This window comes from Cyprinus carpio, chromosome B11 (genome assembly GCF_018340385.1).
Source record: "Cyprinus carpio isolate SPL01 chromosome B11, ASM1834038v1, whole genome shotgun sequence".
Taxonomy (NCBI): Eukaryota; Metazoa; Chordata; class Actinopteri; order Cypriniformes; family Cyprinidae; genus Cyprinus; species Cyprinus carpio.
The window spans coordinates 6,990,291-7,062,379 of record NC_056607.1 but is presented as its reverse complement, the minus strand read 5'-3'; the positions used below and the strand labels follow the sequence as shown (position 1 = coordinate 7,062,379).

Below are 72,089 nucleotides of genomic sequence, written 5' to 3'. Positions count from 1 at the left end.
GCAACTTTTCACTTCACAAGATTTTAATTGATAGACTGGAGCCATGTGAATTACTTGTGATGCACATTTTCAACAAATTTTCATTTTTGGGTGAACTAAGGTTTAAAAGTCCATCTGGCATAAATGGAGTGATTTGAATGTGGAATTTGTGGTATTTTCCCACCAAAACTGATCTTTGAAATTTAAATACACTTCTGAGGGATTTTTCTTTTGGGACTTTGGGTAACATCTGAACACTTGACTGACTGGTCAGTTTAGAATTTTTTAAAAATGGATTGAGTTTTAAAACCTTTGATATGGATGAGAACAAGTCTGTTTCCTCTTGTTTCAGAGTCTCAAAATTATTGAGTTTTATTGAGGGTTTTGGGATGCTAATGACACTGAGCTGTGATTCTAGGTTCCAGAGCTTTCCCACACTGAACAATAGACATGTGCCTATTCAGATGCTAATGACTGCTTGATCCTATAATACAAATTCCCTCGGGAGGCTGTTGAATGCTTGTCATCTAATACCAGATAAACCCCCATTGACCACAGGTTGATGTATGTGATGTGTATGTATGTGCATATACAGAGACATTTAAACTTGATGTGACACTAATGGAACTGAAGTTAAAAGTTGTTGTGTTTGCATGATTTTACACTGATATAATTTAAAAATACTGTGCTTTGTCACATTCTGTGACCAATTTAACTCTGTTTAGTGTGTAATGCTAAATAACTTGTACAAATATAAATTAACTCTTCATTAGAAATATCAGTTTATAAACATTCAACATTTTTACATTTTAGACATTTAAACACTGTTGTTGATCTCCAGGTGACATTATTGGAACTGAAGTTAAAAGCTCTTTTTAAATTTGTGTTTGCATGATTTACACACACATACATAAATCAAAAAAAATAATTAACAAACAACCAACCATCTCACTAAATAAAAATATTTCTAAAGGTGCTGTTGACATTAAATTTTCACCAGATGTCAGTAACAATCCAAGTAATCCATACATACAAATAAATTCAGAAATTAAGTTCTGTGTAATAAACTGGAATGACCCAGGGAAAAAGTATACTTATTTTACCCGCTGTAATTAACAAAATACTGAGCTTTGTCACATTTTGTGAACAGTTCAACACTGTCTAATGTGTGATGCTAAATAACTTTTAATAACCTTTTTGAGCAATTATAGACCAATGTCAAATCTTCCTTTTATAGGAAAAATTATAGAGAAGGTAGTTTTTAATCAGCTGAACAAATACTTAAACTCAAATGGATACCTGGACAATTTTTAGTCTGGTTTCCGACAGCATCACAGCACAGAGACAGTGCTCATTAAGATAATAAATGATATTCGCTTAAATTCTGATTCTGGCAAAATATTACTAGATCTCAGTGCTGCATTTGACACTGTCAATCATAACATACTTCTAGAGAGACTGGAAAACTGGGTCGGGATTTCTGGAATGGTACTCAAATGGTTCAGGTCATACTTAGAAGGGAGAGGTTACTATGTGAGTATAGGAGAGCATAAGTCTAAGTGGACGTCTATGACATGCGGAGTCCCACAAGGCTCAATTCTTGCACCACTCTTGTTTAGCCTGTATATGCACCCTCTAAGTCAAGTAATGAGAAAGAACCAAATTACCTATCACAGCTACCCAGATTTACCTAGCCTTATCGCCAAATATCTACAGCCCCATTGACTTCCTCTGCCAATGCATCGATGAAATTAACAGTTGGACGTGCAAGAACTTTCTTCAGTTAAACAAGGAAAAAACCGAAGTCATTGCATTTGGAAACAAAGTTGAAGTTCTCAAGGTGAACGCATACATTGACTCAAGGGGACAAACAACTAAAAATCAAGTCAGGAATCTTGGTGTGATTCTGGAGACAGACCTTAGTTTCAGTAGACATTCAGTAGTACCTAAATCAGAATACTATCATCTCAAAAACATTGTAAGAATTAGATGTTTTGTTTCCAGTCAAGACTTGTAGAAACTTGTTCATGTCTTTATCACCAGCAGGGTGGACTATTGTAATGGTCTCCTCTCTGGCCTTCTCAAGAAGACCATTGGACAGCTGCAGCCCCTCCAGAATGACTAGAACCAGAAAATCTGAGCATATCACACCAGCCCTCAGGTCCTTACACTGGCTTCCAGTTACATTTAGGATTGATTTTAAAGTACTTTTACTCGTTTATAAATCGATGACCTAGGACCCAAATACATAGCAGATATGCTCACTGAATATAAACCTAACAGACCACTCAGATCATTAGGATCGAATCAGTTAGAAATACCAAGGCTTCACACAAAACAAGGGGAGTCTGCTTTTAATTATTATGCCACCCGCAGTTGGAACCAGCTTCCAGAAGAGATCAGATGTGCTAAAACATTAAAAACACTTTTAAATCTAGACTCAAAACTCATCTGTTTAGCTGTGCATTTATTGAATGAGCACTGTCAATGTCCGAACTGATTGCACAGTATTTTATGTCTTGCACTGTATTTTATGCAACCCGAAATGATTGCAGTCTTAAATTCATTTTGAATTAATTTTTAAATCATTTTCTAAGTTTTTAAATTCCTTGTTTTATTTTTGTGATTATTTTATTATTTTATGATTATTTTACTTTCTTTTATATAAAGCACTTTGAATAACCATTGTGTATGAAATGTGCTATATAAATAAACTTGCCTTGCCTTGCCTATATGTCAAGCATTCAGTAGCTACTAACAGTTTTTGAATTGAATTAAATATCAGATACTAACACTTCCTGGAATATTTTGCTGTCTAATGTAATGTCATTCAGACATTAAGTGTGACTTCAGTGATTAAACACATTGAGGCATCATAGAAAATAAAAGAAACCACATATTTGAGTTGAGCTCGATTTATTTTTCATTCTGTATAGAAAATATTTCTCATACACATTACTTTCACTGTTGAAAGCATTTGTTTTTAATACAAGCTGCTTCATTAAACTGAAGCTCTGAGCAGAGAGAGAAACGCCCTCTAGAGGACACTGACTGATCACTTCACAAATGTCAATAAATGTGCATAAGACATTATTTCAGAAGATTTACAATAATGTAAATACAGTTAACATATACAGCAGTATATAGAGTGTGCATATATAGATTAAGACCTCTATAATGAAACAATGCTTTAGAGAGTTTTACATTAACCTCCACAGAGGGATTTCACATTCTTTTCATCATTAGAAAAATACTATTTCAATTGTAAAAAAAAATTCTCAAAACAACAAATGTGATCAATAAATTATTTTTGTCATTTGGAAAACAAAGAAAAGTGTTTCAACATGAAACAAACAATAGAGCTGCATTGACTTTACAGTCACATAATGCATCACCTCAAAGGTGAAAATTATACCCAAAAGATATGAAAAATGCATTTTAATGCACTTTTAGACTAATAAGTCTAAGGACCTGCAGAAAAAATGCCACCATGGCATTTGCAATGCAAGTTATATTTCAAACTAAATATAGTTAAAAGACGTTTTCACAAAAATTAGAAAAGATAAGTCTTCATAGAAGACTGAATCAGAGTATTTCCTGTACAGCCCATGCAGGTGTATCTTAAAGTCAATGTTGTCTAATATAGACATCAGTAAATGTTCTCATCTGGAGCTCTCCATAGAAGATTAAATCATCAAAGCACTTAGCAGTACAAATATCTCTTCCGCACTGGAACTCATGAAACACGTAAAAAAAAAAAAAAAAAAATCTCAAAAAGAGAAACTCAAAGCGTTATAGTCTAATGTAGACATTCAACATGTGCTGCTGGTTGCTGTAAGGCTCCACCAAGGCCTTGATGATGCTCTTGTTGATATTCATCTCTTTGTTGAAGGTGTTCTGGTCTGGCAGGACCCTTTTCCTTCTGTTATATGAAGTCTGTAGCTTCTGGAAGTACTTCATCAGTCTTCTCTGGCTCTCTGTCTTCATCTCATCTTTGGACACATCTGGAGAAGCCTTGACTGACAGTATGTGAACTGCAGGAAGTTGAGCATCATCTCCAGGATATCTGCTTTCTCCAGCTTGGAATCAGGCTGCTGTTTGAGGAACTCTGGAGCCAGAAGACACTTGAGACACGATCTCTGTGCATCTTCTCCTCCCTTGGCCTTGCTTTCTCAGCTGCAAATGAAGACAGAAAAGCATTAGGAAAATGTCCTTCAAATAAGCCAATGATGTAGAAGAGCAGTGAAAGCTGCTGCAGTAATGCTGCTGTAAGTAGGATGTGAATGTACCTTGTTGTTGAGAGGGAGCTGCTCCTTTGAGATGATTGTAGGTGTCATGTCTGGATCTCTGTGCTGTAGATCTCTCTGTTCAGAGTGAGTCTGATTTGCACTGGCTGCAGCTCCTCTATTTATTCTCCCAAATCTCCATATGAATGTGTGAGGCTTGAGCTTGTTGGAGTTTCTCACAGTTTGGAGCCAATAGAAGAGCTCAAACAGACAATGAGGGATGTGGACCGCCACATGCTCAATGAAACACACAGCTGCTTTCTAAGAGATCTTTAAACTGCAGTCACACACTCCTGGAGCTGCTGGAGTCACGGAGACACGCGGCTTCCCACACTTCTGTATACATCACATTAAATCATTCACACAATAGACGTGTGTCTGTTCTCACAGGATTAATAGTTCCCAAAGATTGAAACTTTTGTGCTGTATTTTGCAAATGATACACGTTTAGATGGACTGTCAAAAAAAAACAAAAAAACAAAAATGAAATTAAAAACATAATAATAATAAATGAAGAGAGTTCAAAATATAAGTCCAAGATTTAAGATATATCCAAGTACAATATCAAACATAACAGAATTTAACAATCACAGATTTTTTTAAAGAATGAAAAATATTTCTGAGGCAAAATAAAAATAGTAACAATTTCTTTTATAGAAGCAAATTCAGAATAAAAATGTTAAAACAAATCAAGATTAATAAATTAATAAGATTATAAATCACAGGTTCATTCAAAGAAAGTCTATACCAAAGATGAAAATTAGTATTTAGGAATACATTAAAGAAAGAAATACAAAGTTATTGTATTAAGATCCAGAATAAAAAACTTGCAACATAAAACGTTCAGCTATTAGATAAGTGTTTATGTATTATTGATTATTGACAAGGATTACAAACACTGGTAAAGTTTATTTATATATTTATTTTTATTTTGCACAGAAGCATGCCATGGGAAACACATGTACATTAAAAAAACTACTTTAAATCCCTGAGGTTTTCTTTTGTCCATCTAATTATCACGTGAATAGACACACTTCTATTGTTGTGTGTGTGGGAAACTCTGGAGAACAGAGTCACAGTTCTAGTGTCATTAGCATCCTAAACCCCAACACAAGCTCAAGATTTGACAAACACACACTTATGGATATTTACATGCACGACCTTGACAAGCTGGTTTGATGATGTCACTGATGATGTCATCAGCAGCGTGAACAGACTTACAGCACTATCATGGTTAATTTTCCTCAATGCATCGTGAAATTCTAAAATGACTAAGCTTTTGCAACAGGTGCTTAAGATATTTTTGTCATCTAAACAAACATGTCTCACAAATTTAACTAAAATTTATTTGATGCTAAAAAAGCAAATACACATTTCACATTTTCAATAATACATTTAATATGCATATACTGTATTTGCATGTCATTGCATAATCATAATTCTGATCAGAAGGTGATAACTTACTGACTCCTGCATCAAGTCAGGACATGTCTCTGTGCATCAGGACATTTCCCTCCAGATGGTTGATGACGTCAGGTTGAAGTCTTCAGTGTCACTAATGCTCCATTCAGGACTCTGGAAGCTTTTGTGCTCCATTGATATGAACACAGAGAGTCAGTGTGGGAACCTCACACGAGATCTACTCACACTGACCAGCACAAACACACACACATCTGCTTCATCTGGACTCCATCGTGTGTGTGTGTGTGTGTGTGTGTGTGAGAGAGAGAGAGAGAGAGAGAGAGAGATGTCATGGCAGCAAAGATGCTGAATATGACACTTAATATTTGCACTTGTGTGAAAAGACTTGAAATGTTAATCTTCATGCAAATCCACATAAATAAATGCATGTGTATTCAAATAACACTTGTTTTAATAAAAAAGAACTTGTTCCCAAAAAAATATAACAACACAACAATTATTGATTAACCTTAATTTTTATTATTAATTTTGTTATGATTTGACATGACCTAAATGGATATTGTATACAGTTTTACATAAATATTTTAGTTTGATATTAAACAATGGAATGCAAACTAAAACACTGCTTTGTTTAAAGCACAGAGTGATTCAGAGGGTAGTGTGTAAGAATGCCATGACTTTGATGTCATGAGATGCTTCAGTTCATAATGATGTACACGTGTTCACTGACTCCATGTGTTTCTAGTAATGATGAGCGTGTGCTGCTTCAGTGACATTGATGAGAACATGAGCTCTCTACAGGTCAGCACTTTCCCAGATTCACCCTCCACCTGCTCCTTTGAGCCCCTGATGGAGGATCATTGAGCATGTGGCGGCCCACATTCCTCATTGTCTGTTTGAGCTCTTCTATTGGCTCCAAACTGTGAGAAACTCCAACAAGCTCAAGCCTCACACATTCATATGGAGATTTGGGAGTATAAATAGAGGAGCTGCAGCCAGTGCAAATCAGACTCACTCTGAACAGAGAGATCTACAGCACAGAGATCCAGATATGACACCTACAATCATCTCAAAGGAGCAGCTCCCTCTCAACAACAAGGTACATTCACATCCTACTTACAGCAGCATTACTGCAGCAGCTTTCACTGCTCTTCTAAATCATTGGCTTATTAGAAGAACACTTTCCTAATGCTTTTCTGTCTTCATTTGCAGCTGAGAAAGCAAGGCCAAGGGTGGAGAAGATGCACAGAGATCGTATCAACAGCAGCATCGAGCAGCTCAAGTGTCTTCTGGCTCCAGAGTTCCTCAAACAGCAGCCTGATTCCAAGCTGGAGAAAGAAGATATCCTGGAGATGATGCTCAACTTCCTGCAGCACATGCTGTCCAAAGATGAGATGAAGACAGAGAGCCAGAGAAGACTGATGAAGCACTTCCAGAAGCTGCAGACTTCATGTGAGCAGAACTGGAGGGAAAGTGTCCTGCCAGACCAGAACTCCTTCAGCAAAGAGATGAATATCAACAAGAGCATCATCTGGAGACCTTGGTAGAGCCTTAAAGAATCAGACTGGACGTTTGCACTAGACTCAGTGGACTTTTATGCTTTTAGTTTCTCTTTTTGAGGAAAAGTGTTTCATGAGTTCCAGTTTGGAAGATATTTGTACTGTTAAGTGCTCTGATGATTTAATCTTATATGAAGAGTTCATGTCAAGAGTTCCAGATTGGAACATTTACTTATGTCTATATTAGACACTGAGTGCAAGATACATCTGCATGTGATGTGAAAGAAAGACTGTCTTTATTATTTTAAAGGCCATTTATTATCTGATAACTACTCAGATACTAATGCTTTATTGTAAAAGCTGAAAAAGAGTGAAATTCTTGATACTAATATGATGGCAAGAATCTTGCTCCATTATTAGTTCTGGGCTTATATTTGATTTCATCTGAGATGATAATCATTCATAAAGTATTATTCATATTTCATGTTTTTCTCTATGGTCTAAAATAGATCATATTCACATTTACCCAGTTTTTAGGGTTTGTAAACATTTGTTGGTTCTCAACGTTCTCCGAATCTTTTCCTGTACTGTATACAGCTGTCATTGTTCCTTCTGTGAAGGTTTATATTCTCATGATAAACTTTGTCATCTTACATTTGTCTTTTTAATAGATCATGTGATCATTTGTGTCCTTCTGTGAAGGTGACTGAAGTTTTAAAAGACTAAAGCAGTTCAGTGAATGTATTTCTGCTGCAAAATAAAACAATCAACTGAACGTCTGACTGTGATTTATTGTCTTCTTATTTTAAATCTCCATCCTACTGTACTTTGTTTTCTTTTGGACCCATTGGTCTGAATGATTTTAGATTATGGTGTTGAACCACAAATAATCACAACTGACCTACCATTTACTCCCATTAAAGGAGTTTTGTTTTACAATTCTTCAACCATTTGTAACAAAAAGAAGAAAATAAAGGACGTTTCACACTACAAACACATTTATTAAAAATATATTGCAGTGTAACTGCCAAGAATAATGATATAATGCATAGAAACTTGAGCATTTGTGATAACCAAAATATACAAATATTATTTCGAGCAAGAAGGATAAATCCAAAAAACATACAATTTACAAAACATATAAAAAGTTAAAGGCATTATAGGAGGAATTTTTATAAAAGATAAGGTTTCTTAAAAGATCTGATAGAGCATATTGACGACACCATTGTTTACAATACAACCGGGGATCACATGCACTGAGGTGAGGGGGGTGATGTTTCTGGGGACTGCACTGGACGGTTAAGAGAATTCACAACACACGGTGGCCAGCTAAACCAATCTGAGCCAGTGCCTTATTTCTGAAACTATGAAATACCATTCAGATGCGTTCCATAAGAGAGACGGGACAGCCAGTAGTGGTGTTGATAGTTAATAAAGGTCAGAGTTCTGTGAAAAATAATGTTTTTTTTTTTGGTTTTTTTAAATGAGCATTCATTATCACGGTTAGACTGCACTTCCCTAACCACAACCAAGTGCCTAGGAAAACAAAAAAACAGAAAAAAAAAAAACAGTTTACCATCCCTTTGATTTATATACACTGATATTCTAACTCCAAATATGAAAAGCACAGAATTAAATGTTTTATTAGTATTTTAAAACTCTTCATTTTCAGATACCAAAGTCAAAACCAAATCTTCAGCATGGGAGAGGTGGTTGAGAGAAAGCTTGTAGGGAATCTGTCCTGCATTAAGTCTCATTATCACGTGAATAGACACACTTCTATGTTGTTTGCTGATGTGTGGGAAACTCTGCAGAAGCAGAGTCACAGTTCTAGTGTCATGTAGCATCCTAAACCCCAACACAAGCTTCAAGATTTGACAAACACACACTTATAGGATATTTACATGCACTGAGCTTTTTTTCTGACGAGCTGGTTTGATGATGTCACTGATGATATCATGTCATCAGCAGGTCAGCACTGATCGTGACAGAATTATAGTCACTATCATGGTTTACATTATGTTCCTTAAGGCATCATGAACTAAACGACTAAGCTTTTGCCTGTCAGGCGCTTAAGATATTTTGTCATCTAACAAACACGTCTCAACAAATTATAAATGTAACGAAAATTGTAAACTAAAATCTATTTGCTTTTGCTGAAAATGGAGCAATTAAAAAGTGATGTTTACATATTCAGTAGTACATTTAAAATGCATATTTTTGCCTATGTCCATTGCATAATAATAATTCTGATCAGAAGGTGATAAAACTTATGACTCCTGCATCAAGTCAGGACATGTCTCTGTGCATCAGGAGAACGTTTCCCTCCAGATGGTTGATGACGATCAGGTTGAAGTCTAGAGTCAGAGACACTGATGTGAAACACAATAGAGTCAAGTGTGGGCTCCATTGATATGAACACCAGAGAGTCAGTGTGGGAACATCACACGAGAATCTACTCACCACTGACAGCACAAACACACCAAACACACACACATCTGCTTCATCTCGACTCCATCGTGTGTGTGTATGGTTGTGTGTGTGGTGGGTGTGAGAGAGAGAGAGAGAGAGAGAGACGAGATGAGAGAGAGATGAAGATTTTTTACAGCAGCAGTTATAAGGCTTATTATCAGAAATTATAACACTAAAATATCTGAAACTTCTATAAGAAGACTTCTGTTATTCAGACATTTATAGTTATGAGTTCCATAATTCTTTTGGTAACACTTTGTTTTGATAGTTCCCTTTCTGAACATTCTGTTGACAATAATGTAATGTTGCACCTACATTTAAACTAACTCTCATTAGAATATTAGAAGACTGTCTGTTTAACATCTGCTAACCTTTATTGTTATAGTCTCCAAAAACAGACAAACTACTGACTACAAGTAACTTTGCAAGTACACGTCAACTTATTCTTACCCTAATCCTACCAGTCTACTAATGCTCTACTAATACTTATAGACAACAAAAATGTGTTAAAGGGACCGTCAGAATAAAGTGAAACCCATTCCTTTTCCTCCTGTTTTTAAGTTTAAACTTTGTTCTTAAATTGTACCCTAATTTGGTTTACCTTCTGTTGTTTTTAAATGCACTCTAATGAATAAAGTATGATTTGATGTGACCTAAATGGTTATTTTAAACAGTTTTTACATAAAATAAAATATTGTTGGTTTTTTATATTTTGGTTTAATATTAAACTTTGGAATGCAAACTAAAACACTGCTTTGTTTAAAGCACAGAGTGATTCAGAGGGTAGTGTGTAAGAATGCCATGACTTTGATGTCATGAGATGCTCAGTTCATAATGATGTACACGTGTTCACTGACTCCATGTGTTTTCTAGTAATGATGAGCGCGTGCTGCTTCAGTGACATTGATGTGAGCATGAGCTCTCTACAGGTCAGCACTTTCCCAGATTCACCCTCCACCTGCTCCTTTGAGCCCCTGATGGAGGATCATTGAGATGTGGTGGTCCACATCTTCTCATTGTCTGTTTGAGCTCTTCTATTGGCTCCAAACTGTGAGAAACTCCAACAAGCTCAAGCCTCACACATTCATATGGAGATTTGGGAGTATAAATAGAGGAGCTGCAGCCAGTGCAAATCAGACTCACTCTGAACAGAGATATCTACAGCACAGAGATCCAGACATGACACCTACAATCATCTCAAAGGAGCAGCTCCCTCTCAACAACAAGGTACATTCACATCCTACTTACAGCAGCATTACTGCAGCAGCTTTCACTGCTCTTCTAAATCATTGGCTTATTTGAAGAAACACTTTCCTAATGCTTTTCTGTCTTCATTTGCAGCTGAGAAAGCAAGGCCAAGGGAGGAGAAGATGCACAGAGATCGTATCAAACAGCAGCATCGAGCAGCTCAAGTGTCTTCTGGCTTCCAGAGTTCCTCAAACAGCAGCCTGATTCCCAGCTGGAGAAAGCAGATATCCTGGAGATGACGCTCAACTTCCTGGAAGTTCACATGCTGTCAGTCAAGGCTTCTCCAGGTGTGTCCAAAGATGAGAGTGAAGACAGAGAGCCAGAGAAGAAGACTGATGAAGCACTTCCAGAAAGCTGCATACTTCATGTGAGCAGAACTGGAGGGAAAGTGTCCTGCCAGACCAGAACACCTTCAACAAAGAGATGAATATCAACAAGAGCGTCATCTGGAGACCTTGGTAGAGCCTTAAACGACTCTACACTAGACTTCATGGGACTATTATGCTTTTAGTTTCTCTTTTTGAGAACAAGTGTTTCATGAGTTCCAGTTGGAAGATATTTGTACTGTTAAGTGCTCTGATGATTCAATCTTCTATGAAGACTTCATGTCAAGTTCCAGATGGGAACATTTACTGATGTCTATATTAGACACTTACTGCAAGATACATCTGCATGTGATGTGAAATAAACACTTTATTGTCTTATTATATTGTCTTTATTATTTTAAAGGCAATTTATTATCTGATAGATACTCAGATACTAAAGCTTTGTTCTAAAAGCTGAAAAAAGAGTGAGCTTCTTGAATTTAATGGCAAGAATCTTGCTCCATTATTAATTCTGTACTGTTTTATACAAAATGGCTCAAAATGGGGCTCAAATTTGATTTCATCTGAGATGATAATCATTCATACTCTATTATTCATATTTGATGTTTTCTCTTTGGTCTAAAATAGATCATATTCACATTTATCCTATTTTTAGGGTTTGTAAACATTTGTTTTAAATCTTTCCTGTGCTTTATACAGCTGCCATTGTTCCTTCTGTGAAGGTTTATATTCTCATGAAAAACTTCGTCATCTTGTGATTTGTCTTTTTAATTGATCATGTGATCATTGTGTCCTTCTGTGAAGGTGAATGAAATTTTAAAACACTAAAACAGTGAATGTATTTATGCTGTAAAATAAAACATGGACATCTGACATCTTCTGTCATTATTGTCATTTTATCTTAAATCCCCTTCCGACTTAGCTTTTCTGTGTTTTTCCCAAAAAACACACTGGACACACAGTAGTTACAATAATGTCTTCAACACTCCCACACAACATTTCCCTTTCAGACTCCATATGTCATTCATGAGAAAAAGGTAATGTTTTTAAAGACTCTGCGTTAACCTGTATCACAGATCTTGATTAATTAATTAGTCCATTAGTGGAATGTACATTGCAAACAGCACCAGAAGAGGGAGACAGAGACAGGTAAACAGTTTGTCCTCAGTGCATTATTATTATTATTATTAGTCAAGCCAGTCAATATCTGATTATAGCTACAGAGAAAACAAAGAAAAAAATAAAACGACCAATAATGTAACTTTGTAACTAAATGTCTAATATCCTCACAACCTCATTAGCAAGGTGCAAGATTTCCTTTGGATGTTGTTAAGCATTGTAATATTTTTATACACACAAATACACTCAAGCTAAATGTGGTAATCTGACCGGTTATGGAGTAGGAAACCTTCATAATGCACATCAAATAAGACACTGAATGGAAATTGCAGTAAAAAAGTACATTTATTTTCTATCTTTTGAAGCCATTATCCAGTATCCGGCTTAAGATCATTGTTGCATCACAATAGAACAATATTTACTCCAGTTAAAGCAGTTTTGGTTGAAATCTCTTCATGCATTTTTAAAACAAAAAAACAGCATAAAGTATCACTCACTTGCAAACACTATTATTAAAAATTAGATTGCAGTGTAACTGCCAATAATAATGCATATAATGCATAAAACAGAGCATTTGTGAAAACACAAATATAAAAACATTCTTTCGAGCAAGAAATAAATGTATATGTTAAAATCATTAAGGCACACAGTTATAAATACAAAGTTAAAGACATTATAGTGAGAGATTTTCAACTCTTCTTTATGTTCAGTCTTTCTCATGAACATTCATTTATGTGATGTTCAATCTTCAGAGCATAACGCTGCTACATCCTCTGTGTGATCAGGAAAAATACGCAGGATGTCACGGGAATATTTGGAGTAGCCATCATAGGAAAGTAAAACTCTTTTGAGGGTGATGAAAGACATGACCCTCTCCAGAAGATCTGAGGTGTGCATGCCGTTCTGAAGATACTCTCTAAGAGCACACTTGAGCTTCTCCAAACTGTTGCCACACTTTCTCTCCAAACACATAAGAACACATCTGAAAACAACAACACAGTCACGTCAGTTGATGTGCATTTAAAATATTAAAAACCGAATAAAATACTGATGCTTTTGTTTAAAGCTCTTTATGCATCTATCTGTTTCTGAAGTTCTTCTTACCTTGCATGCTGCACATGTTGAGTCTTGATGCTGCTCTGGATAGACACGTCCATGTAGGTCGCCATGACTGATACTGATTCCTGTTGGTCAGAGTGTTGAAGTTTAAGCTCAGTTTGACTGAAGGGTTTTCAGTGTGAAATGTTCCTCACAGGAGTTGGTGTCTCATGGATCTTTCATCTTCAGCTTCCATTTATACTCACGTCTCTCTCCTCTCAGCCAATCAGAGGCCTCTGAATTTTGAACAATAGTGTGTTGATGAGTGTATTGGTGGGATGTCCTCGTCACTGCCATCTGCCAGTAAGGAAACTTATATTTATCTTTATGAATGTGGGGATGCAAGACATTTTCAAGTTCCCACAAGATGCTCAACTCCAGAATTCTGCAATTACAGCTATTGGAAATATATGCACGGGACACAATACATGTGCTCTGAAAATCTTTCCTAGAGCAATGAGAAATGTAAAGAATTATACATTTCAGCACAGGTTCGATTTCTATCTTTATAGTCTGTATTCTGAGTTTTAAACAAATAATTTGCAAAGTAAAAATGAAAAAATCACTTTTAGGTTTATAGCTAATTCACCTGAACATTTGCTGACAATGTATTCACCCTCAAGCCATTCAAGATGTAGATTAGTTCGCTTCTTCATCAGATTTGGAGAAATGTAGCATTACATCACTTGCTCACCAGTGGATCTTTTGAAGTGAATGGGAGCCAACAGAATGAAAGTCCAAATGACAAAAACATCACAATAATCCACACGTCTCCAGTCCATCAGTTAACGTCTGGCGAAGTCAAAAGTTGTGCGTTTAAAACAAATCCATTTAACTATAAACTGTCACTTGTGGACAAAATATGAGTCTGTAATCCATAATATCGCTTCCTCCAGTACAAAAATTCCATCCCGTTGTCCCCTCACAGCAGACTCCACCAACAAATTCATTTAGATTTGTTTTGTAAATGGTGCTTGATCTGTACATATTCGCCTCCTGATTCAGATGAGACAGTTCACATGATAATTAAATGGACAAATAGGCCTACTATTAAAACATCAAAATGTTGCTTTACAAATCTTTTCCTTGAAGCATTTCATTGAAGTCATGTGAAACATGTCTGTGCAGTTATGATTTTTTTTTAAATATAGATATTTTTTTTAAACAGAAGTGTATTTTTAACTTAAGAAAAACCAATTATTATAGCTTATCATCAGAAAAGCTTCTTTCTGACAAACAGCAAAGATGTCAGTGTTTAAGACCTATGTTCATTCTGTGAGAACCGACACACTTCTATTGTGTGAGTGATTTAATGTGATGAATACAGAAGTGTGGGAAGCCGTGTGTCTCTGTGGCTCCACCAGCTCCAGGAGCACTGGGGTGTGTGATCGGGGTCCAAATTATGACATGAACCAGCTGTGTGTGTGTGTGTGTGTGTGTGTGTGTGTGTCTGTGTGTGTGTGTGTCCGTAACAAGCCTGAGAACAGGTATAATCACAGATCTCATAGATAAGTTGCTTCAGAATATCATGTTACATTGACCTAAAATACTGTTTCATTACAGCATTTCAACTGATTTTAATCTGCAGCTGCATGTGCTGGTTTTATTCATGAGCAGTTAAACTGTAAAAGAATCATGTAAAATACACACCTAAAAAGCATATATGCATTTAAATAATTTTACAAAATGTCATTGCTTTGCACATTTTTTAAAGATCACTGATGTGTTGTTTATTTCCATTGGGATGAAATGTAGTTTGGTTATGACATTGATAAAGTGACACTGATGTGAGCATGAGCTCTCTACAGGTCAGCACTTTCCCAGATTCACTCTCCACCTGCTCCTTTGAGCCCCTGATGGAGGATCATTGAGCATGTGGCGGTCCACATCCATTCCTCATTGTCTGTTTGAGCTCTTCTATTGGCTCCAAACTGTGAGAAACTCCAACAAGCTCAAGCTCACACACATTCATATGGAGATTTGGGAGTATAAATAGAGGAGCTGCAGCCAGTGCAAATCAGACTCACTCTGAACAGAGAGATCTACAGCACAGAGATCCAGACATGACACCTACAATCATCTCAAAGGAGCAGCTCCCTCTCAACAACAAGGTACATTCACATCCTACTTACAGCAGCATTACTGCAGCAGCTTTCACTGCTCTTCTAAATCATTGGCTTATTAGAAGAACACTTTCCTAATGCTTTTCTGTCTTCATTTGCAGCTGAGAAAGCCAAGGGTGGAGAAGATGCACAGAGATCATATCAACAGCAGCATCGAGCAGCTCAAGTGTCTTCTGGCTCCAGAGTTCCTCAAACAGCAGCCTGATTCCAAGCTGGAGAAAGCAGATATCCTGGAGATGACGCTCAACTTCCTGCAGTTCACATGCTGTCAGTCAAGGCTTCTCCAGATGTGTCCAAAGATGAGATGAAGACAGAGAGCTAGAGAAGACTGATGAAGCACTTCCAGAAGCTGCAGACTTCATGTGAGCAGAACTGGAGGAAAAGTGTCCTGCCAGACCAGAACACCTTCAACAAAGAGATGAATATCAACAAGAGCATCATCTGGAGACCTTGGTAGAGCCTTAAAGACTCAGACTGGATGTTTGCACTAGACTCAGTGGACTATTATGCATTCAGTTTCTCTTTTTGAGAAAAGGTGTTTCATGAGTTCCAGTTTGGAAGATATTTGTACTGTTAAGTGCTCTGATGATTTAATCTTATATGAAGAGTTCATGTCAAGAGTTCCAGATTGGAACATTTACTGATGTCTATATTAGACACTGACTGCAAGATACATCTGCATGTGATGTGAAAGAAACACTGTCTTTATTATTTTAAAGGCCATTTATTATCTGATAACTACTCAGATACTAATGCTTTATTGTAAAAGCTGAAAAAAAGTGAAATTCTTGATTTTAATATGATGGCAAGAATCTTGCTCCATTATTAGTTCTGGGCTTATATTTGATTTCATCTGAGATGATAATCATTCATACAGTATTATTCATATTTCATGTTTTTCTCTATGGTCTAAAATAGATCATATTCACATTTACCCAGTTTTTAGGGTTTGTAAACATTTGTTGGTTCTCAACGTTCTCCGAATCTTTTCCTGTACTGTATACAGCTGTCATTGTTCCTTCTGTGAAGGTTTATATTCTCATGATAAACTTTGCCATCTTGTCATTTATATTTTTAATAGATCATGTGATCATTTGTGTACTTCTGTGAAGGTGACTGAAGTTTTAAAAGACTAAAGCAGTTCAGTGAATGTATTTCTGCTGCAAAATAAAACAATCAACTGAACGTCTGACTGTGATTATTATCTTCTTATGTTAAATCTCCATCCTACTGTACTTTGTTTTCCCATGTTTTTCCCACAAAGGCCCATCCAGAAATATGCTGGACAGACTCATTCAGTAGCTACAAAGATATCTGATTATTAGCTACAAAGAGAACGAAGGGAAAACAAACGACTGATAATGTATGTTGTGACTAGACCTACAATATTTTGTCTAATATCAAACTGAGGATAGTGTTAATGCAACAGCAAAATGATCAAAAAACATTTCTATTCTCTCTGAGAACATAAAGACAAAATATACACATAGACTCTATAAAAATATTTTATTGTGAGAACATTTCTATTACTGAATTCTTTCTCCTCCTTTAAAGATGCTAATCAGAACAAACGCGTACATATTTTATATAGAAATTTGACCAGTTATGGTGCGGGAAACCTTCATAATACACAACAAATAAGACACGGGATGGAAACTGCAGTAAAAAAAAATAAAAATAAAAATTCTTTAGTTTTTAATCTTTTGGACCCATTGTCTGAATGATTTTAGATTATTGTTGAACCACAATAATCACAACTGAACAACATTTACTCCCATTAAAGGAGTTTTGGTTTAAAATTCTTCAACCATTTTTACCAAAAAGAAGAATAAAGTTTCATTCACTTACAAACACAATTATTAAAAAATATATTGCAGTGTAACTGCAAATAATAATGCATATAATGCATAGAACTGAGCATTTGTGATAACCAAAATATAAAAATATTATTTCGAGCAAGAAGGATAAATCCAAAAAACATACAATTTACAAAACATATAAAAAGTTAAAGGCATTAGTGAGAATTTTTATAAAAGATAAGGTTTCTTAAAAAGACTGATAAGCAATATTGACGACACCATTGTTTACAATACAACCGGATCACATGCACTGAGGTGAGGGGGGTGATGTTTCTGGACTGCACTGGACGGTTTAGAGAATCACAACACACGGGGCCAGCTAACCAATCTGAGCCCATTGCTATTTCTGAACTATGAAACCATCAGAGCATTCATAAGAGAAGGGACAGAGTGGTGAAGAATAAAGGTAAATTCTGTGAAAAATTATGTTTTTATTTTTTTATATGAAGCATTAACATGTTAGACTGCACTCCATAAACACAACCAAGCCTAGGAAAAAAAAAAAAAAGTTTACCATCCCTTTAATTTCAAACACTGATATTCTAACTCCAAAATGAAAAGCACAGAATTAAATGTTTTATTTAAAAAACAATCTTAATTTTCATGTACAAAATCAACAAATCTTCAGCATCAGAGGTGTGAGAAAGCTTGTAGGGAATCTGTCCTGCATTAAGTCCTCATTATCACGTGAATAGACACACTTCTATTGTTGTGTGTGTGGGAAACTCTGGAGAACAGAGTCACAGTTCTAGTGTCATTAGCATCCTAAACCCCAACACAAGCTCAAGATTTGACAAACACACACTTATGGATATTTACATGCATGAGCTTGACGAGCTGGATTGATGATGTCACTGATGATGTCATCAGCAGCAGCGTGAACAGAATTACAGCACTATCACGGTTTACAGTATGTTCCTTAATGCATCATGAACTAAACGACTAAGCTTTTGCATCAGGCGCTTAAGATATTTTTGTAATCTAACAAACACGTCTCACAAATTTAACTAAAATGTGACTAAAATCTATTTGCTGCTGAAAAGCAATTAAAAAGTGATGTTTTACATATTCAGTAGTACATTTAAAATGCATATTTTTGCATGTCATTGCATAATAATAATTCTGATCAGAAGGTGATAACTTACTGACTCCTGCATCAAGTCAGGACATGTCTCTGTGCATCAGGACGTTTCCCTCCAGATGGTTGATGACGTCAGGTTGAAGTCTTCAGCGTCACTAATGCTCCATTCAGGACTCTGGAAGCTTGTTGTGCTCCATTGATATTAACCCAGAGAGTCAGTGTGGGAACCTCACACGAGATCTACTCACACTGACCAGCACAAACACACACACATCTGCTTCATCTCGACTCCATCGTGTGTGTGTGTGTGTGTGTGTGTGTGTGTGTGTGTGTGTGTGTGTGTGTGTGTGTGTGTGTGTGTGTGTGTGTGTGAGAGAGAGAGAGAGAGAGAGAGAGAGATGTCATGGCAGCAAAGATACTGAATATAACACTAAATATTTGCACTTGTGTGAAAAGACTTGAAATGTTAATCTTCATGCAAATCCACATAAATAAATGCATATGTATTCAAATAACACTTGTTTTAATAAAAAATAACTTGTTTGCCCAAAATATTTGAACAGTTAAATTTTTATTGATTAACCTTAATTTTATTAATTTTGTTATGATTTGACATGACCTAAATGGATATTGTATACAGTTTTACATAAATATTTTAGTTTAATATTAAACTTTGGAATGCAAACTAAAACACTGCTTTGTTTAAAGCACAGAGTGATTCAGAGGGTAGTGTGTAAGAATGCCATGACTTTGATGTCATGAGATGCTTCAGTTCATAATGATGTACACGTGTTCACTGACTCCATGTGTTTCTAGTAATGATGAGCGCGTGCTGCTTCAGTGACATTGATGTGAGCATGAGCTCTCTTCAGGTCAGCACTTTCCCAGATTCACCCTCCACCTGCTCCTTTGAGCCCCTGATGGAGGATCATTGAGCATGTGGCGGTCCACATCCCTCATTGTCTGTTTGAGCTCTTCTATTGGCTCCAAACTGTGAGAAACTCCAACAAGCTCGAGCCTCACACATTCATATGGAGATTTGGGAGTATAAATAGAGGAGCAGCAGCCAGTGCAAATCAGACTCACTCTGAACAGAGAGATCTACAGCACAGAGATCCAGACATGACACCTACAATCATCTCAAAGGAGCAGCTCCCTCTCAACAACAAGGTACATTCACATCCTACTTACAGCAGCATTACTGCAGCAGCTTTCACTGCTCTTCTAAATCATTGGCTTATTTGAAGAACACTTTCCTAAAGCTTTTTTGTCTTCATTTGCAGCTGAGAAAGCAATGCCAAGGGTGGAGAAGATGCACAGAGATTGTATCAACAGCAGCATCGAGCAGCTCAAGTGTCTTCTGGCTCCAGAGTTCCTCAAACAGCAGCCTGATTCCAAGCTGGAGAAAGCAGATATCCTGGAGATGACGCTCAACTTCCTGAAGTTCACATGCTGTCAGTCAAGGCTTCTCCAGATGTGTACAAAGATGAGATGAAGACAGAGAGCCAGAGAAGACTGATGAAGCACTTCCAGAAGCTGCATACTTCATGTGAGCAGAACTGGAGGGAAAGTGTCCTGCCAGACCAGAACACCTTCAACATAGAGATGAATATCAACAAGAGCGTCATCTGGAGACCTTGGTAGAGCCTTAAAGACTCAGAATGAACGTCTGCACTAAAAAGTGTTTCATGAGTTCCAGTTTGGAAGATATTTGTACTGTTAAGTGCTTTGATGACTGGATCTTCTATGAAGAGTTCATGTCAAGAGTCCCAGATGGGAACATTTACTGACATCTATATTAGACAACACTGACTAAGTTACAGTACATCTGCATGTGATGTGAAAGAAACTTTAAGTCTTTATTTTAAAGGCCATTTATTATCTGATAACTACTTGGATACTAAAACTTTGCTCTAAATGCTGAAAAAGAGTTGTCTTTTAAATGAATGTGATGGGAAGAAACTTCCATTATTAATTCTGTACTGTTAATATAAAATGGCTCATAATGGGCTCAAATTTGATTTCATCTGAGATGATAATCATTCATACAGTATTATTCATATTTGATGTTTTTCTCTTTGGTCTATAATAGATCATATTCACATTTACCCTATTTTTAGGGTTTGTGAACATTTGTTGGTTCTCAACGCTCTCCGAATCTTTTCCTGTACTGTATACAGCTGTCATTGTTCCTTCTGTGAAGGTTTATATTCTCATGATAAACTTTGCCATCTTGCATTTGTCTTTTTAATAGATCATGTGATCATTTGTGTCCTTCTGTGAGGGTAACAAGTTTTAAAACATTAAAGCAGTTCAGTGAACTTATTTCTGCTGCGAAATAAAACAATCAACTGAACGTCTGACATCTTCTGTGATTATTGTCATTTTATCCTAAATCCCCATCCTACTTAGTTTTTCTGTTTTTCCCACAAAAGTTCAGCCAGAGATACACTGGACACACAGTATTACAATCATTTCTTCAACACTCTTACACAACATTTCACTCTCAGACTCAATTTCACTATGAATAGAAAGCTATAAACTGAAGGTTTTAAACAATGTATGAAAAAACCAATTCACAACACTTCTCTCAATAGGAAGGCTGTAACTGAGTAAAACAGAATTGTGTTCATATTGAATTTTACATCCTTGTTCAATAATAGCCTTAAATGACCTTATTTGAGAGGTTATTAAAAATGTTCAACATGAAACAAAATCTTTACATGTAAAAAAAAAAATGTTTCATGCAAATCCTTTAAAATGATTCACCTAAACATTTAAATTCATTATGGTCATAAAATCATACAGGATTGTACAAAATGTAAATTTTGGAGTAAATCCAGAGACAAAAAGGGAACCAAGCTTCAACCAAGCCTTTAAGCCTCATTTGTAAACTGAAGTTTCAGAACAACATTAATGGAAGTCAAGCGTTGACAGAAATGTTTCATTTTGAAATCCACATGACTTGCATCTGATCCCTAAAATAATCACATGGTACGATCTCAGTTAAAAACTTGGTATTTTAATTATCTCACCACAGACAAAAACTAAATACAATTAAGAACTCTATGGTATGTATTCATATCCTGTCACCATGGTATAAATAGCATTTAACTCAAATATTTTAACACAAGTATAAATATTCCAAGCACCACTCTACCCTTTCAAAATGGTTCAACACACTTGGTTTTCAGGTGATTTTATAATGCAATGTAATGCAAATGTTTAAAGTCCACATTCATGATAGTTAATGCCTGAGAATCAGCACACACACAAGCTTTGGTTACAAACACCAATGCAATAACTGCTCAAGTGACTCAGGACTCTTGATGGTATAAAACATTAAAAGATTTTTCCACTATGTAAACCATAATAACCTTGATGTAAAGGCTCAATATATAAATACAAAAATGCAAAACTGACAAATATGGCGTATACAGGTAAGGCATAGTTGCAAGTGCATGTTGGCAGATCCTTAATGGGGAAAAAAAGACTTGTGTGACACCTAATTATGAAAGATTAACAAACAAGACAAGTACTGTTCTGCTCAAATTCAAGTGACAGAATGCTGAATATAAAGGTCTACTATCACTCTTCAGTTGTCAGGCAGGATCGGCTGAAGTAAATTAGCAGTCTGCACAAATCAACTGCATGTAAAAAGTTGTGCAGTAAGAACAAACAGGTCGCACAGGTATAAATGAACTGCATAACCATCATATTATTTGCGACACATGTGCTGATTTATATGATGTCATCCTTTTGTAGGAGCCTGAGTTGTGTTTTTGGAAATGACTATACGTGGCTTGTATAACATCAGAGATGGACATGAATTTCTAGACTCACTTCAATTCATTTTCAACTTAAGATGAACATCAAAAACAATTATCAAATCATTTTCTACCTCTTCTTGAGGTCACACAATTATGTTTCTATTTGTATACAAGGATGCAATGACAGTAAATGTAAACATTCTGTCTGCAGCATGGAAAAAAGAATCATGTATAAAGACTTATAAGCTGTAGTAACAACATCTGCTAATACATGCTCCAAAATGCATTTAAAAACTGAATGAAAGAGATAGTGACACTGAGTACAATAACCTAGTGAGCACAGTCTATCCTAAAGGCCAAGGCCTGCAGGCCAGGTCCAGTGACATAATGCCATGTGTACAGTTCATACTGGCCAGGTCAAGGTCAAGGCCAAGCTTTATTTTGAAGGCTGGATGAGCATCAATGGTACTGCTTGTAGCCAGGATTCATAGCAGTTCAGCTCAACTGCTCCAGGTAGGCAGAGAGCAGAGGCTGTGGAGGGAGGAACTCTTCCTGTTTGTTGACCACCTCAGTCTGTCGAGCACCATCACAGTCAGAGCCTGCAGAAGACCACACACTTAGGCTTACACTAAACTTTTTATTACATGTGTTTTTCTACCATTGTAGAAATCAGTTTTTTTTTTTTGTTTGTTTTTTTTGTATTGTATTGTATTGTAGTTTTTTTATACTACAGAGTCGTTGAATGCGTTGAATGCTTGAATCTGATTGGCTGATGAACATTCTGAGGCCCTGTTTACACTAGTGCATTTTTGTTTTAAAACGGCGTTTTAGAATGAAAACGATCCTCGTCTACACTGGCGTTTCCGCTGCGTTTCAGAAACGATCTCTGTTTACACTACACAACCTCAAACGCATGTCATGTGACCATTCATGTAGGTACAGCCATAGATATGAATAGGTAGATTCCCTATTATTTAGATCTCAGATGCGTCTACGTGCTTGGAGGGGGAATCTGCGTATACATCTATGGGTACAACAATGCACATGATGTTATTGTTTACACGGTCGTCAAAGATATGCAGAGCAAATGAGGCCAGCCACGCCATCGTTTTCAATAGTCTCTGTTTTGGTCCGTTTACACTGAAATGCAACCCTGGAGTTTAGTAAACTAAAACGGGATCTGAAGCGTTTTCAAAAGTCTCCATTTTCGAGGGTCGAAAACGCCGGAGTAGTGTAAACGATAATGCGTTTTAAAACGAAAACGCACTAGTGTAAACGGGGCCTGAGGTGTGCAATTATTTTCTGGGAAATGCATGGCAAACGTAGTTCCAGGCAGCTCTCTTGACCACATTACAGTTCCACATCACTTCACATAGTTAACTTTAATAACGGAAATTACAGGACTCACAAAAACAACAACATGACAGACGATTTTCCGAAAGTAAATTCACATGACATTTCTCACTAGCGAGGTAATAACAGCGCTGTTTAGAGACGCTGCTGCAGAACACTGTTGAGGGACGCACAGAGGTACCCTAATTTACACAAGCTCTCTCTCTCTCTCTGTTTGTCTCTGTCTCTCTCGCTCTCTTTCTAATAACTTCATTAATAACTGCATTAGAATGCTATCAACGGCTCAAGCTTTCATTACCAGCTTTAAAATTATGCTTTAGAACCAGCAAAAGAGGCGTTGGATGAGATGCGAAAGAAATAATCCTACTCACAATAGTGATTTAAGTTCAAAAACCGGACGAATGCCTTTAAATATATCATCTGATTGATGTCCTGAGGTGTGATAACCATAGTATAAGCGAAATAATTGACTCCGGGCCGTTGAATTATTAGAAAAATAATGCACATCCAAGATGTAATGGCCACCTCGGGTGTGCATTATTTTTCTAATAATTCAACGGCCCAGAGTCAATTATTCCTTACATATTTTGTGTGGTGTTTTTGTCATTTTTAGGTTTTATGTCTACATAGGTTTTTATATTTTTTATTATTTCAGTTTTAGTTATTTTATAACATCAAGTAAAAAAAATAAATGTTGCTTTGGTAACTAATTTAAATGAGTTTAAAGTTTTTCTTTATGGTTTTACTTTAAATTAACTATAATTACAACAGTAGTATTATTGTAGCGGAAAATGTTAAAAGGTCAAAACGGCATGTAAAAACATAACTGTCTGTAACTTAGAGACAGAATACACACACATATATATATATATATATATATATATATATATATATATAATTATTTTAATTTTGAAAGTCTCTTTAAACAGAAACTGGCATGTCATTGCACTAAAGCACGAGACACACTGCATGATTTTAGCAATCTTATAGGATCGTTGCATGTCATACTGTGTGACATGGATCTAATAAACTTGGTTACGACATGTGGACTGTACGATGATGACAGACTCGTACGTTACGACACGCGATACTACAGACGAATAAATCGTCATCAACATTTGCTATTGGTAAACAAAAAAAGGGAAGATGAATAACACTTTAGCAGTTGTAGGATTTATGTGTGCTGAACAAAAAAGTGAAAGTGGTGAAAAAAGAAGGCATAAGCAGTTTTATGTTTTAGCGCCATGTCATGTTGATTTCATGTTGCATTTTTATTGGTTGGTCAGTAAACGTGGCTCATACCAGCAAACACACTGTGCAATGATCATGCTGTATTGTAAGCTATCTCTGAACCTCTCTCACTGTAGAACACAGTGATCCATGATCACAGAAATCGCCACGACTGTTTCACAACGCCAATCTTTCATCAGGTACAGCCGAAAATCGTGCAGTGTGTTTCAGGCTTTAAATGCAGCTACATAAAGATAAAATAAAAAAAATGTAGCAAAAATAAGTAAAAAGTTAAATTAATGAAATATTTAATTAAAAACGCAAATGTTAGACTCAAGTAGAAAAGTATGCTAGCCAATTATAAATTAATTTTTATTTGAATTAAACCACAACAAGTTTAAAGTATATAAGTGACACTAACTTTAAACACTTAACAAATCAAAATTCACAATAGCCTCATAAGAAAACAACCATATATTTCCAATGTTTGAATAATGTATAAGTTCACTCACTAGCAGAGGTCAGATCCATGTACTGGCAGATAGCATGAAGCAGCAGTCGCTCATAACTGAAGAAACAGATACATCTGAATCAAAACTTGGCCGTTCTATTCATACACTCACGCTACAATTTCTTTCCATGTCTGAACCAGCATCTCAAGCATGCATGTACACTAGTTAGTGGTGGTCTGAATTAGTCTGTGGAAGTGAAAGATGCATTAACTGTGGTAGTTTGTGCACCTGTTGCTGAGTTTGGTAATGTAAATTGAGTGCGGATCTGCCATGAAGAATCCCAGCAGATCGGACTCCAGACCCTCCAACACTCCCTTGAACAGAGGAAATGGATGAACAGATATCAGACAGAAAAAAAGAATAGGACAGGACAGGAGAAAGTGATCTAGGGGGACACTCGTTACAAGACAAAAGATAAAGATCAAGCAAATGACAAAGAGAGTCACCATGGGAATCTGTCTGCGTCTCAGCGTGGCACGCAGCCGCCGATCAATTCTCTGAAAACATTCCTGAGCACTGATGGCAGGATTTACTGCGCAACGAAAAGAAGAATAACCATCACTAATATGTCAAGTATAATAAGAAATAATCTGCCCATCATTGGATTAATAAAGATGAAGTTTGTCATTTTTGATATTGGCAGAGACAAATACTGTGGCACTAGCGAAACTAAGACTTCTAAAGTGTTTGTAAAAACAATAATTTTTTCGAAAATTCTGTTTTGGTGCCTATTACACACTTGAAACTTATTGGGACATTTATTATGTCTCTACAAACAAAATTATCCTGTTTTGTACTTGACGTGTCTATACAAGAATAATCATGTCCAAAACTGACATCATTACTTGCGCAAGTGTGCATTGCCTACACAAGAGCATGCATTATCATAGTGTTTTATATATAAGTATATCTATAATTTTGAGGGGGAGTCGTGGTCTAATGATTAGAGAGATTAACTCCTAACCCTAAGGTTGTGGGTTTGAGTCTCGGGCCGGCAATACCACAACTGAGGTGCCCTTGAGCAAGGCACCAAACCCCCAACTGCTCCCCGGGCGCCGCAGCATAAATGGCTGCCCACTGCTCCGGGTGTGTGTTCACGCTGTGTGTGTGTGCACTTTGGATGGGTCAAAAGCAGAGCATGAATTCTGAGTATGAGTCACCATACTTGGCTGTATGTCACGTCACGTAAGTTTTTTATTACAATAACTACATGGTTAATATTATAATATTTAATTAATCTCATAAATAGTAATGTATTAATATACTTTTATGATATATATATAATATTAAAATGTATTTTTCAGTTATCTGGAATACTTGATGAAAAGCAAAATCATCCAAACATCATATTATTATAAAAATATTATTAATTTTTGATTTACCATTTTTTCTTCAGGTTTGTTCCTGAGTGTGAAGCAAGCACTGCAAAGCTTCGGTTAATCATAAATGATGTGCTCTATGTATGTGTGTTGGTCAATATTACATATGAAACCTGAATGAAGCCTGTTCATCATATAAAGCGATTGTGTCTCTTTAGAAGTCTTAATGGATTAAATTCATATGGATTACTTCTACGATTTTAATGCATGAAGATTTTGGGTTGCATGGACTTTGAAAGAATGGACAAAAACGATGAGAGAATATTAAAAAAAGAAAGTCATATGGGTTTGAAATGACATGAGAGTGAGTAAATGATGTCAGAATTTTCATTTCTGGGTTCAATGCCATTATGATGAAATGTAAAAGTGAAGAACTAAAAGGTAAACTGAACGAAAGGTGAGTGCCTGAGTGCAGTTTAGATCCAAGGGGACTAAAGCAAAAGACCATGTGAAGTATAAAGGCCTCTCTGACTGTCAGACCTTCTCTTTGGTCTTTATGGCTCTTGTTGGAGTGGGTCCTCCGGGCCTCCTCCTCCAGCAGAGCCAACAGTCGCTCTTGCTCCTCCCCAGAACGATTCATAAAATCACTCCAGTACTGAGAGACATGAGAGAGATATTTAAAGGCAAAACATCCCCTAACTCAGAGCAGTTAAAGAAACCTGCTTTACCTCCACATAGTTTCCACTGGTGCAGGCTTCAGTGAAGATGGTGGGCAAGGCTGTTTCACATCCTTCACCATCCTCTCTAGAGCACTCGTCCCGTTCCAAAAGATTGTCAAGAAAACGAGCTACTCCGAAGCAGTTGTTAAAAATGATGATTCCAAAACATTACAAAAACATAGCTAAAACTTTACTCTGTAACAAATACAATGTATTTTTTTAATCACCAGATTTGTTTTTGTTTGCATTCTTATGTAGATTTCTTTCATCCAATGCAACACTGCATTCACTGCACACATTTTTTAAATCAGTTCATGCCTCCCCTGGGAACTGAACCCATGATGTTGGCGCCGCTAGCACCATGATCTACTGATTAAACTATAAACAAGGTGTAGTCACACTTTCTCTGCATTTACTAACATTTGCTCTGTAAAATTTCAAGGGTAAAATCTACTCACTGCAATAGAAATCTGCGTATTCTGGAGTTTAGTGTGAGGGCTTCCATTGTGTACAAGTTTGCTATGAAAAGAAAGCTGCTTGTTTTGAAAATGACTTCAGTTCATACATCACTTGCAGCCATAATGTCAAAACCCGAAGACTAATTCCCTCAAGATTCCCTCCTATGGCTTTTTATATTGGGTTTTTTCAACTGATTAGTAAAATAAGGGCCTGTAGTGAAACATGACTTCACAATACTTGGTTTTGTTGTACAAGATAAACTGCAAACACTCACACCCCAAACTGTCTTATGTAGTAAATTATTACAAACAAACAGTTATTTTTGTTTTTGTTAATAAACATAATCGCATCAAAATTTGCGTTTTCAGTATGGGTGTGTATAATTTATATTACAGAGCAAAATGTCTCAATAACATCAATTTATACTTACTATGGAACTAACCCATAAATCAGAAAACCCACAGGAAAATCTTGAGGTAACCCTGGAGAAAAAATCTTTTGTGTATAGCGTAGCGGTGTATGTCTCTTCATAAGACTTGGATTAAACTTCTCTATTCACATGGATTGACTCTATAGACAATCGACCTCTTACTTCCTGAAATATTTAACTGAAATATAGCTAATGTTTCAGAAGCTTAATGCTAGAATTGTAAGCAACGAGTGCAATAAATAGTCATATAGACTATAAATGTTCATTTTTGGTTAAACATTTCCTGTGTAGTAAATAATGAATAAAATAGTTAAAAAAATAATAATAATAAATAAACATGAATAATGCAAGGAAGCCTTATACGTACTGTTTTCCTGTCGTCTCAGACTCTTCTTGCCCTTGGCTCTGGGAGTGAGGTCAGAGTTACGAATGGCCTGGTTAATAAAGAACTGCTTCTTTTTGGCTGGAGAAGCACGTTTAGCAGGAGAGCTGGGTAGAGATGAGCAGCGCGGCTCATTTAGGCTGCAAGACAGAAAGCTATCAGATATGTTGTGTGTACTAAACCATTCTCTCAGATGGTTTGCTCCATAGTCACAAACATGACAAACATCCCATAACCCTCTGCACAGTTTATTCTTTCTTCGATAACTAAATAAAAGCTCCAGATTTGGTTAACAGTAGTTGATGGGATACTGGTCTAAATTACAAAAATCATAAACAGTGCATTTGCACACAACAGCTAAAGATCCTGCACATGCTAAATGAATGTGCCATAATGTATCAGCTGTAAGTAGACTACAGTTCCTTCAGCTGAGACACTATTTATAGCTCTAGCTACAGGCCCGATGCTCTACTGTGAAAACAGGTCACAGCTCATCTCTGCAGAAACATATGCTTTTTTGTATTTTGTCTTAAGAGTTTTATATTGTATCAGATTTTTTTTAATTGTTTAGTGAAGACGAATAAGAGATTACGGCAAACATTTAGACTAAATAACGTGCATCAACACCAGCGAAATACGGTTTATGTTCTAAGTTGATTGAGATACGCCAGTTATTTCCAGTTTGATGAGTTCAGCCCTAACCTTGCAGCTGTAAATAATGACCTGTCACTTAGCTCAGGTGCTACACGTCCATTTAAATGACATTAACACTCATTACACAATGTTAAACACGAATTCACTTAATAATGCAAAACAGTGAACGTGAAGAAGACTTGTCTGATGTTTGTTTTTTTGATATATTTGGCGACGAGCTTTAACCGGTTAACAATAACAACTGACGAGTATGTGCTGAGACAAAGCAGATCATTAGCTACCGACAAAAAACACACTTACATTAAATCCTGTTCCTCACCGCTATCGCTATTTAACAAAACCATCTCACAGTCTTCTCACAAAAGCACGACAGTGACAAAAACAAAGAAATTTGGTAGGAGAAAAGGACAGATCAGCTGGCGTAAGCCGCGATGGCTAATGGCTAATGCTAAGAGAAATGGGCGGGGCTTTGGAGACCCAGAAGTCATGACAACAACTTCAGCCAATAAACGTCCTTCACTTCATACTAGACAAGTTATATTATATTTCATGAGAAATGATGATATTGATAGAGATATGGCAATTTAAGAGAAAGTGTGTGTCTCAGATCTTGTAAGTGGTAACCACTTTCACAACTTTCTTTCCTATTCCAGTTAATTGTAAATAGTGTTGAGGTGTTAATTTTAATACGAGGTCATAAAAGCCACATAATTACAAAAGAAAAAAAAATATATATGTATATATATATATATATATATATATATTATATATATATATATATATATATATATAAAATATCAACATGCAACCTTAAAAATAAACCACTTTTATGATTTTAGTTATTGTTAATTGATTAAAAATGACATCAATGGTGACATCAATGACCTTTTTAACCCGATGCAGTGTTTTAATAAAACAATGTGCACACACCAAGCATCTGTACAGTACCCAGCTATTTATTGATACATATATATAGAGAGAGAGAGAGATTTGCATATAAATATTCCAGCATTTTAACATCCAGCGTCATGCACACAAGGAAGATTACAAACTTCACATTCAAACTTTACTTTACTCATTTCATACAGAATATTTCCGGTTTGTACATACAATAAATGCTACATAAAAAGAGCTACATATCAAGCGTTGTAACAATCATTGCAGTGAAGAGATCCAGTGATAATGACAGTCTTAAGCTAAAGTGCATCAGAAGAAAAAGAAAAAGACAAATAAACCTAAAACCATACAAAAATCAGGAAATAAATAAATAACACATGAAGGCAGTTTTTGTGTCTGATACCATCTCTGCGCTGCACATTTGACCTCGACATACATATAGAAATAAAGAGGTTTGTTATAATGTAACATATTCAGAAAAAAATCATATCCAAATAGGGTTGCACAAAGCAAATACCATACTGAAGTGAAACTGACTTCAAGAAAATATGCATAATTTATGCATTAAAGAGGTCTGGGAAAGATTTCCTGCTGAAACACATACACAATGTCATGTGTTATCTTCAAGTTTCAGAGTAAGGTCTAGACATACAATCAATGAGGAACTGCCAGGAGAGCCAATCTGAATGATTAATTGATTGCTTTTAAAATAATTATATTTAATTTTTGAAAACTACAATTGAACAAGGCACCAAATGACTCACTGGTGATCCACATCATGACTGTTCAGTCCCGAATGTCTTTGTCTTTTTACACTTTGCTTTCCTGTGTTTTGCTACTGATAATAAACAACGTGGATGGGTCTTTTTTCCCAGGAGTCTGGTCCTCGTGGGGGTTTGATCCATTAGCTGCCTCACCAACAGGTTCCATTCGGATCTGCTGTTGCGGTCTTGAGACTGATGGACTGTTTGATTTGCTCTTTTTGGTCTTTGAACCAGTAAATGCAGACTCAGGGGTTTGTACTGAGCGAGTAGCTTGCTCTGTAGAGGGCGTTGAAAAAGAGTGTGGTGTGGAAGATCTGCTGCATTTCTTGAGTTTGAGGTCTGTGGGCCGTTGAGGTCTGTTGGCTCGAATCGGCACGGATCCTCCACCGTTTACAGTGACTTCCCTGAGCTCATCATCATCTGTCTGCTCTTTAGCAAAGTTAACAAACACCTGCAGGAGGAAGACACTCTTAGTTCTGAGTAACAAGCCCAAGAGTAACAAGAATCTAAGGGCCAGATTTACTAAACAGGGCAAATTTGCGCAAGAGCGCAATTCCAAAACAGCGCCGATGGGGATGGAAATTTCTGTGAATGATTTACTGACAACACGCAAAATTAAGAATGCAGACCAACCATATCGACCAACGCAATATACCAAGCACAGCCCAAATTAGCATAGTTGCAAATAAGCAGAGCCGATGCTCATCAGTTGCTGATGATCTACTTACGACACAGGTGCAAAATAGTTTAAGACATGCTTTTCTGGGCGTGAAATAATGGCGCAAATACCATTAAGTCTTTAGTAAATCCTCACAGTACTATTTCAAAGCCAATGGTTTGCGCTGGTGCAAACTGTTAGTAAATCTACCCCTAAAAGTTTGGTCACACTGGCAAAATTCGGTAACTTAGTTGCTAATTAGCATGCCTATTTTTTAACATATTACCCAATTTTTAGTGCTTATAAAGCACATATTCTGCATTACCATATTCTATATCCCTAATCCTGCCCAATAGCCATACTTAACAACTAAATTACTAACTATTAATAAGCAGCAAATTAGGACTTTATTGAGGCAAAAGTTATAGTTATTTGCTTGTGAACTGGACCTTAAAATAAAGTGTGACCTGTAATTCTAGAACGCATGGATTCTTAGTGAATTTGGATAAAAATTAGCAAAACACCGGTAATTGTGACCACACCTTTAGGCAGTGGTGAATATCCACTTTATTCTGAAATGTGGAAGTAAGCTTTTTTTGTGTTTGTGCTGAAATAACTGGAAGCGAATGACACTGAAAGATTTGCACCTTCAAGTTACAGATGGTCTGCTCTTACGTTAAACATAAGGTGGATATCCTTTGTGGAGAAAGTAATCTCATAATTAAAGGGATACTCCACTCCAAAATGAAAATTTTGTCATTAATCACTTACCTCCATGTCGTTCCAAACCCGTAAAAGCTTCGTTCGTCTTCGAAACACAATTTAAGATATTTTGGATGAAAACCGGTAGGCCTGTGACTGTCCCATAGACTGCCAAGTAAATAACAGTGTCAAGGTCCATAAAAGTATGAAAAGCATCGTCAGAATACTCCATCTGCCATCAGACGTGCAATCTGGGTTATATGCTGTGTATGCTCTTCTGTATCATCCGCGCCACAAGGATGTGCTGGTTCTACGTGTATTTAGCTTTGATCTGAAATAAAACAGCGCATCCTTGTGGCGCGGATGACACAGAAGAGCATACACAGCATACGGTGATATGAAGAGACACAGAGGAGACCGTTGACAAAGGAATTGTTGAATAAAGTCATTATTTTTGTTTTCTTCGCTTACAAAAAGTGTTCCTGTCCCTTCATATAACACAGATTGCACGTCTGATGGCAGATGAAGTATTCTGACGATGCTTTTCATACCTTTTATGGACCTTGACACTGTAATTTACTTGGCAGTCTATGGGACAGTCACAGGCCTACCGGTTTTCATCCAAAATATCTTAAATTGTGTTTCGAAGACGAACGAAGCTTTTACGGGTTTGGAACGACATGGGGGTAAGTGATTAATGACAAAATTATAATTTTGGGGTGGAGTAACCCTTTAACTATAACAAGCTCAGTGAAAAATTCTGTAAAAGCAACAGAAATATCAATTTTAATATTAATATTTAATCCAGCACAGAAAAGAATGAATAAAATGCAGTTCAGACTAATTTAAAATATACTATTTTACCTTATATTTTTGTGCTTTTATGTATGTCAGAGAACTGTGTTGTTATCTTAGCAACGTGCTAAAGCATAATTCTAAAGAAGTCAATAGTGAGTCAAATCTGTTGAGGAGAGCTATTTGTCAGATGTGTTTATGCCATGATAGTACACTAGGGTTAGGAATAGAGTCGCTGCACTGTTCTCTTACTTGATCCAGTGTAGTCTGTGACACCGAGTAGTCAACTATCCCCAGCTCCTCGTAATTATTTGACAGAAGCTCAAAGACACAAGCGAGTGAACAGGCTTGTGATGGCAGCTGGTACTGGAGAACATTCTGATGCCTCTCCTTCAGCTGGATGCCAGGGAAGGAGTTCTGGATGAAGGTGTCCACCGGGCACGGCTCTGTAAATGGAGTGGACAGACGAAGGATTATTGTGTAACCATCTCCAAACCTAGAAGAAAAGACAAAGAGGATGGAAATGAAAACATATTTAGTATCACATATTAGGACTTGCATATTATTTATAATAGTTTTGCAGAATACACTATATTTTCTGCTAAAATGCATTATACAACCAGAGCACACGGTTCCTAATTTTTCATCCTATAAGGCAATGAACTCTCTCTTTCTTTAATATCCATAGAATGCAGCCGCCGTTTTTAAATGATAACTTAAAATATATATTTCTGACATGATCCCGCTATATTAAACATGCATAGATGTCATATAACAAAAATGAGGTCTTCTAAAGTTTGAAATGTGTATTGTTTCATCCTGTTTTTAAAACAGTATGTAATATACAGTGTATACTGAACCGCATGAAGTAAGTGTTACCTGTTCTTCAGGTGCTGGACTGAACCCAGACACTGGAACCTGCCGTTCACCATGATGGCCATTCGGGTGCAGAGAGCCTCACACTCTTCCATACTGCAAAGACAGCAGAACCACCGCAGCGGCAGAGCAATTCAGGAACACACAGAGGCTGGACATGAACATCTATATACCTTATATTATCACAATTTTGTTAGAGAATACATCTCAGTCAGATGGTCTTTTCCAGTGTAAGTGGGTAGATCCCAGTCTGAAGGATCCACTGTAGCTACCTGTATGAAACTACAAGTTTGCTGTACCTGTGGGAGGTGAGAACGACAGATCGCCCCTCTTTGATCACACTTAGGATGCAGTTCCAGAGGAAGCGCTTGGCCTTTGGGTCCATCCCAGTTGTTGGCTCATCCTGAAAATCACAGATGAGAGCAGAAAAACACAGTTTACAGCCACATAAAACAGGTACAAGTCAGTAATATTTAGTAAAGCTACCTCACAAGTGTGATAGTACGAACATACCAGGAAGATGACAGGTGCAGCTCCAATGAGGGATATGGCGGTGGACAGTTTGCGCTTGTTTCCTCCGCTGTAGCCCCCCGCCTCTCGCTCAGCATACTGACTCAGACCAAGCTTTTGCACTCCCCACTGTGCCACCTACAGGACAGGTATAAAAAATGACTGAAAGTAACCAGTCCTTCTAATATTTCGTGGGATTTCTTTCAGATTTTTGCGGCGTACAATGACTGATTTTGTGGTGGCTTTTCTCAAAATTTGCGGCATTTCTTTTGGTGTTTTGCAGTGAAAATATACCACAGAAAACATTGTTCTCACATTTTTATTGCCTTTCCGACCTCAAGACAAGAACCATTGGGCTCTGTAATTTATAATAAGAGAACATTAAAGAAATTAAAAGAGAAAATTAAATGTTATCCTCTTAACCCTATATAACTGTATCATATCTAATACATTAATTTCTAAGTATTCTAAATTATCAGCTTGAACAAAACTTTGTTAAAAATCTCTACAGCATAATCAAAATCATTAGAAAAAAATGTTTAAATGTATCAAATAATGATACAACAGTGTTTTGAGGAACATTTATTTGTTCATCTTGCGATCACTGTAGGCATACTGAACGGCATAATGATATAATTCACATTAATTTACATGTTTGGCCATATAAATAATAAATGCACCAAGTTGCTATTTTTGCTCAGTTTGGGGATGTAAAGGTTACCTCCCAATTATTCTTTGAAGTTGACATTTCTGTGTAATTATTTATTTGAGTTATTCTTTTTTAAGATGTTTATATATATTATTATTATTATTATTTAGGTAATACATGTGTCTTCTATTTTGGTTGTGTATCTATTTTATTGCTTTACATCAGTCTGATTCACATATTGTTCTTAAAAAAAAAAAAAATTTATAAAATGAATGTTATGTAATGAATGAATGTTAAATAAAAAAATAAAAAATAAAAAAAAGCCTTTTTCACACTTCCATGTTTCTGGCTTCTGGATAGGCTCAGCCTGTAACGGAAATAACATTAACTTTACCCTGCGTTGATGTAATTTCCGATTTTTGTGAAAAAGGCTAATTAGGCATGTTCGGAACATTCCCTTGCTGTCAGGAACTAATTTTTTTAGTTGAAAGACAGCATTTAATGAACTTTCTTCAAAAAAGAAACATCAATACATACATTTTTGTTTTTAATATTTTTTATTGCGTGGTAACCGTTTTATAAAAGCAATAAGGTAATCAAGACCGTGCTGTATTGTGAACAAGACACGGCTGAAGGGGTTACAGCCACTCCACTTCACGTCGTGCCTTACAACGCCCTTCAGCCATGATTTAATCACAATACAGCACGGCCTCTTGTACCTTATTGCTTACATATAACAAAAAGAACTTTAAACTAGTGCTGTCAAACGATTAATCAAAATTATCGCATACAAAAATAACTGTTTTTGTTTACATAACATATGTATATTGTTTATCTATCATGTATAAATATAAACACACACACATGCATGTATACATTTCAGAAAAATTTTATGTTTATATATTAAATATATTTACATATAAATTATATGAATATAACTAAACAAGTAAATACATGTAAATATTTTCAAAATATATACTGTGTGTGTATTTATATATACATAATAATTATACAGTACACACACATATATTATGTAAACAAACTTTTATTTTGTACGCGATTAATCGCGAATAATCGTTTGACAGCCCTTCTTTAAACATAACAGTACTATTCAAGAATACAAATGTAGCGAATACAAAAATTTGAACGGCTATGTAAAAACTGCCTGACTTCCTTTTTTTCCTCCGTGACCAGTGTGTCAGAAACAAGTACGCAAAGTTCGGCCTTGCGTCCTCGGTAGAATGTGGATCATGCAAGGAGTACAAGCATTACAATAAAACGAAATATCAACTCAACCCTCTTTTCGTTTTCATTTTAAAAATATAAAACATTAATATATGGTGTAGGTAATATGTGCACATATACTCTTATTATCTTCACTGTATGTATAATAAAATGAAATATGACAAGCACAACTCTGTCTTTTTTTTATGTCAGTTTTAATTTAAACAGTAATAGCTATTATAAAAGTATAAGTATAAAGTGGCCTAAAAGAGACTTATGTGATAGGAAATAAAGACAAAAGCAAACAATTCAGTCAAACGTATGCAACCAAGTCAGCTCTGTATTAGGATTAATGAATAAATATTTTATGAAACAAAACTTTGTGCTCAGCCAAAATGACATGACCTGGAAGAAATAATAGATTCATGAGACTAAAGATTGCCTGTTAGATATACCCAACATGAATTTTACCATGTTTAACCACTACAGAGACATCAGAGCCAGCAGCAAATGTCAGAAGGACTAGCCGAGGTGAGGTGCTCTCAGCGGATACATGAGCACTGAGCGCCCAGTGATCGCCTGGAGCTCACGTCTCCGAAATCAGCGAAGCACATTTTCAACTACGCACTATCTTTATACATAAACTGCAGATTTGAGTTTTAAACAACTACATTCTCACCTGAAATACTCTTAGAACTGCATTTCATGACACAATAACAGTAATATTCTGAAAATTATGTGGGTTTTCTCCTACTCCATTAGCACTCACTGGTTGGTGCGAAATGCATTCTGGGATACCTAGCTGCCTCAAGTTCGCACAAGTCACCTCCCGATGCATCCTTGATAAAAGGGGCGGAGCAAGAACACATCCGGGCATTTGAACTGTACTTGGCTAGATGTTGGCTGTTTCTCAGTTCCAAGAACGCAAAGAACGGACTTGCGTTCCCGTGGAGACCGGTCTTGCCAAGCCTCCTTGGAAGAACGAACTCGGAAGGACACGAGTACACAGAACGCACCCTTATGAGTATTGAGATGTGCTGTGTTCTTGATTAACTGACCGCATAGTCACAGCATAAGCATTTAGAAGAGTTTGACAGATCGCTTAGCTACATCATGTGAACTAGATATCTGGATAGCACAAAATATCATGAAAGATCAGATATCTTGTTTCAATCATGGAAAATATATCAGCTGGTCTATCAGACTACTCATCCTGTCACTGCATTCAGATTTTTATTGGATCCATTCCGGTGAAGAGTTGATATGGTGTGGATTACGCTACATGTGACCTTTGCTACCATTCACTGCAGCCTCTGGCAAGTGATATAACTCCTGTTCTGATGATGAAACGTGCTATCTTGAGGGTAGTAAACTCTAGGTGCTCTCGTTTAAGCCCCGTCATTTGCAGGTCACTGATGGTGCTCTCGTCCCGTCAGCAGATCACTGATGGCATCAAACTGAGGACAGAAGCACAAAAACTCACTGATGGCATCAAACTGAGGACAGTAGCCCATCAGCTGATGCACTTTCTCCACTTCTGTAAGAACGCTGAATACAACAAATGCTTGATAATGTTAGGATGCTGTGATTAGTTGCCAGGATGTACTAATAGTAATTATTGTGAAAATATTGCTATAATGTTCATCACGTTTTTGCATGACTAGAGTCTAACCTGTGGTTGCTAAGAAATGCTTCTCCGTAAGTGATGCGGGTGTCTGATGTTAGCATGCGGAAGGTTGAGGTTTTCCCAGCCCCGTTAACACCAAGAAGCCCAAAACACTGCAATGGGAAAAGAAACACTTGCAGCAAAAAACTAAGCGCTAGTTTATATTTCCAAGAGAGTTCTGTGATATGCAACTCTAGTTACCTCTCCACGAGGAATGCCCAAGCAAAGCCGATTCACTGCTGGCTTCCTGCCTGCCTTGTATACCTACAGACACCAAACGTCAGTTTTTCCCCTTGAGTAGATAACATGTTTTACAGCTGTTTGTGTGGTATTTGGTGCGCTTCTGTACCTTGCTAAGGTCTTTGAGGATGAGAACGTCTCCCACAGCTCTACCACTCTTCACACGGTCTCGCTCTCTCGCCACATCCTCATCCTCCGTGCCCAGAGGGGGCAGCACAAAGCCAGACCACCGGCTGAAGGGAAAATATTTATTTAATAGGAACAACTACACAAGCTGTATGTATGTTAATGTATTCAATATCACAATTCAAACATATAAATGTACCTAAAATTAACAAAGAATTTATACTGCAGGAGAACAGTGAAGATGAAAAACACAATTCCTTCCATCGCCATTGCAAACAGGTTCTTCCCGACAAAATCCCAGGATAAAGGATCCAGATTCTGTTTGGTTCCTGTTGACATCCAAAAACAGGATACATTCAAATTTCAATCTCACAGTTGTCTATTGCAGAACTATTTGTTTATCAGTGACAGAACTCTTCGTAAAATTACCCAGCCGCTGAAATGCATCTGCCATGGCTTGGTTCTTGGCCATGTCAATGAGACCTCGACCCAGACAGAAGTGAGGGAAAATCAGGAAGACCTTCTTCAGGATCCTGTTAACCTCGTTCAAATGCTGAGTACAACATGAAAATAAAATAAAGAAGGACAAAAGTCTTGTTGACTTTATTTTTTGCTTACATTTAGATTGACTTTTTTTGCATCTGTGTGGTCTGCATCCCTCACCTCATCAACAAAGAGCTCCAGGACAAAGGTGGCAACGCTGCCATTGATGCCGATGAAGAGGTTGATGGAGGTAAGGACCACGTAGGCAGTGCTAGGGACGGAGAAGATGAAGGAGGCTGGGTACATGAGTGGAGTGATAGACCAACTGCAACAGAGACAAACAAAAACGTCACTACTGATCGATGCAGGTTAGAGTGGTGGATCAGCATGGTTGACCAAGGAAGCTTTGCTGGTTAAGAAGGACCATACTGGGGACCAACTTAACAAAACATATGATATTTTTGTCAGCAAGGTTAGTAAATGCACTGATCTCCAGTGATGTAATCATTTCTCACCCATACAGCAAGAGTAAGAGCACCAGTGCAGGCAGATTCTTCTCAGATACATATGACTCTTGCTGGAAGCTGATGAAGATGAAGACCACCATAGTGGCTGGTACAGCATAGTTCAACTGCAACACGAGAAACACTAAATCAGTTTTAATAACCATTTTAAGTTATTTCACAGACGCATCAAACTTGCAGAACTGACCATGTCCCATAAGTAGTTGGTGGTCCAGTACAGGATGGGCTTCACTCCACTGACAAACTGGAGGTGTTTTGATTTACTGACCCGTTCCTCAATAAGGAACAGGACAAAGCTGGCAGGAACAAATGACATGGCGAAAATAACACAAATGGACACCAGAACGTCCACTGAGGTGGTCATCCTGCAAAGACCAGAGAGAAAGAAAAGCATTGACAAATTTTCACTTTTGCTAGAGTTCACTAAACAGTTCAATCCATTCACATTATTTCCTATTTTTTACTGGGTTTCTACCTTTAAATCAATTAAATACTTTCTTTAATCAGTCAGATGGTAAATTGGTGTAGACAGTGAATTCAAGTCAGGCTACAACAGTAGAAATATATTCTTGATCCAAATTTTCACTCTCTCTAATACTCACATACAATTCTTGCATTTTGCCCCCTAGTGAAACTTTGCACATCAGAATTCTATACAGCTCATGAACTATTTCTCATTGGAAACAAATGAGCTCTGGTCTATAATTTTATGGAGATTGTGAAAAGGCAGCTTTAGTGAATTTCTCCCCCAGACCTCTCAGCAAACAGTGATTACATACAGGGCCATCTCTGTCAGCTGCTCCTTTGTGAGGTTGAGTGGGTGATTGTAGGCTGTCATTCCATATTTACGTCTTTCCACGTCAGGTGGCAGGTTGGCACGAAGGAGACCATTGTTCACGATATTTACAAATGATGCCATGGCATGCCATCCTTTATTATTAAACCAGACCTGAGAGAGAGAACATATCACAGCCAAATGAAGAATCAGGAGTAGGTTGAGATTGAGAGAGGTCACTCACAGGTGTCTTACACACCTTAATGTTATTTTGGCTGGTGAGTCCCGTAAGGACATCTGGTAGTCTTTGAAGGAGCTGATCTAAAGAGCCATTCTGCAAAAGAAAAAAAAGTGCAAAACTAACAAGTCATGCTACGTGACCAATAGGGGTATGTGATACAGATTGTCTATGACAATGTTGTTTTTTACGATTGGCAATCTGACAATATCAAGTGTGTCACTCCCTTTACATTAACCAAACAAAAGCACAGACTTTAACTGCATGAAATACATTTTAGACACAATATTTTCTATCATAAAAAAAACCCTTTATACTTTAATATTACATTTTAAAAATTCATACCATTATACATGCATTTTTAACTGCAGTGTAAATACATTCATGCCACCTTTGAGTTGCATTAGACAGTCTGTACAAATGCATCTAAATGCCACTTCAGATGCAGCTTCTGTGTCAACATATTGCTTTTGTTTGATTTTATTTGATTGGTAACAGGTAGTGTCTTCTTATTCTAACTGAATTTACTGATTAAATGTAAGAATTTGACATAAAAGATGATGCATGAATCTATTAAGGTTATAAAAATTGCCCTTATAAAAGTAAAAATGCCCCTGGATGTCAATTTAAAGGGGCAAATATCACCAATAGAAAAGGGCATTTCTGTCATTGTTGTGAACTAACCACTGCACAGAATATGAAGAGTGAAAATTCAAGTTTGATTTAAGGGTTTAGAATAAAACCATGATATCAAAACAAATACTGAGACAGACAGCCAAGAATATCAATACATTAACCAGCCAAAAACTTGAAAAAAAGTGGCATACCTCTGCAATGTTGTAGCGTCTTCTGATAGCCAAAACAGACTCCTCCAGGTAATGTGGCTCATCCACAGCTTGAGAGCTTTTAGCTCCAAGAGAGAAACCTCCATATCTGCGTCATGTAAGCAGATATTCTATGAACATTGAGTTTAACTGAAATTAAATATTGAATGTTTGGATTTCTGATGGCAATCCGCTCACCTAAATTCATTTACCCATTTTTTCGTCTTCAAACTGTGTGTGAGATAGAAAAATTACACATCTCTGCTGTCAAAACAGATGTTTTTAGTTTATTACTGAGCGTCTTAAGAAATAAATGAAAACGGAACCTTTTCTTCAGAATCTGGGGATATGTTTTGATGAGGTAGTCAGAAATGTTGCGACCAGTCAAATTTTGCAGGAAATCACCTGTCATTGATTTCATCTGCATGAAAAAAGGTGGTAGTTATAGTACAAAAACAAAAACACAAAAATAACATAAAAAACAGCTAAAAAAAATGCATTTAAATCTGTGCTTTTAACCGAACTTGCCATGGCCACTAAAAAGCAAAATTATATTTTCAAGATTCAAGATTAATTTATTAAACATTTATTTCTCTTATTTCTCTTGGTTTCTAAGTTCTTTTTCTCAAATGTGTTTTTTACTCTACAGACCAATAAATGTGAAAGAAAAAAAAATAATAATGACAGTATGTTTCTGGGGACAGTAGGGATATTATTTAGGAATGAATACTTTTATTCTGCAATTTAATGCATTAAATGTATCAAAGTGAAAGTAAAGAATTCTACATTGTTACAAAATATTATTTTAAATAAATTATTTTCTCTTTCTATTCATTCAAGAATTCAAAAAAAAAAAATGATTTCTGAAGGGTCCTGTGACACTGAAGACAGGAAGAAATTACATTTTACTGTATTCTTGATCATAAATGCAGCCTTGGTGAGCATAAAAATCTTCTTTTAAAAGCAGCAAATGATTGTTACAGACCCACAAGTTTTGAGTGTGTTGTATATTATTGATGAACACATGGATGGAGGACAGACCTGAGGCGGGGGGATTCCTCCTGCTCCCTCCGGGCAGTCCGGCAGCATCCTGCGGATATCCTCAGTACTGCACTCGCAGTCAGGGGACGGCTTCTCTACAGTCCAGTTGCCTTTATGAAAGAGCTGCCACATGCTGTAGGGAATCTGGGGCCGGACAAACTTGGTTTCATTTTCCTCTAAACACTCTGTGTCTCTGAAAAAGCACACAATTGAACATCACGTTACATTGATTAAATAGGCTGGTTTATTTGATGTTATTGTTTTCCCAGTGACGTGAATCCTACCCGCTCGGCTCCATACATTTGGTCCCAAACCCAGGAGGATTCAGCAGGGCATCCAGGAGGTTCTGTATGGCTGGATTCTGTGGGGCATCATTGCTTTATGGGAAAGAGAAAATAAGTGATCTGCAGGTGACAGCAGGATTTTTCTTGAATTTTCCCTCACCATCCCTGAATGTGTACCTGAAGAAGGTGAACTGTTCTCCGTACATCCATGGCTGGAGCTCCAGGGATGGATATTTCCCAAAGGGTGGGACAATGAGACTGAAGAGCAGAGCGATGAGGACAAACACTGCAGGAAGAACGATCTGCAAAACACAATGCCTTCATAAAAAAACAACCACTGTTTTATAATGTTTTTGAAAGAAATCTCTTATGCTTAACAAAGCTGCATTTATTTGATCAAAAATACAATAAAAAATTGTGACATATTATTACAATAAAAAAAAATATTTTAAAATGTAATTTATTCCTGTGAGCAGCCATTACTCCAGTCTTTAGTGTCAAAGGATCCAAGAACAACATTCATTTAAAATCTTTTGTAACATTCAAAATGTCATTTTTGAGCAATTTACTTGCTGAATAAAAGTATTAATTTTATTAATATTAAAAACAAAAAAAAAACTGTTTTTGAACGGTAGTGTATTTGACATGATAATTTTGTTAAATTGAAACGATTCTATTGTATTTTTTTAATACATTTATTTCTGATGACTCAATTTGTACTGACCAAAAGCCATGTTTTGGCTGATATTTAAAATTCTATACTATTTTGTCTAAATAAATGGTCAAAAATCAAATACATTGTCTTAAATGCCATAATTTACATTTTTTTTTTTTTTTTACATTTGTTTCCATTTAAGACTGTTTTTATTTATCTTTTTAAAGACAAATATTAAGTGATCCTTAGATGACAGCAAAGGTAATTAAATATTCAATAGCCATCAGTATGTATGAAAGCCCTACAAGTGGCCTCAAAAACCTCATGGGAAGACAAAATGCTACATATTACTATCTGGACCTGCCAAATTACCTTACCTTTTACTTCTAAGTGCCAAATTACTTCGAATGTACTGCTGTCAAAGCAGACACTTATTATTATTTTCATTTGGAATAACCTGTACTAATGAAGTATGCACTATAATACCAAGAACTTGTATATTGATAATGCAATAAGACACACACACACAAAAAAACACTATTATCCATTGACAAGGCTGTTGGTAGATTTTGGAGCTGACATAATCAGTCAAGCGCAATTATTAGTCGATAATTTCAAAAAGATTGTAGTAACTGGTCTATCAGTTCTGTGTACCTGAGCAAAAATGCCTCTGCGACTGCGAAGGGCATACTTCAGTCTTTTGGTGAAAAGCGCTCGAAGCTGCTGACATGTGAGGAAGCAGCCTGTGAGAGGAGCATCGCCACCCTGACCATCCCCACTCAGCGGTTCTGTCTCCCGGGCCTCTGTGTGCCAGAGAAAGACCTTCTGGTTAATGACATCTCATTACAGCTCTTCTGACCTGCGCTACTCCTGTCAACAATAACTACAGTCTGTTTTGTTTCATTTTGTACCTCTCCTGATTGGCTGTTTTCGTCCTGCCAGTGAAGCAGAGAGAAAAGCAAAACAAAAAATCATCTTTTAAATTCCTTACAAAACCTCGCCTCACTTTCGTTTCAGTGCGTCCCAACTTGCATACTATCCTTTTTAACATAATTTAACCCATTTCATCTTCTTTTATTGAACATACACCTACACAACATATGCTAGTATTGCATATCGTTGTTTTGGGATGCAGGGGTCAGCTGCATAAAACATAACCACTGTGTTAAAACTATGTCAAAACTGTCTTAAAGGGATACTCCATCCCAAAATGAAAATTTTGTCATTAATCACTTACCCCCATGACGTTCCAAACTCGTAAAAGCTTCGTTCATCTTCGGAACACAATTTAAGATATTTTGGATGAAAACCGGGAGGCTTGTGACTGTCCCATAGACTGCCAAATAACTAACAAAGTCAAGGTCCAGAAAAGTATGAAAAGCATCATCAGAATACTCCATCTGCCATCAGTGATTCAACCGTAACATTATGAAGCGACGAGAATACTTTTTGTACATGAAGAAAACAAAAATAACGACTTTATTCAACAATTCCTCTCCTCTGTGTCTCTCCAAATCAGCATTGCGCCATTTTGGCAATTCTGAGCAGTACGCAGATGGCGTACGCTCTTCTGTGTCAGCCGCGCCACAAGGTAATGTTTTTTACGTGTATTTACGCTTTGGACTGAAAACAAACAATGCATCGGCGCAGCGCGGCTGACACAGAATTGTCAAAATGGTGGAATTGTTGTATAAAGTCGTTATTTTTGTTTTCTTTGTATGCAAAAAGTATTCTCATCGCATCATAATGTTACGGTTGAACCACTGATGGCAGATGGAGTATTCTGATGATGCTTTTCATACTTTTCTGGACCTTGACACTGTTATTTACTTGGCAGTCTATGGGATGGTCACAAGCCTCCTGGTTTTCATCCAAAATATCTTAAATTGCGTTCCGAAGACGAACGAAGCTTTTACGGGTTTGGAACGACATGAGGGTAAGTGATCAATGACAAAATTTTAATTTTGGGATGGAGTATCCCTTTAAGAAATATACTGACCAACTAGCAATTAGTTAGCTCGTAATAAGTTCAAATTCAAATTAGACCAGTCTACTTTTTTTTTGTAAAAGACATTAAAAGGTTATGACTACACCTAAATAAAAAACATAGATCACTAACTTAATCAAAGCTTTTTTTTTTGCAACCGGGTCAGAGATTTAATCTCATTGGCTCAGTGGGTATGGAATATATTCATTCACCTGTGTCTCTGTCCTCAGACGGCGCCCCCTGGTGGACTGGAGATGCTGCTGGCTCCTCAGGGTCTGCATCTACACCAGTCTCCTCAGCCACACGCAAAAAGATCTAAAATATACAAGCAACGCTAAATATTACTGTATAGAAAAGCCCCTTCTGCCTCCACATGGTGAGAAGACGTGTTATATTACAATAGCAGCCATGAGGATAAACATTCTCTACTTAGTACCGGTTTATTATTAGCTAATGTTAGAACCCACAAAGGCTTAAGAGGGATTTCCTCTCTTGGCGCCAGAATGGGAAAATGACTGGCCATTGACAGAGCTGTATACCACAACCTTGAACTTCAGAGAGGGGTAAATCCTTTTACAGGAAGAATGAATCAGTGGAAACGACAAGCTCAAGTTTCAGAACTGTCTCACCTCTTCTAACGTGGTGTCTGACAATCCATAACTGACCACACCAAACTCGCCCTGCCGTTTGTCCAGTTCGTTCAAAAAGAGGGCGAGACTGCCGTCCTCTGAGGCAGCATGGGGCAAGTTGATGACCGCCTCCCTGCCAATGTCCTCCACCAGCTGAGCATCAGGGATGTACTGCTGTGCAAGAGCCATTACGACGGCAACATCTAAAACAGGAAGGTACTACTAGAAAGCTACAGGCACAAGAGTCTGATTATGGTAGAGATCCACTTTCCTGCAGAGTTTTAATCAGCCCTGTCTTAGAAAATACAGAGGCCTGGAATTACTAGAAAGCTACAGGCACAAGAGTCTGATTATGGTTAGAGCTAAACTCTGCAGGATCCTGAGGGCCAGAGTTACTCAGCCCTGTCTTAGAAAATACAGAGGCCTGGATTTAAACAGCATTACAACATGTGATGCAAACAACCCTTGTAAGCCAAACCTGGACCTACCAAATCCATTCTCTTCACTGCCCAGTCCTGTGTCATCACTTACTGAGGAATCGCTGTCCTGAAACACAGAGAACGTTTTATTATTTTAATATTATGAAGGAAAGCAGTGTATAACTGGTGCAGTACCGTCAGGGCGTTTTCAGACCTGGCTCGTTTGGAGCATTTACTTTGGAACCTGGTGTTTTTTCTCCCTTTGGTTAATTTAAGCATATGTGAGCATGGCAATCACACTTTGATCTGCACCAAAGCAACTGGTCTGAGTTCACCTGAAAAAGGTGGTCTCACCCCAATTCAAACTGAACTTTGGAGCTGTTTAGTCATGGTGAGAAAGCAATCTAACCCAACAGAAAAATGAACCAACCTAATGGTTAGAGAGTTAGACTTGTAACCCAAAGGTTGAAGCGGAAAGGCAGCGGGCTGCAAAATCCTGAAACATGCATTTGACCAGTAAGAGGATCATTTTGCTCACTTGTTTTGAAATGTTACATTGTGAAAGCAAAGCGAGTCAAGAAGAAAACGCAATATTGTAACAATTTAAGTTCCTGTTTTGGAACAAACGATCTACAAGTCTGAAAAAGTTCTCAAGGTACTCAAAGGCAAATGGAATATCTGCTCTTCATGTGGGGCATCTCACCTTGGTAACTGCAGTTAAAGGGAGTTTGCCAGTGCTGGTGCTGCTGGGCATACTATGCATCTCTCTCTTGACCAGCGTAAGGTAGTATCCAGTACCAAGACGAGCCTTGAGGAAGAGCGGCGTTCCACAGCAGCATAGCTTCCCCTGGGAAATGATTGCAATGCGGTCACCGAGGAGATCAGCCTCATCCATGTAATGTGTGGACAGAATGATGGTGCGGCCTGAAAACCAAAGGGCATTTAGTCTGATAGCTGACAAACCAGTAGGTATAGTAATTTTTCAAATAGCAAAGCTTCAAAAGACCTTGACGGTACTTGAGCAGAAGGTCCCAAATCCCACGGCGGGAGTAAGGGTCCACACCAGCTGTGGGCTCATCCAAGACCACGACCTTTGACCCGCCTATGAAAGCGATTGCAACTGACAGTTTCCTTTGCATGCCACCTGACAAGAAAGACAAAACAATCTCAAATAAAGCAGAGAGATCACAGTTGATAGAACACCATAAAAGACATTGAACACCTGACTGGGTTTCAAATATACACAGTCAAACCAAAAATTATTCATACAGTGGACTACCAGTAAAACAGTTTTTCTTAAGTTTTCATTTCACTGTATTTGTTAATCTACCTGAAAGGTTTTTGGTCTGCTCGTGTCGTTTGTGTTGTAAGCCCACATCCTCCAGAAGTGAATTTATCTCCTTCTTCACTTCCCCCATACTCATGCCCTTCATCCGACCATAGAACCACACATGCTCCTCCACCGTCAGCTTCAGTGACATAGAAGAGAACACCAATAATGTTAAACATACAGAATATGTTAGCATAGAAAGTATTAGTTTGACTCATATGGCGACACAAAGGTTAATTATTACGATTACAAAAAAATATTGTTGTACCATGTCAATAATGTTGGTTATTACATTATATCAGCATTATATTATTATATCAATCAGTGCTTTTATTGCCAAAGAATAATGATAAATTAGTAATTACTGTGTCAAAAAGCAAAAATAATACACACATTTGATTTCAAAGTAAATTTACCACAGTACATGTAAAAATTATGATGATATCACTTATTTAATTTTTTGTTGACTGGTGCCATACATGTCAAAAAGGACGTTGTGCTGGGGACAAACTCCCAGAGTCCTGCGGATCATGTCCATATCTGTGCGAATGTCCATTCCCTTCACGTATATCGTACCAGCAGTGGGAGGAAACAGTCCTGTTAGAATGGACCTGTGAGTCAAATCATCAGGTAAGTATTGAATGAGTTAATCAATTAGTAAGAGTTTGACATTAGATCTTTTAATGATTCGTTAAGCTCTCACATAGTGGTCGTCTTGCCAGCTCCATTATGACCCAGAAAGGATGTTATTTGGCCCTCATAGAACTTTATGTTTAGGTGATTGACAGCAAGCTTGGCCCCTTTTTTATAAATCTTCACTAAGTTTCTTATGGAAACTCCCAGAATTAGGTTTGTCGGTTCAGCTTCAATCCGATCTGTAATCAACATTGCAAGACATATTTAATCAAAAACATGCTTTACGCATCACACAGATACTGAAAAATACTTCTGTATTTCAAACATTGTCACTTTTAGTTTGATGCTCTTACCATCAGGTTCATCTCTAGGTGCAGGAGGAACAGGTAACCCCACCTCTAATGGTACCCCACCCCAGTAATTCAGCTGGAAGATAAAATACCACGGTCTGGGGATCCCATACTGCCCTGTTAAACACATGCAATTATTGTCGTATTTTTACATACAGATGAAATCAACAAAATGAGTGTGTTTATCATTTATGTTTAATAAACCAAGTTATAAAACAAACTGTTTTTGACATGTACCAACATGTTACTGAGATTGTATTAAATAATAATGCCATGGCACTTTGATGCTGCATTGTATGTGAACATACAGACAAAACTTCAGCGACACACCTACATCTTTTCCCCTGTTTTCACTTTGTAAATACCTTTACAATTCTTCTATTTTAAAATAGCAATCAGTTATTTCAAATTGTAATTCAATTTCACACTAGTAGTGCTTTTACTGTATTTTTATCATTGATGCATCCACAGAAGTTAAGATATCAAAGGAAGACACAGTTAGAATCGCATATGTCTGCTTTTGCATTTGCTCACAGAAAGATGCTTCACCTGGAAAAACAGCTTCAATGTACCAAGTGGCCAGTGCATAGATGACGGCATCTGCATACAGCATCACAATGGAGATGGTGAAGTTGTAGCTGTCTCCCTCCAAAGGGCTTGATCTCAAGTTGAACCACTGGATCCCCACACCCTGCTCTTCATACTGAGAGAAATACTCACAGCCAAAACCAAAGGCTACTGGAGACAGGAAGCTCTACAGGGAAATAAGGCATTATTGCAAGTTGTTATTTTCCCCTTTGCAGCTCTTAATCACATTCCTGTATATATTTTTATATGAGAGCAAGGAAAGCAGACGAAAGCTCTCACCGCTAAGATCCTGTGTGTGCTGGTCAGATATTCCCTCCAGGCCACACACAGCACATACGGCAGGTAAAGAGTGAAGTAAATGAGTCCTCCGCATGCTGCCGCCAGGTTAGCTCGTGAGAAGAACGTGCTGATGAGGAAGCAAAGCATGATGGTGGCTGTAGCAAATGCAGCCAGGAAGAAGAAAACCACAGCAGGGTCACTGTAGGGTAAGATATCGCCCCACTGCAGGAGACAGAAAAGAGTCACAAACCTCAAACGGAGAGTATATTTATCTCAAAAAATCTTTTGATAAATGAGAGCGGAAAAACAAGTACTTTGTTTACACACTATCAGAGTTCACCTTAAGGGCGGCGATAAGCAGTCCAGCGCTGAACAGGAAGGGCAGGTAACTGCTGATGAACCAGCTGAACCACAGCATCCCAGAGCTCAGACCCATGATACGCATTGTCTCCTTCAGACGAGCCTCTTTCTCATAGACCACACCCTTTATGATCATAGCCACTGAATAGATCCATGCCAGTGTCATAAACAGAGGCAGAGAACGATTCAGGACGCGTATAAACCTAAGACAAGAGGACAGAGACAAGTGTCCAAAGACAAAGATGTGGCCAAGTTCTTAGAAATTTCATTTTTGTAAGAATGTTGGTTCCATATGGTTTGGAAACCATATAATTTTATAAAAGTAATGACATTTTCGTACACCGTGAATACATACACTACTGTTCGGAAGCTTGGAGTCTACAAGATTTTGTAACGTTTTTGAAAGAAGTCTCTTATATGCTCATCAAGGATTCATACAGGCTGCATTCATTTGATCAAAAATAAAGTAAAAACAATTATATTGTGAAATGGCACTGATTTAATTATTAAGAAACATTATTTATTATTATCATCAGTATTAAAAACCACTGTGCTGCTTTATATTTTTGTAGAAACATCATAATTTTTTTTCTAAATTCTTTGTTGAATAGAAAGTTCAAAAGAACAGCATTTATTTGAAATAGAAATTTTTTGTAACATTATAAATGCCTTTACTGCCACATTTGACCAATTTATGGAAAAAAAGCTTTAATTTATTTTAAACAAACATCAATTATTAATTCATAATTTTCTTTTGAGAACGTACCATATGACATTTTACAACCTCAACCAATATTGCCTTTATGCTATAAAAAAGTCAATAATAATGATAATAGTTATAAATGAATACCTATTAACATTAGTTTCATAATAATATAATGCTAATAATAAACATACCCCCCAAAAAAAAAAAAAAAACGTATTAATGGATGTAGCACAAAGTTATTGTACATTGAGGAATAACATCATGTGGTGTGAAACAGAATAGTGCAACTCACACGTCATCAACAAAGCAAGGGTAGGGCATCTGTTGCACATATATGCCCATTTTTGGCTCTTTACCGGTGAGCAAACGTGTCACAGCTCTCTCAACTAAATCCTGAACGTAAATAAAACCACCCCAAACATAGCGGAGGTCACTGAACGGTTCCGCAGCCGGGCCTGGATCCCAAAATCTGTCACATGATAAAAAACAATATCAGCTTCATTAAGAAATTGGCCATGGAAGCCATACATAAATCACTTTCTTCTGTAAACTTAAGTTTGTGTGTGGACATTTCAGCATACTTGTCTTTGATCTTGTTCGTGCGGGTTACATCGTCTATGTCCATGCGGATCTTGTACTTGACGTGGGGAGGCAGAGAGGATGATGAAGGCTCTGGGAGGAGGAAGACAATTCCGGCCCAAAACTGACGATCTTCCAGCAGCTCCAGGGCTCGTTCGACCATCTCACCCTCTGTGGCCAGACCCTCCATTTTATTCAGAGAGAAGCACTGGAACAATAGAGTGTATACAGCAGATAAACAACAGACAACACAAAACAATATATAACTGGCCTGGCTCTAAAGCATCTTAGATCCACTGAAAGTACAAATCTTTGTCCATCGCACTCCTATTTCGATTAATAATATAGTTTTCAACCTAATGTCTATGTGTCACATCTGTTACATATTTTTGGTAATGCAACTACATGAATTATGTATTAAAAATTGAGCAGGTTGTCTACATTGTTTTTTTTTTTTTCAAAGTGGAAAAACATCTGGTTATTTATTACTGGATCTTTTTTTTTTTTTTTAAACTCACTTTTTTTTTTTTATCATTTATGAGGGTGAAGGCAGCACTATGTAAATAATGAATTCACCATCTGGCTATACTTAATGTATCTTATAATACGTTGTATGCCAATTTTAATTGCAAAACTTAATAGCAAATAGCATGTATAGTATAACTATTTGTGGTTGATTTTATTGAATCATGAGTTTTAAATGGACCTTAAAGGTACCATAGAATCCATTGATACAACAATTTAAATTGTTCTCTGTTCCCAGAGTGTGTATGTGAAGTTTCCTCTCAAAATACCCCACAGATAACTTTTTATAGCTTGTTGAAATTGCCACTTTTAGGGTATGAGTCAAAACGTGCTGTTTATGTGTTTGTCCCCTTTAAATGAAAATGAGCTGGTGCTCCCGCCTCCCTTCTCAGAAGAGTGTGGAGCGGGCATACCACCGGTGTTATGGTTTAACTGGTGGTGACCGTGTTACTGACCTCACATTAGTGTTGGGAAGTGCGGATCATTTTACCAATTCGGACCTTTGAGTCTCGTTCAGCAAAATGAACAAATCTTTTTTCAAATCATTTCGTTCATTTAGTTTATTTTAGCAAAATGTAATTGAACTGTTACGTGTTTCTTACAGTATATAAATGTGTGAATTTCTGTAATGATGGTTCTTTTCCATAACGTGGTAACAAAGGTAATAAAGTCTGGTTCAGACTGCATTTGTTAAGCTATGGGGCTGTCAGGTGATATTAAAACTTACAAAGCAAAATGTTACTCGTTACAGTGGTATAAAGTACATATTATTATAGTATTTATTAATATTTTGAATTAGCATTTAATTTTCTTTTTTTTTATGTGCTTTGTATATATAGCTTTAATTTATTCTTATTTCAGTTTTCAGCTTGCACTTTTAGTTTTATACTTGAACTTAGTTCTAATTTCTGTTTTCTTTTAATATTTATACTTTAATTGATTTCATCTTTCAACCTTAATATCCAATGTTTATTTTTTAGTTAAAGTATTCTTTTCACATACATAAAAGTATGAAGTATGTACTTTAAGTGTGTAGTCTGAAAATTAGGCCATATACCAATGCTTTATAATATACAACATGTCCCTTCCTAGTGTACAGATAACAAGTGAAACCAATCAGGTTTACTACTTAAGCTGGTCGTAACATGAGCTGCGGATTGCAAGTACCTTAGTGAGTTCTGAGAGAGTGTTGAAGGTGTTGTTTAAATCCTGGTAAAGATCCAACCAGGTGGGTGGAGCGCCATCTCTACGAGGTGTATCTGGGTCAGGCGTTGAGAGGAACCGGGAAATGCGAGAGGCCGTCCAAGAAGTGTTCTCAAGCTGTAGATTCACAACTACTGCCACCTCAGGCCTTCTCAGAAGATCCTGCAGAAGCCGAATTTCTAAACTGCTCTCCATGAAGGTTCTGATTCTGGGAGCCACTTCCTGCCACGCCTCCTGCATGTCATTCAGAATCTGGAAGTCCTGAAAAGTTTTGTTTACCTAAAGGAACAAGAATTTCAGGGAAGTACCAAAGACATCCCATTTTTGGACAGCAGGCATATTGCATAAAGGATGAGGGGCTGAGCGGAAGGGGGCGGTACCTCTGACATGACCAAACGGGTGACTGGTGTGTCTGGTGTGTAGAGCAGCTTTCCAACGAACAGTGGTTTGATGCTTCGCCACACAATCCGTGAGAGAGGGTTCGACTCCAGACTTCGAATCAGGTTTTCACAGAACGGAGCTAAAAGTTACAAAAAGGGAAGGATTTGTTACACTACATAGCTTGCTAAGGTTTCAATGTCAAAATAAAATAATTTTTTCTATAGGATGTAGAGTTTCCCCGATGCCCACTTATTTGTGAGGGTGCAAACGAGTCTCCATTAATTTGTGCATGTAACTAAATTGATGTTTATGTACTTTAAAATATAGAATGTTACTTCACTGAATTGTGATTCATTAAATTTTCATCATTTTAGAAAGATTCTCCATTGAAACAAATGATTCACAATTCAAAAATCCATGTTTCAAGATTGATGCATGTGCATTGGCAGGATTTGTAATTGATGCATTGAGAAAACAAGCGAATCGTTACACTGCTATAAATAAGTCAAACACGTCTTACTGGTGCTGTTGTCGTTTTCAAGGTCTGTCGCCTCTGATGCATTTCTGCCCAGGAAAGATTTGATGTCCTGATCTTCATACCAGTTGAATGAAGGGATTCTCTCCCCCCCTGCCTCTGGGTGTCCACACATGATTCTGGAGAAGGCCCGAAAGCTCTCGCGTGGCAGTGCGGAGCGGTTTTCAGGTGTCAGTAGCCTCATCTCTGAGTTCAGCTCTGAGAAACTGGACAGAGAAGAGATCTGAGGGAGAAGAAAGAAACAGAGTCATTGCAGTGATGTGAAAATGGACCTCTAACATATTTGCATCAAATGTATTATTTATGTATCATGGACACTACGCAGTTTCATAGTAATTGTGAGACATGGCATTAATAGATCTCAAAACTACTCACGTCATCCATAACTGATGCTAGTTCCCGAGACACAGAGGAAACAACCCGACTGATGAGCCGGAGATCAGCCGCATTTGCCTGCAGTCTGTCTCTCTGAAAGGAATTAACATGAAAAACACAATTTTTAGCAATTTACAATTTCAATCATTCTTTTCCAGGTAAATGGCCCAAAAATACTGATGACTCAAACTGACACAATTTGTCCAATCAAACTCTTTCTAGAATGAGAATGTCCCTTCTTCTCATGCCACCAACTTCTGAGTAGCATAAGCAAGCAATTTCTAAGATGTGAAAAAGGCTATGGTATATTTAAAAAAGGAAATGCCCTTTTGATATTTTTTATTAGTGAATTAGTGATGGTTTTGAAACACTGCTTCATGAAATTCCAAAACCTTTGAATCCTTAATTTGAAAGAAGTAGTTTGAAACATCTAGCAAACTCGACAAGTCATGTAATTTCAGCATAATACAGTTTTGAATATGTCTAGTTCAGTCATGAAGTCAATATGCCGCAGGCTGATAAGTTCTTTACATTAAGTCTGTTAGCAATCACATCATTAAAGGGGTCATATGATGTGATTTCAAGTTTTCCTTTCTCTTTGGAGTGTTACAAGCTCTTGGTGCATAAAGAAGATCTGTAAGATCCGCTGCCATGTTGTGGAGTCGCTGTGTGTTTCGTTGTGAAAGCGAAACTACTTTGTTCGGCCTTCTAAAAGAGGACACAACTAGAAATCAGTGATTAAGTTGTATTTCAACACTGTTCCAGAACAGTCCAACCCAAATATTCAGATGTGTGCTGCGCATTTTATGAAGGATGAGGACTGTTTCCTGAACCAGTAGCATGCAATGCGTCGGTGGCACAAAGGCTGTTTCTATAAAGTTTGGCAGTTCAAACTTTGCAAGGACAGTCTGGTTCTGACTCACAGCCTGTAAGTAAGTTTTTTTATATTTAAATATTTTGCCAATGATGATTCAAACGCGAGTTTTGAACAGTAGAGTAGGCTTGCTGTTTGTTGTTTCTCATGTCACAAATGCAGACATGGTTTTATGTTTACGTGTCGCGATAGGCAACGCAACGCGTAAAAAGACAGTATAAGTCATTATAATTAGTAATTATGTCCCCACTGGATGCAACAAATGACTCGTTTGTAATGGGTTTTATTGTTTTTGGCTCGTCTAGTGATGTCCGGATTTGTTTTGAAAAGCTTTGTTTCTCCCTTCACTACGCAGAATAAATATGGAAGGCTGGAATATAAACTCACTAACCGTGAGGATCTTGCTGAAGTCCAGCTGTGAGAGGAAGATCTCCTCGGCCTTCTGCATAATATTTGAAGGCACAGCACACAGCACCCTTTGCAGTTCAGGGAAAGAATCTCTTTTGTCAACAGTGAGGTAACGACCCAAGAGAGAAGCATTACAGACGATGTCAGACAGACGCATTCCTCCACCTGCTAATGCAACCTTGAGAACAAAAGAGGCACAATTAAGAATGTGTTAAAGTCGTGTTGAAACAGACGTAGCAGCAGATCTGTTGTGACATATGATGAATGCAACAGATTATCAAAAATGTATGGCAGGCACTCCGTTCTGTCCACCCTTTGTTGATTGAACTTTGATTCTGATTTTTGAGTCTTACCTATCAGATAGGTCCTTCAAAGTATCTTGGAAAGGTGAGGTGTCCAAGTCGCAACATCTAACTACTGGGGTGCCTCAGGGCTCAGTTCTTAGACCACTTCTCTTCTCTGTCTACATGGCATCATTAGGTTCTGTCATTCAGAAACATGGCTTTTCATACCACTGCTATGCTGATGACACTTAACTCTACCTCTCATTCCATCCTGATGATCCGACGGTAGCTGCTCGCATCTCAGCTTGTCTAACAGACATTTCTTGCTGGATGAAGGACCACCACCTTCATCTCAACCTTGCCAAGACAGAACTGCTTGTGGTTCCAGCAAACCCATCGTTTCATCACAATTTCACCATCCAGTTAGGCACATCAACCATAACGCCTTCAAAAACAGCCAGAAACCTTGGAGTTATGATTGCTGATCAGCTAACTTTTTCAGACCACATTGCTAAAACTGTCCGGTCCTGCAGATTTGCTTTATTCAACATCAAGAAGATCATGCCCTTTCTTTCGGAACATGCTGCACAACTCCTTGTTCAAGCTCTTGTTCTGTCCAGGCTGGACTATTGCAATGCTCTCTTGGCAAGTCTTCCAGCCAGTTCTATCAAACCTTTACAATTAATCCAGAACGCGGCAGCAAGATTAATTTCTAATAAACTGAAAAGAATACACGTCACACCTCTGTTTATCAATTTGCACTGGCTACCAATAGCTGCTCGCATAAAATTCAAGACATTGATGTTTGCCTACAAAACCACCGCTGGCTCTGCACCCCTTTTGTTGATTTTTGATTGCTTCCATTGTCCTCATTTATAAGTCGCTTTGGATAAAAGCGTCTGCTAAATGACTACATGTAATGTAATGTAAACTTTGGGATGTGGGGGTTAGACTCAAAGACAGCAGCAGATGAATGCAAGCTTGCAAGGGTGGGTTTATGCAGACTAAATAAGACCAGCATACATCGCTGAAGAGGAGTCTGTCGTTTCACTGGGTTATGATTTTTTTTTTTTAATGAAACAATTCATCAATAGCATGCAGTTTCATTCCATGCCAATCTTAAAACCAAACTGAGAAAAAACTCAGAGTTACATTAAGAGAACTATAGAAATAATCTAGTTTATGTGATCAAATTCAATAGTTAGCTCTCACTGATAATGCAGTTTGGTAGGGGGAAGCATTGTGGTTGTAAATCTGAGCTGCTAGTCAAAGGTTTTGTCATTTAGATATTGACAATAGCACAAAAATAACTCAAAATAAATATTTAGAGTTTAAAAACAACAATGCTTGCACTGTCAAGCTACATTTAGGTCATTGTGACAGTTCAGAATCTAGGTTTACAGAGGAGGATCAAAGCAATTCATGAAGTGTAAAAATTTCTTTCTCACCACTTGAAGGTTCAATCGTGCCCTCAGTAATTGATCAACAGATGCTGAGGGGATGCTGGTGTTTGTCCGCAGGAAGGAGGAGAAGCTTTCATTGGCTCTGAGATACTCTCTTACTGGCAGATCTCAAGTGTGTCAAAAAAAAAAAAAAAACAGAAATGTTACATGCTTTTCAAAATGTTTCATCTTAAAAACTACAATTGAGATACTGAATCTCACATGGGATTTTAACTTCTACAGTGAGATATTTGATTAACATGTCATACTTGGCCAAGCTTCTGGTCTTTCTCCAAGTCTCTGGATTGCCTGTGACAGGTCCTGTAAGCTGGAGAGAACTGTCCTGTTACCACTGATTGTCAGGACAGTTCTGATATCGACTGAAAGTCGAGATAGTCTGAGAAAGAGAGATTAAACCTCCATCAGTGGCCAAGGCCAAAGAAAAGAAAAGTCATGATACATTGTCTGAAACACAGAAAGGCATCTCACATGGAGTTTTCAAAGTTGTTCACTCGCCCGGGTGTCTCTCCTGCCGTGGGGTGATGAAAACAGGGATTGTTGACATTGCAGATGATGCCCTGAACCCATGCCAGCGTGCCTGCTGAAGGAAGGGCCTTGTTGGGAAAATGACCTGGAGAAAAAAAAAAAAAAAGATCAGCAACATTTAATGTGATTGTGAAACACTGAAACATAAAGATATTTAAATAAATGTAACCTCTTAACTGTCCTCTTAACCTATTTTGAAAATGTATTGTAAATTAAATGTAAATGGAATTTATGAATGTTTTAGAATACAGACCAAAGCTTTTTAAAGAAGACAATCAGCAGATTATTGCTGAAGTATTGCTAGCAGGACACTAACAGTTCACAGGTTAATAAAAACTATTTTCTAATGATGTACACTTAGGGGCTATTAACTCAGAACACATTTTTGTGTTAAAAAATGTGAGATGCATGGCAATGGAATAAAAAAAAGACATTTATAGAGTTGCATTGTTAGAACCCTGTACCATGCACGAGATGCTGAAAATAAACTTTTCAGTACAGTCAAAGACATCCTTCTAGTACAAATTAAGCAAGTAAAACAGTGGAAAAGCAGTGCAGTGGAATGCACAAATGTGTTCTTTGTGTATGGCCCCCTACATGTGTACACTTAAGGCCTGTTCACATCAAGGACGATATCTATAAAAATAACAATAAAGATTTAGTTCTAAAAATTGTTCTCAATATTAAAGAAAAGCAATGTCCACACACCACAGCTATAATGATAAAGGCACAGAGAAACGATATAGTTGGAATCAATTTCAGAATGATTTTTTTCCCCACCTGATGAACGATAAAAACATTGACACCCAACCTAATAAACAATTTTATTTGCAGAACAAATTAATAAAAATGGTTGACAAATATGCCTGTGAATAGTGTGTGTTTCTACAATACCAACAAGTGTCAGTATAAAGTGCACACACACTGTTGTATCATCCAGACCAAAAATACTTAGTGCACATTTAAAGCGGGAATGAAACAGAAGTGTGACCATATTTCTGTCACTATTGTAACGAGTGAGTTAAACGGTTTCTCAAACTACAAAAAAAGGGTGAGACTTGTTTTTGTTGACTGGGAGTTGATTGGATCATTGAATTGTTGTTGGTGCCTTGTGTGTAAGAAGCCAATGAAATTAACCCATGACTTCCAAGCTGGTATATGACTATTTTAGTAAAGAAAAAGCCTTATTATGGAAATGTGCAACATTTCACTTAAAAATGTCCTTGTCATTATGACAGAAATTTCTTCAGAAAAGCCATCAAAAAGGTCATGATTTAGTATAATCAATGTCACAAGGGCTCAGCAATGTCCTGATTTTCACTGTAGCTAATCAGCTTTGCTTTCCTGCCACCTGCCAAACGAGGAGGGCAAGGCTCACGCACACAGGGCACCACTTACATTGGCTCTGTTTATATGGTGGGTGTGATTGCCGGACAGCAATGAGGATGAGGAAGAGGAAGAGCGGCCACAGGAGTTCAATAATCAATTGCACCTGTAAAAAGAAAGAAGAAGACTTGATCATGTTTTCCAACATCCCTCGATGTAGACAGACTGCAGAGTGTGTATGTGTGCTGAGGCTGGGTTAAAGTTACGACACCTTGTTTCTCCTGCGGTATGTGAAGTTTTTCCACAGCAGCAGGTAGAGCTGTGTTCCAATGGCCATGATGGACGGCACAAAACTACACAGCCATGGCAAGAGAGGAAACCTACTGTACAACAACAAGACATTCTACTCTTCCACCATGCAAATACAATGACCAATACTAATGCTCACTCCAAGCCAAAAAGCCATTCAACTCAATAAAGGGCCTTCTTCTGTTGAACACAAAAGGTCATCTCCGATCTTCTCCATGCAATTAAAGTTAGTGGTTAAAAAATGACAAGCACTATAACTTTACTCCATATGGATTGTGTTCAATATTCAAATATTTCTGAATCTAAACGGTAGCTTTGCATAAGGGAAAAGCAGACCCTTTAAACGAAAGGATGAGTAGAAAGGTAAAAAACATGGGCTGCGTTCAGCCCCGACAAAACGGTGCAAAACGTTTTTTAAACGGAAACAGCAGTGCACCCTGTTCTGATGACGCAAGAGTTAAAACTACGGCAGCTGAGAAGGCCATTCTTTGAGTTCTTTTTGAATACTTTTCGGAGCCTGATGAAATCTGTATAAATATATGTTTAATACTGCAAAATATGCTTGATGTTACAGTCACTGCCCTTGCAGTCTAGAATAAAAGAGAACATCCCAATCGAGTGAAGGGATGTGTGGAAACTGGTTCCTAATTATTGTGATTCAACATTTGCCTCGCATTTCAGGATGAAGAATAATACACTTCTTACCTCCGAAACTGTTATGATCTATATAACCTTATTATTTTTATTAAATTGAGTATTAGTGAGTATTATCACTATTGCTGATCACTGTTGTTGTGCTATGATATTGTAATATTTACCATTATATAATCAGAGGAGTATAGAAAAGTGTATGAAAGTGTCACTCCACAATACAATAGCAACATATATAAATATCTATAGGCTAGTATTTTTATGTTACATTAATCAGTGTCTAGCACACCTTCTTAAGAAAATGGATATGGATCAGAAGACATTGCAATTACTAAATGATACTTAGACAGACTTAAAGAAGTTCCAGATCTATACTTGTGCTCTTATTATTTCAGTTATTTTGCCTTTAATGTAAATAACCACGTGCAAGCAATACAGTTGCTCTTGTGGATTTTTATTTTGATGTTAATTACATTGCGAGCTGTCTCTTTAATACCGCAGGGTTCATGTTGCTGCTGACTGGGCTGACATTTTTGACAAACCCACCAAACGTAAGAAAACGTATCTCAAAGCCCGTTGCGCACCGTTTCCAGGAAACATGTCGATCAACCCGGAAACCGTAGCAAAATAGTGCACACACCGGTTTGAGCTTGAACTTGCCCGTGATCTCTTCAGATTTGACCGTCACTTCCTGTTCTTGAAATCCTCATTATACTAATTAGCTTACACAGAGTCAAGACAAATAAATCCCCCCAAACTGGACACAGAAAATAAAGCACGAGTTTGTGTCTAGACAAAAAAAAAAAAAAAATACTAATAATGTTGATGACTGAAATTATTATGGGCTGCTTCTATCTGGACAAAATACACCGCTGCATTTTACATACAGAACTATAAATTGTTTTAAACTGATCTTCACAATTGACAAACACCCATTGTGAAAGTCAATTAATTATTATTATTATTAATTTTAAAATAGAACTCATTTCACTAGTTTTCCTTACAGTGTGTAAGAACCCAATTATAGCTTATAATAAGATATAGCTTATGATAATTTGTCATAAATAAGTACAATCCGTTCATTACAGGTCATATAATGTCGAATGATGCACACTGCCGGTACAATAGCTGTAAAGTTCGCTATTAATATTTATAACCAACACAGTAATCACACATACAATGCTGTTACCTTTCGTTTTATACAAGCCTCCACTGCTTCATGAATGTAGCCGGTCTGCAGTCGTGCGCCCTCCCGGTGTTACGAGACCACTTCGAGGAAGCCAAGCGATGGGCGGGGCTTCCATTCAAAACATTGAAGCCGCAGTGAGCTTGTAACCAATCAAGAGCGCTGCACTCAGGACATGTAGCCAACCGTTTGCTTTGTGTTCATTTTAGCGCCCGCCCACTTAGGCTTTACATAAACCCTGCGCAATTTCCGGCACCTGATCCGTGAGTACGTCACAATTTAAAATTCCGCACATATCCTGTCAGAATGTATCCTGCTCATTCATATATTGACACACACACACATATACTTTTTATAAAATTTCTTATATAAGTGTACAACTCCTTTCTTAATTAAACACACAAGGGGAAACTGACTTTATGTACTATCTTTAATAAACATACATTACAGCAGTTATTAAAATATACCTCTCTCTACAGCTAAAAACAAACCCAGGCACAGGTCCTTTTTTTTTTTTTTTTTACAGGCACTTATTCTCGAGCTCTGTAAAGAGCATGTAAACAGTTTAAAAACACTGAATATCAAATCTGTGCTGCGATACTGCAGAAGTGCTGGAAGCTTGAGATGACTCAAGATTCATTTTAAGTGTGGATTCTAATGCATAGTCATTCAAACACAAGGCTTGTCTTCAGGCACCTTGGCTAAGCAGCAAGAGCAAAAACAAATGTACACATATCAACCAGCAGTTAAATAAGCAGCTCTAAAACAGCTTTAAAACGGAAGTCCATGATCTCTATACATTCTTACACTGTTCAGCTTTAATGCATCTGCTAAAAGGCAGCGCTGAAATACAAGCATTTTTCTACACTTCAGTCAAATGTTCAGGGGCAACTTTGCATGTGACTGAGAGAACCTGAGAGGACCCGCCTCCTAAAGGAACACGGGCTGATCTAGGCCGGTCAGGAGACGGTACGTTGATGTCGGCATAGTCTTCAGATGAATCTGTTACAAATCAGAGAAAAACAATTATGACTACTGTAAAGTTGACATGCCATAACAACATCTTTTGAGTGTAAAAGACAAGACCCTTCTCTGGTGATGTATGGTGATTTCTCCAATCATTTAATCAGCTTGAACCCACCCCTGCAAGCTCAAGTTCATCTGTCTCCATTTTTGAGTGCAATGCTCACATCTCATAATCAGCAACCGATGCACAGAACCAAGTCACTGTCCTATATTTTTTACTTTTAGATTATTCGTTACATTCACATACATGTAACAACATGGAAAAGAAGGTATGTTGTTATGTTGTTAAAGGGAGAGTTCACCCTAAAAATTATTCACCCTCATGTTGTTCCAAACCCGTGAGACCTCTGTTCATCTTCGGAACACAAATTAAGATATTTTTGATGAAATCCGAGAGCTTTCTGACCCTCCATAGACAGCAAGGAAACTTCCACGTTCAAGATCCAGAAAGGTGTCAAGAATATCGTTACATTAGTCCATGTGACATCAGTGGTCCAACCGTAATTTTATGAAGCTATTAGAATACTTTTTGTGTGCAAAGAACATAAAAGTAATGCCTTTATTCAACACTTTTGTCTCTTCACTGTTAGTCTTTGAAGCGCGTTCTGGAGAGTAACACGGCACATACATGTGATGCTGCTGATGCGGGAGCCGGTGTCCTGACTGTGCATGCGCACATCAATATTGCGTCCTTTTTCTCACACTCAACAATAATTACTTTTTGTATTTTATAATAATTACTGTATTTGCATTACTGTAAGGGGTAGGTTTAGGGTTGGGGTAGGTGTAGAAGTTAATATTCATAATTTGACAGGTAGAATTAGACGTGCAATCTGGGTTATATGAAGCGACGGGAACACTTTTTGTAAGCAAAGAAAATAAAAAAATAATGACTTTATTCATATGGAGAGACACTGAGGAGACTGTTGACAAAGGAATTGTTGAATAAAGTCGTTATTTTTGTTTTCTTTGCTTACAAAAAGTGTTTCCGTCGCTTCATATAACACAGATTGCTCGTCTGATGGCAGATGGAGTATTCTGATGACGACTTTCATACCTTTTCTGGACCTAGACACTGTTATTTATTTGGCAGTCCATGGGACAGTCACAGGCCTCCCGTTTTTCATCCAAAGTATCTTAAATTGTGTTCTGAAGACGAATGGAGCTTTTACGGGTTTGGAACGACATGGGGGTAAGTGATTAATGACAAAATTATCATTTTGGGGTGGAGTATCCCTTTAACACTATCATATCCATCACCATGCTAAAATCTTTAGAGAGTTGTCATGATTGAACTGAATTTTTTTTTTCTTGGAAAGTGTAAAAGTCTGAATGAACAGATCTAATTTCAGTAAGTTTTTAAAACATTCTTAACATAGTTTAAAGTGGGCAATATGTTTAAAGCGAAATACACTCCTCTTACCTCTCCTACAGCACTGGACAGGATCTGGATGATCTTCTCATGAGGTGTAGCTACGACACTCTGTCCATTGATCTCAATGATACGATGACCAACTCGAATGCCGCCCCGCTCAGCTATTCCACCCCGCATTAAACTGCAAATCTATTGCAGAAATCACGTTGACGGAATGTCAGACACTCACTACAGTTTCACAAACTTAGTGTCTTAAAACAGTAGTAAACAGCAGCTTACAATCCCATCTTCCACGCTGAAGCCCAGCTGATACTTGGGGTCTGGACGCTTAATGATCGCACTGGTGACAGGTGGACAGTGAACGATGCTGAGCTTTATTATCGAAAGATTCTTTAAATCCTAGAGAATATGATAAATCAACATTTTGGCACGAGATGCAGGGGAATTAGGAACTTTAATTTTAATTTCTGGTTGGTCTTACTCGTATAATACTTTGGCAGGTGGCAATGGGGAGGCCCACCAGACTGGTGCCATTAACGGACATGATGCGATCGCCGATGCTCAGCTCTCCAGAGCGTTCTGCAGGGCCGCCGTGTAGCAGATTGGCTACTACCACAGTCGGCAAGATGGAGCCCCAGCCAGACTCCACGATCGCGACTCCTAATATCTCTCCAGGCTTTTTTGATATGCACACCTGAAAACAAAAAGAGGTGAATGGGTTTCTTCATGCTATCTAGCCACAGTATTAAAAAGCAACAACTTTCAGCACAGATCCACATAGAGGGGAAGACACCCTCACCTCTCTGATGTTTTCAGAGCGAGAAAAGTGAACCAGGTCTCCGTTATAAAGTTCTTGAGTGCCGAGGTAATCGCTGTACTCGCCCGGCCTCAGATCGCTAGCTTTTATTCCGTTAGCATACAGAAACTGCTGATATGCAACACCAAAAGCCTGACCGATGGCCTGTGCGATGATCTGAGCCTAAAGAAGACACAAATAAGAGTAAGAAACTATGAAATGTAGATCAAATAACAAACATATTTCTAAGTAAATGCATAATAAAACCCCTATAATAATGACAATGGAACATCAGCAGAAAACACTCGCATCCTCTGAAGAAAACACGTGGCAGATCATCCAGCACTTCTTCGGTGGTGCTGCAGAGCTAGCTGTCGAGTCTGCTGATTTGCGACTGGCTGGCTTCCTGCGGGCCATCAAAACTACAATGCTCCCAATGTCTGCGATGTATGAAATCATTTGCAGAGCATGGTCCATCATGGCCTCCTGGAAGCATGAGAGAAATCAGCCACACATCAGAGAAGACAGCACTCACAGAACGCAAGAAGGACTGTCAGGCTTGTAATTTGTCTAACCTGTGTGTCAGCACTCAGTACTTTGATTCTCTGTGTAGAAATGAACAGATCAACCCCTGTCATAGGCTGAGACTCTCCTTCAGGTGCCTGGACAGACATGCAGATATATCAAATGGTGTATTAGCCATGTTAAAATTGACAAACTTGAATTGTAGAATTTCTAAAGAAAATATAAGTAAAGGTTTCTCGTGTAAAACTCGTCACCATGATGAAAGAGTGTGGGCTGTTCCTTAGTGGACCAAGCCAAAGTTTTTAATAGGTTAAAAAAAAAATTGAAAACCATCATTCCAAGTCATTCCAAACTCATACGACTCACATCTTCGAAACACAAAATAAGATATTATTCAAATTAAGAAACCTAAGAGGTTTCTGTCAATCCTTTAAAGTCCACGTAAACAAAACTTTGAAGATTCAAAATCTCATACAGGCAATCTGTACGAATTGAGCAGTTTAATTTAAGTCTCTTTAAGAGAAATAAACACTGTATATGATTAACAGATTTAATTTAGGCCTGTCATTATACTTGACAATATTTTGTTAAATTTGCTTATTTATAAATAAATAATATTCTTCCACCTTGATGCGATCCACAGCTTCCTGTGCCTGAGCCATCCGGGCGTTGGTGGAGGGATTTTTCTCAGACTGTAACTGTGTAGATCCAAGATATTTAGCTCCAAAGATCACCCCATCCAGGAGGTCTTCAGGATCACATGGTCCAGGCACTTAGAACAACAAAAAAACGACATCAATCAACTATATCACAAGAGCTGTGAAAGCACAACTTGGAAATACTTCTACACTAAACTTCATACCATTCTTATAAGCCGGCTGTGTCTCAGCTTCCTGTTAAAAGACAAAAGAAAATGAATGACATCACATAAACAACTTAAAGGGATAGTTCACCCAAAAATGAAAATTCTGTCATTAATTACTCACCCTCATGTCGTTCCAAACCCGTAAGACCTCTGTTCATCTTCAGAACACAAATGAAGATATTTGTGATGGAATCCGAGAGCTCTCTGACCCTTCCATAAACAGCAAGGGTCCTTACACGAGCAATGTCCAGAAACATAGCAAGGAGATAAAAAAATAATAATCCATGTGACATCAAGGGTTCAACCGTAATTTTACGAAGCTTCGAGAATACCTTTAGTGTGCAAAAGAAAGAAAAAAAAAAACGACTTTATTCAACAATTCGTCTCCTCCGCGTCACCATAGCGCCATTTTGGAGAGTATCCACTGAACGTAATCAGCGTATGCTGTTCTGTGTCAGCTGCCCCACGCGGATACATTGTTTTAGTTCAAATCAAAGCATAAACAACGTAGAAAACTTAGCCGCATGGCACAGCTGACACAGAACAGCATACACTGTTTGCGTTCAGTGGATGCTCTCCAAAATGGCACTATGCCACGGTGACATGGAGGAGACGAATTGTTGAATAAAGTCATTATTTTTGTTTCTTTTTCACACAAAAGGTATTCTAGTAGCTTTATAAAATTACGGTTGAACCCCTGATGTCACATGGATTATTTTACCAATCAGCAAAGGTCCCTTGCTGTCTATGGGAGGGTCAGAGAGCTGTCAGAATGCATCAAAAATATCTTAATTTGTGTTCTGAAGATGAACAGAGGTTTTACGGGTTTGTAATGACACAACGGTGAGTAATTAATGACAGAATTTTCATTTTTGCATGAACTAACCCTTTAACTCTTCGTTTCCATTGCTGTTTCATTCAACTCAGAAAATCAGAATATCCTACTTTCACTTTGGAAAAGCGCATTAAAGATATCAACATAAAAATATAAACATAATAATAACAACGTCACACATGATACTGAAGTCTGCGTGATAAAATCTGATCTGATTACAGGTGCAGAAACATATGGAAACCTGTTTCCTATTTCACAGAATAAAAAAATAAAATGAAATAAAATAGGACCTTTTTATCTCACAATTCTAACTTTATTTAAACTCCAAGTTTATATTTTAAATATTGAGATAACGTATCGTCATTCAGACCTTTTCTCTCAGAAAAGAGATATAAATTCTGAATTGCAAGAAAAAAGTCAGAATTATGAGACATTAATTGTGAGAAACTTGAAATTGGAATTTTGTGCAATAGATAAACAATTCTGAAAACTTATTTCTGTGAATTACAAATCGCGAGACGTAAATTTAAAATCTAAAGACAGAAATGTGAGAAATAAAGTCAGAATGTGAGATAAAAAGTCACTATTGCCTATATTGTTTTATTCTACAGCAGAAATGGGCTTCAATAGAAATAACTGTGTGAAGTTTGAGACACATTAGCCTTCAATGGAACACAGCCTAACTAATTAAAACCTCACCAGATCATTGTTTGGAGAGCTGGACTGATCCGCGCTCAGGCCTTCAGACGGCATCCACTGATCCTCCTCTGCGATTCCTGAGACCAGCAGCTCATCTTGCAGGTGTCTGTGCCAAGCATCCTCACTGTGAGATATGGAGATCATCTCATCTGCATCACTGCTCTGCCTTCTGAGCCCCGACTGATGTCCGGGGGTCACCAGGGGTGTGTGAACAAACAGTGGGGCAGTTCTGGGTTCTTCAGACTCTGGCTCCTCTAGCAGCTGTAGCAGATCTTTCTGATACTCGTGTGAAAAGAGCAAAGCCTCAGGGATGTTTCTATCTGCATCTGCACCTGCTGACTGGACACTGAACTCAAGCTCTTGGAAGGAGGAAGCGGCGGCCTCCGCTGGAGTATGTGAATTATGCGGAGCACCGTGATTGGTTAATTCATCAGGTGTGCAGGGGGCAGGATTAGTCGGTGATGGATGAAAAAGATGGAGCTGAGTGAGGAGACTTTGAATGTGCGAGTGGTCGATATCATGTTTCCTACTTTTTTCTTCAATTTTCTCTCTTTTCATTTCTTGATTCCTCAATTTTCTATCTCTGTCCTCTACATAATTCTCTTTTGTTTCTCGCTGCTCGTCCTGCTGTTGAAAAACACCAATTTCAGGCTTGTTCTCACACATTTCTTGAGCCAAAAGCTCTTCGGTTTTGTCAGAAGCTTCGCTGGAGTCCTGAGCTCCGTAATCGCTTACTGCAGACACAGTGTCTTCATTCAACCCCGTGCTGAAAGATCCAGAAGCCTCAAAATCTCCCACCGAACAGCTTTCAAGTTCTACAACTGATCCGGCTTCGCTGGAAGAGTCGGACCTCCAGTCCAGTGGCGGGGGCTCGATGGGGTTATAGGAATCCAGATCCTCAAAATCCGGGCTCTGCCAATTTTCACTGTGTGAATTTGAGAATTCAGGAGGGTTAACTGAGTAATCAGAACCATTAGGAGTCCAATTTGCATCAGGTTGGGAACTCTGTCCTGACTCCAAACCTCCATTGTAGAGAAAATTATCTGCCATTACTGCTGGTAATTCTTTGCCTCATCCAGTGACTTCTCAGCTTCCCTTAAGTAAGACGCTTAATAACCGTTCATCTTCAAGAAGAGCCTTGATCCATGTAAAACGACCTAATAACAGATTATCAAAGTGTAAGATTGAAGCAAAGTCGAGTTGTGTGTCATCAGCATAGCAATGGTAGGAGAAACCATGTGCCTGTACATCTCAGTGATGTAGTGTATGTGGAGAAGAGGAGCGGTCCAATAACTGAGCCCTGAGGAACCCAAGTGACCAGCTGATGTGCTTTTCTACTGACTATACTTACTGTTCCAGTAAAATACTTCATCATACCGTCTCAATCTTTATTATTATTATTATTTTCCCCAATTTAATTAAATTATAGTCAAGTCATTAAAAGCATGACAAAATACACAAGGAATTATGAGAATCTGGGAACTATTAATACAATTGTATATGAACGCGGTATTCATTGCTTAGTTCCCTTTAAAGTATCAAGCAATCATTGTACCATGGTACAATCACAGTACTTTTTGTTGAAGTAAATTTATAGCGAGGTCTACAAAGATAAGATACAGATAATGACAGATTTGTGTACTTATGTACATGGTTCAAAGAGCAGTATAACACTGTTTATACATACAAGCATCATGAGAGAGCGACACACGATCCAAACACACACAAAAAAAGAAAGATCTGTAAATTAACTTTAGTGTTATTTAATATGACGGCTTACCTTTTATCTAGATCTTCTTCAACAACTAATCATCAGTCTCACGCAAATCCTGGCAGTCGCTTAAAAGGCTGGAGAGTGGAGGTTTGAAGCGGTCAAAAAGATGCCGTGTTCCAGCGAGACACTCCTACAAAAAAACGGGATTCATTTCGTACAGACCGGAGAACTTTTATTCCCTTTTCACTGTGTTTTTGTGCGACTCCACAGAACTTCAGCGTAGTTCAGAACATCTGCACTGCGCATGCGCGCCAGGTCAAGACATGACTAATCCATCGCGTCATCAAACGAGGAGAGCAGAATGTCTATTTAAATCGTTATAAAAATGACTCTAAAAAATATAAATGCGAAATTAAAGGCTTTTTCACATTTCGAAGAATCGTTGAAAAAAAATAATACTTTAATTTGCAATTACGCGTGAAACATTTACAAATTATTAGTATACATATGGTACATTTTCATCTATATACAATTACATTGATTTTATTTGTAATTATTCACTTGTGTAGAATTTGAGAAAATTCCTACATACAGATTTATCAGTTAGCCTGTAAAAATTGCACATTATTAAACATAATAATTAATTATTACATAACACATAATTATTACAGACATGAAATCAACACAGCCACTGTTTTGTACGAGTAAAACCATTCAGTGATGCTCTAGGAACATGTCCCTTGATCACCAGAGCTCATCTGTAGAAGGCCTATCAGTCCCACCAGCCATGGATGAAACCGTCCAGCCCACAGAAATCCAGGCGGCATCCAATCAATGGCATTACCAAGATCTGCCAAACTGCTCAGAATACTGAACGCTTCCCCTCGGATCTGCCTCCGGAGCACAGCTTCCTGAGAAAACGCTTCCTCCCTGACAGTCAGACACAAAGAGCCAATCTGTGTCCGTGCAGTGAATATGGAAACATTAACATTTAGACCTAAGCGTCACGCTTTTAAAAATTAACACCCACCTGCTCTCAGCTGAACTTGACCTTTGACACGTCTGCGCTTTTCTCTTCAGAATCAGGATGGAGCTCGAAGATCATCACAGAGTTTGCTTTTACATGTTCCCAGATCACAGTTGAAACTTTTCCCGTTGCAGCCTCATGTCTTTGGGATAGTCTCCCATTGCACATTATATCATGTGAATCACTCATCTGTTTTAAATCAATGTTGAAAACACACCTTTGCTCTGTGGCATACAGGTGCCCCTAGCTTTTGGGACATTGATCAGTGATGTAGATTGTTGTGTATTGTGTCTGTTTGAGTAATTTTTAGACATGTAAAGCACTTTGGTCAACTGGTGTTGTTTTAAACGCGCTACATAAATAAATGTTAATTGAATGTACATTACCATATTGTACAAAGACATTATTTATGTATATTTATGTGTATATTATTTTTCCAACTGTGCTTTTAACCTTTTAGTCACACACAGAAATTCCAGAAAACTGGAGTTTTTAGTTAAATGCTTGTGTCTGTAATTTGCAAACTATTCCTTTGTTTTTACTTTTCACATATTCACACATTTAATTAATATCTAATTACAGCAATCAATCCTGATCAATATTCTTGCAGCGTTTGTCTTTCAGGAATATTCTGCACTGCTTTGGGAATTGAACGAAGCTTTAATTCAGAGTGAATGTGTGTGAAATGAGCTCCACTGACACCTTCAGTGAAGCCGCTCCCACAGCTGTTCATGAGCGTTTAAATGCTGGGGAATATTCCCAAATTCCCACAGCTGAAGAAGAAACAAGCAGGAGGAATTACTCCAGGAGAAACCACTGACATACTATTGGAAAGATGGGGTTTGAGGAAGAACCCTGCAGAATAAGAGATGAAGAAACATATAAACAAACAACTTATTATTTTCCTTGATTCTCTTTAATGACTGATGAGGAACATTAAAGGGTTACTCCAGCCCAAAATGAAAATTTTGTCATTAATCACTTACCTCCATGTCGTTCCAATCCCGTAAAAGCTTTGTTCGTCTTCGGAACACAGTTTAAGATATTTTGGATGAAAACAGGGAGGCTTGAGACTGTCTCATAGACTGTCAAGAAAATATTAGTGTCAAGGATGCCCTGTTTTCTCTTTCAAATCAAAGCTAAATACACGTAGAGACAGCGCATCCTTGTGGCGCGGATGATACAGAAGAGCATACACAGCATACAATTGTTCCCGACGCTTCATATAACCCAGATTGCACGTCTGATGGCAGATGGAGTATTCTGACGACGACTTTCATACCTTTTCTGGACCTTTACACTGTTATTTACTTGGCAGTCTATGAGACAGTCACAAGCCTCCAGGTTTTCATCCAAAATATCTTAAATTGTGTTCCGAAGACGAACAGAGCATTATGGGTTTGGAACGAAATGTGAGTAAGTGATTAACGACTAAATTTTCATTTTGGGGTGGAGTATCCCTTTAAGATGAAAACTGACTAGATATTACTGGACTCAACAGTAAACCAAATTTGTGCTAAACTGAGGCTCTATTATGTTTCACATTTGTTATTCTTTCAATTAATATTTTTCATTTAATATGCTGACTTTAGACTCAATGGAAATAAATAAAGACAAGCAGCATCAGTTTCAAAAACCTCATAATTTCACCACTGAAGACGGAAACGCAGTCATTTCAAAGACTGAAAAGAATTTTACACAGAAACAAGCTGGAAAACCCGGAGTCAAAGATCTTTCACCTGCACTCAGTGTGGAAACAGTTTCATTCAGAAAGGAAACCTAAATGATCACATGAGAATTCACACTGGAGAAAACCCATCCGCATGCACTCAGTGTGGAAAGAGATTCAGGCGCATAAACCAGCTTCAAAATCATCAGCTCTGAGAGTGAGATCAAGCTTAAAAACACATATTAAAGTTCATGCATCTGTGAAGCCACACTTTTGCTCTCTTTGTGGAAAGAGTTTTACACATCTGCATTTTACACATGCTCACACTGACAAGAGTTTCACTGAATCAGCAGCCTTGAAAAAAACACGAGACAGTTCA

General features: G+C 37.6%; 3 protein-coding genes and 3 pseudogenes across 4 annotated transcripts; 3 read left to right on the top strand and 3 right to left on the bottom strand.

Annotated features, from left to right (window-relative positions):
* The first annotated feature begins 10,536 nt into the window (after nt 1-10,536).
* LOC122138804 lies at nt 10,537-11,368 on the top strand (annotated as a pseudogene).
* Nucleotides 11,369-15,421: 4,053 nt separating this feature from the next.
* On the top strand, nt 15,422-16,887 carry LOC122138868 (annotated as a pseudogene).
* A 2,703-nt stretch (nt 16,888-19,590) lies between these two features.
* Nucleotides 19,591-21,371, top strand: LOC109055379 (annotated as a pseudogene).
* Nucleotides 21,372-21,514: 143 nt separating this feature from the next.
* On the bottom strand, nt 21,515-29,822 carry LOC109049903 (R3H domain-containing protein 4-like). 2 transcript variants are annotated; one of them, XM_019067562.2, is made up of 8 exons: nt 29,641-29,820; nt 28,672-28,826; nt 27,425-27,543; nt 27,237-27,351; nt 25,824-25,909; nt 25,606-25,691; nt 25,378-25,433; nt 21,515-22,881 (listed from the first exon to the last, which is right to left on the bottom strand). In XM_019067562.2, the coding sequence occupies exons 1-8, from the start codon at nt 29,682-29,684 to the stop codon at nt 22,778-22,780; spliced, it is 765 nt and encodes a 254-aa protein (XP_018923107.1). In that variant the 5' UTR covers nt 29,685-29,820; the 3' UTR covers nt 21,515-22,777. The 2 variants fall into 2 exon arrangements, with proteins under 2 accessions (XP_018923107.1, XP_042589622.1); XM_042733688.1 differs by lacking the exon at nt 21,515-22,881 and adding an exon at nt 24,843-25,109 and having other exon boundaries at nt 29,641-29,822.
* A 452-nt stretch (nt 29,823-30,274) lies between these two features.
* Nucleotides 30,275-61,329, bottom strand: abca7 (ATP-binding cassette, sub-family A (ABC1), member 7). The gene is given in 50 exon segments (XM_042733691.1): nt 30,275-31,452; nt 33,409-33,652; nt 34,036-34,128; nt 34,332-34,435; nt 34,546-34,680; nt 35,407-35,458; nt 37,835-37,963; nt 38,088-38,194; nt 38,283-38,345; nt 38,431-38,554; nt 38,647-38,776; nt 38,877-39,000; nt 39,111-39,255; nt 39,446-39,561; nt 39,642-39,819; nt 40,234-40,403; nt 40,489-40,563; nt 41,295-41,400; nt 41,490-41,522; nt 41,618-41,712; nt 42,333-42,525; nt 42,617-42,709; nt 42,794-42,918; nt 43,926-44,074; nt 44,183-44,206; nt 45,471-45,573; nt 45,888-46,090; nt 46,376-46,433; nt 47,010-47,230; nt 47,313-47,450; nt 47,637-47,776; nt 48,116-48,247; nt 48,340-48,511; nt 48,626-48,739; nt 49,172-49,376; nt 49,490-49,711; nt 49,830-50,052; nt 50,848-51,024; nt 51,137-51,342; nt 52,827-53,141; nt 53,243-53,382; nt 53,764-54,001; nt 54,154-54,246; nt 55,419-55,613; nt 57,168-57,289; nt 57,431-57,558; nt 57,651-57,792; nt 59,106-59,199; nt 59,305-59,416; nt 61,183-61,329. Coding segments are annotated over 49 exon segments (7,059 nt in total). The 5' UTR covers nt 59,371-59,416; nt 61,183-61,329; the 3' UTR covers nt 30,275-31,047.
* Nucleotides 61,330-61,595: 266 nt separating this feature from the next.
* LOC109099012 (amyloid-beta A4 precursor protein-binding family A member 3-like) lies at nt 61,596-69,351 on the bottom strand. The gene is made up of 11 exons (XM_042733685.1): nt 69,081-69,351; nt 67,301-68,457; nt 65,764-65,794; nt 65,528-65,673; nt 64,952-65,038; nt 64,686-64,862; nt 64,380-64,559; nt 64,062-64,274; nt 63,860-63,979; nt 63,629-63,769; nt 61,596-62,181 (listed from the first exon to the last, which is right to left on the bottom strand). The coding sequence occupies exons 2-11, from the start codon at nt 68,348-68,350 to the stop codon at nt 62,110-62,112; spliced, it is 2,217 nt and encodes a 738-aa protein (XP_042589619.1). The 5' UTR covers nt 68,351-68,457; nt 69,081-69,351; the 3' UTR covers nt 61,596-62,109.
* Between the last annotated feature and the right edge of the window lie 2,738 nt (nt 69,352-72,089).

Coding starts and splice junctions, on each gene's coding strand:
- LOC109049903 (XM_019067562.2), bottom strand. CDS start 29,684: ATGGTTTTGTTAAATAGCGATAGCGGTGAGGAACAGGATTTAAT. Junction 25,692..25,823: donor GACGCAGACAGATTCCCATG/GTGACTCTCTTT, acceptor CCTCTGTTCAAG/GGAGTGTTGGAGGGTCTGGA. Junction 25,434..25,605: donor ATTACCAAACTCAGCAACAG/GTGCACAAACTA, acceptor CTGTTTCTTCAG/TTATGAGCGACTGCTGCTTC.
- LOC109099012 (XM_042733685.1), bottom strand. CDS start 68,350: ATGGCAGATAATTTTCTCTACAATGGAGGTTTGGAGTCAGGACAGAGT. Junction 63,980..64,061: donor CCTGCCAAAGTATTATACGA/GTAAGACCAACC, acceptor CATATTCTCTAG/GATTTAAAGAATCTTTCGAT. Junction 63,770..63,859: donor TCAGCGTGGAAGATGGGATT/GTAAGCTGCTGT, acceptor TTTCTGCAATAG/ATTTGCAGTTTAATGCGGGG.